At 36.8% G+C, this 72,089-nt stretch overlaps 3 protein-coding genes across 7 annotated transcripts in view; 1 reads left to right on the top strand and 2 right to left on the bottom strand.

Moving 5' to 3' along the window:
* Positions 1-6,202, bottom strand: part of trim25l (tripartite motif containing 25, like) — a 10,991-nt gene extending 4,789 nt beyond the window's left edge. The window contains exons 1-11 of the mRNA XM_039648560.2: positions 5,446-6,202; positions 4,175-4,270; positions 3,825-4,058; positions 3,161-3,320; positions 3,022-3,087; positions 1,169-1,207; positions 1,065-1,103; positions 942-983; positions 794-859; positions 644-712; positions 508-564 (exon numbers count right to left, since the gene is read on the bottom strand). Of these exons, the coding sequence (XP_039504494.2) occupies positions 508-564; positions 644-712; positions 794-859; positions 942-983; positions 1,065-1,103; positions 1,169-1,207; positions 3,022-3,087; positions 3,161-3,320; positions 3,825-4,058; positions 4,175-4,270; positions 5,446-6,099 (1,522 nt within the window). The 5' untranslated portion in view covers positions 6,100-6,202. The remainder of the gene's footprint in view (positions 1-507; positions 565-643; positions 713-793; positions 860-941; positions 984-1,064; positions 1,104-1,168; positions 1,208-3,021; positions 3,088-3,160; positions 3,321-3,824; positions 4,059-4,174; positions 4,271-5,445) is intronic.
* A 2,524-nt stretch (positions 6,203-8,726) lies between these two features.
* On the bottom strand, positions 8,727-11,049 carry LOC120460730 (uncharacterized). 2 transcript variants are annotated; one of them, XR_005618004.2, is made up of 6 exons: positions 10,719-11,049; positions 10,350-10,599; positions 10,079-10,237; positions 9,812-9,966; positions 9,570-9,713; positions 8,727-9,367 (listed from the first exon to the last, which is right to left on the bottom strand). XR_005618004.2 is itself a non-coding variant. In XM_039648657.2 (5 exons), exons 1-4 carry the CDS (start codon positions 10,920-10,922, stop codon positions 9,854-9,856), a joined length of 726 nt encoding a protein of 241 aa, XP_039504591.2. In that variant the 5' UTR covers positions 10,923-11,049; the 3' UTR covers positions 9,387-9,713; positions 9,812-9,853. The 2 variants fall into 2 exon arrangements, 1 of the variants encoding a protein (XP_039504591.2); XM_039648657.2 differs by lacking the exon at positions 8,727-9,367 and having other exon boundaries at positions 9,387-9,713.
* A 3,970-nt stretch (positions 11,050-15,019) lies between these two features.
* On the top strand, positions 15,020-62,848 carry st3gal3a (ST3 beta-galactoside alpha-2,3-sialyltransferase 3a). Of its 4 annotated transcripts, XM_039648791.2 has the most exons (12): positions 15,198-15,338; positions 18,565-18,713; positions 23,829-23,876; positions 29,781-29,823; positions 32,613-32,705; positions 38,707-38,801; positions 43,029-43,092; positions 43,291-43,386; positions 43,548-43,734; positions 55,659-55,805; positions 59,650-59,796; positions 62,187-62,848. In XM_039648791.2, the coding sequence occupies exons 2-12, from the start codon at positions 18,596-18,598 to the stop codon at positions 62,274-62,276; spliced, it is 1,128 nt and encodes a 375-aa protein (XP_039504725.1). In that variant the 5' UTR covers positions 15,198-15,338; positions 18,565-18,595; the 3' UTR covers positions 62,277-62,848. The 4 variants fall into 4 exon arrangements, with proteins under 4 accessions (XP_039504726.1, XP_039504727.1, XP_039504725.1 ...); XM_039648792.2 differs by lacking the exon at positions 23,829-23,876 and having other exon boundaries at positions 15,020-15,338; XM_039648793.2 differs by lacking the exon at positions 32,613-32,705 and having other exon boundaries at positions 15,145-15,338.
* Positions 62,849-72,089: the final 9,241 nt, after the last annotated feature.

The raw sequence follows: 72,089 nt of genomic DNA, 5'->3' as shown, positions 1-72,089 counted from the left end.
CGTAACTCATTATGATAATGAGACCGAAGAAAATGTGTTTGTCATAAAAGAGAATTTAATGCAAACTGATCTTTATTGTTACAAAAATAGGCTTCATTTTTTTAGGATATGAGGTGTACATCTTTGTGAGATTCGACTACGGTTGGGCAACGATTAATCGCATCCAAAATAAAAGTTTGTGTTTACATAATATGTGTGTGTGTGTAGTGTGTATATTTTTTTTGCATATATAAATACACACACATGCATGTATATATTTAAGAAATATTTGCATGAATATATTGTATATATATTTATACATAATTTATATAAACTATAAATATAAATTTTTTATATATTGATAACACATTTTTCTTAAATATATACATGCACGTGTGTGAATTTTTATATACAAAATAATTATACATACTACACACACATATATTATGTAAACACAAACTTTTATTTTGGATGCGATTAATCGCGATTAATCGTTGCCCAGCCCTAGATTCGACCAATGAAACCCACCCTGCTCTTTATTTTCGGCTCTCCGTCTTCCTCTTCCTGAACTTAAACTCACGGTGTCTGAGGAATAAAACACACAGTGATCAAAACGACACCGGACAGATGTTAGACTTCAACAGATGTCTGCTTCTCCTCTCACCGTCAGGGTTTTCTCTTTCCTCTCTTCTTTGTGTCTCTCTTGGTCTCAATGAACTGCGACTCCTGTCGGCTGCAGAGTGAGAAACTATAAATGACAAACTTCAGATGATTACAGACATGCACGAGTACGTGTGTGAGACGCGGATCTTACGGTCATCTCTCTCCTCTCTCGCTGGTCTGGCTGGTCTTTGGGAGTTTGTAACACCTCTGTTGACTGCTGTACAAATATAAAAACTGCATAGTCACAAACTAATTTCTGTCCGAGTAAATCATATCCCTCTGTGAGCAAACGGTCTCACCTCTTGGCTCACTGTTTCTCACGGCTTGTGGACGCGTGTTCACTGAAGGAAGAGCAAAAAACATTATGGCACACCTAATATTTGACTACTAATTTATTTACATTAGGAGCTTAAAGGTTTTACCAGATCCTCGTGTGCTTACTGACGGCAGTGGTGGGGGTCCTGAAACATTCACAAACATTAGAAAACAGAAAACAATGTGCTGGTTTTATTCATTGTTTTCATACCTTGTGCACGAGCAGCTCTGGCTCCTTTTCCAGAAAACACTGTGATGCAAAAACAAGGTAAAGTACTGAGAAGGTTTATAGACAAATGACAGACGAAACTAGGACTCAGCCAAACACTGTGTTGATCATATTATTTAGCCTATGTTTACACGGAAACGATTCTGAAGAGAAAACGCAAAAGTTGCGTTGCGTTATCACTTTTTATTCTGCGTTTAGACGAGCGTTTTGGGTGGGAAATCCGCGTGCATGCGGTGACGCAAAAGTGGAGATGGTCCTCACTGCAGAACATGATAATCACGGGGAGGAGTCAGATCCAGATCCAACTCCTCCCACCTTACATATATCTATTCCTACCCAGCTCCACCCCCTGATCCCTAACCCCACCCCTAATCCTACCCAGCTCCACCTCCTGATCGCTAAACGTACCCAACTCCACCCCCTGATCCCTAACCCCACCCCTAAATCTACCCAACTCCACCCCCTGATCCCTAACCCCACCCCTAATCCTACCCAGCTCCACCCCCTGATCTCTAAACCTACCCAACTCCACCCCCTAATCTCTAAGCCCACCCCTAAACCTACCCAGCTCCACCCCCTGATCCCTAACCCCACCCTTAAGCCTAGCCAACTCCACCCCCTGATCCATAACCCCACCCCTAAACCTACACAACTCCACCCCCTGATCCCTAACCCCACCCCTAAACCTACCCAACTCCACCCCCTGATCCCTAACCCCACCCTTAAACCTACCCAACTCCACCCCCTGATCCCTAACCCCACCCCTAAACCTACCCAGCTCCACCCCCTGATCTCTAAACCTACCCAACTCCACCCCCTGATCCCTAACCCCACCCCTAAACCTACCCAGCTCCACCCCCTAATCTCTAAGCCCACCCCTAAACCTACCCAGCTCCACCCCCTGATCCCTAAGCCCACCCCTAAACCTACCCAGCTCCACCCCCTGATCTCTAAACCTACCCAACTCCACCCCCTAATCTTTAAGCCCACCCCTAAACCTACCCAGCTCCACCCCCTGATACCTAACCCCACCGCTAATCCTACCCAGCACCACCCCCTGATCTCTAAACCTACTCAACTCCACCCCCTAATCTCTAAGCCCACCCCTAAACCTACCCAACTCCAACCCCTGATCCAGGAACCCACCCCTAATCCTACCCAGCTCCACCCCCTGATCCCTAAACCTACCCAACTCCACACCCTGATCCCTAACCCCACCCTTAATCCTACCCAGCTCCACCCCCTTATCCCTAAGCCTACCCAACTCCACCCCCTGATCCCTAACCCCACCTATAATCCTACCCAGCTCCACCCCCTGATCCCTAAACCTACCCAACTCCACCCCCTGATCCCTAACCCCACCCTTAATCCTACCCAGCTCCACCCCCTGAAACCTGAACCCACCCCCAAACCTACCTGGCTCCACCCCCTGATCCATAAACCCACCCTAAACCTACCCAGCTCCACCCCCTGATCCCTAAGCCCACCCCCTAAACCTACCCAGCTCCACCCCCTGATCCCTAAGCCCACCCCCTAAACCTACCCAGCTCCACCCCCTGATCCCTAACCCCACCCCTAAACCTACCCAACTCCACCCCCTGCTCCTGAAACCCACCTCTAAACCTACCCAACTCAACCCCCTGAACCCTAAACCCACCCCTAATCCTACCCAGCTCCACCCCCTGATGCAAATATCTAATCAGCCAATCACATGGCAGCAACTCAATACATTTAGGCGTGTAGACATCTATACCTTCATTCACTATGCTTTGGCATTACACTTTGAAATTGGGGGGGAAGAATATAACCCAAAAGCAGTATAAAAATTGACTTACGCTTCATCAAGCCTCCTGTTTTCTGGCCGTTGCGCTCTGCCACCGTGAACGATGTGGTGTTGAACACTGAGGAGGAACACAGATAATGACCCTCCGGTGACCCTGTACCTGACAGCATTAGTTCAGTGTTTGTGTGTACCTGTCTTATTGATCTTGTCCAGCTCCTGGTCACACATCTCCTCCACTTTCTCCCTGAGCTGGACAATGACGCTCCTGACGGGATCAAACGTGGCTTCAGGGTTGGCGGTCACCGCTCCCAGCTCTCCCCCTTCCAGCGGAGAGCACAGGGACTGATACGTCTGTGGAGACCAGGAGAAGAAGACGGCATCAGAGACAGTATGAAGAGATTATTCATTTGCGTCTCTTGGGTCCTGTTGCTGGTATTAAGATCAGATCAGAAGTGGACGAAACTAAATACACACTCTTAGAAGAAATGGTTCTATTTAGAACCAGAAATAGTTCCATGATCCCCCGCTTCATATATGGAACTCCAAAATGGTTCTATATAGAAATGTTTAAAAGTGGAACAAAGAGACGGATTAAAACACCTGGTGTAAATAGGAATGTGTCTCCCTCGTCTACTTGTGATCCGACTACCAAAACGCATTAATACCAGGAGTAAACAGGGCCTAAGGCAAGTGGCCTTTCTTTCTATTAAATTTATGGAAACATTGAGTTTTGAAAACCCCACATGTCCCCAAAATTGATTAAACCAGTGGTTCCCAACAAATTTCAGATCTTGTTGTTTGGCTTGAAGTCAAAAGGGTTGAGATCCACTGGATTAAGCCATCATCTCATCTGACCTTCAGGAAGTAGATATTGTCCTGGCAGTTGATGAGCTCTTTGAGTTCTCCATCTTTATTCTTCAGCTGTTTGACTTCGGCCTCCAGTTTGGTCACCACGTCCTGGGCCTCGTTGAGCTTCTCCTGCCCGGCGGAGAGCATCACGTCCTGGAGAAGATCCAGCATCCGCTGCACTGACTCCTGGAGCTCCGACAGAACCGCATCAGCCTCGTCCCGCACCATGTTTGAGGAACGCTACACACACACACTGTAAGGGTCCTCCAGACTGTGATCTTGCACGATGTAATTCATAAACCCAACAGAATATGCATATATAATGTTTTGTTTTGAGGGATTTCTTAAATATTTACCGTGAGCGTGTCTAAGACTTTTTTCATGTCTTTCAGTTCTCTCTCTCTGTCCTGGAGTCTCTGGTGGTTTTCAGACAGAACTGCGCCCAGCTCTTTCTAATTCAACAACAATGATCAACACACAAAACAAGTGTTAAGACTGGAATGTGGACTGGAATGAATATGGAGTAGAACAAGATGAATACTGAAACACACTTACACGTGAATACAGCACTTCATGCATGAGTTAAAGGTGAGTCATGTTTTTCATACAGTGGCAGTGAAAGAGCATTATTCTGAATGATGTCACTGCCTTCCTTGCATGATCATTTTCTAGGCTTATGATGTAGAAATAAAAGTGACGACCTAAAGTAGCCTGCGTTTCCTTAGCATAAAAGTACTGTCATATATAAAGGTATAATATAGTATAATTAATTGCCCATATATATCCAATAATACTATGGTTTTATAGTATATATATATATATATATATATATATATATATATACACTGTAAAAAAATGTTTTCAAGATTTGTTATCACAACATTTTTTCTTTTGTCAAATCAACTTAATTTATTTAGTCGAGATAACTTATTATTTTGAGTTTTTGATGATTAAATTAATCTCCTTCATTGTATTAACTGACTTTTTCCATTTCAATCAACTTAACATTTTTTTTTTTAAATTTTAAGTTAAACCAACAATATTTTTTACAGTGTATAGGCCTATATATATATATATATATATATATATATATATATATATATATATATATATATACAGTATATATATATATACTGTATATATATATATATATATATATATATATATATATATATACAGTATATATATATATACTGTATATATATATATATACTGTATATATATATATATATATATATCCTTATAACAGTGCCAAAAACATATGAACGTTTACACCATGTTAAGGTTATCAATGTACCAAAATGACTCCCATTTATGAACCTTTTACTAGAATTTGTGTGTGTGTGTGTGTGTGCGTGCGTGTGTAAGGTAAACCCTTATTTGTGGAGGAAAAATGTCCCCACGAAGGTTGTGGGGACATTTCTTGGTCCCCATGAGGAAAACAGCTTATAAATCACTCTAAATGTTGTTTTTTATAAATATAAAAATGCAGAAAGTTTTCTATGATGGTTTTGGGGTTAGCGGTTAGGGGATATAATAAACAGTTTTTGTCCGGTATAAAAATCATTAGGCTATGTTAATGAAAAATCCCCATAACACTTGAAAATGATGTGAATGTGGTTGCCACCTGTTTCTCGGAGCGCTCCGCCTGTGTGGACAGGCTCTCGTGGCCCTTGTGCTGGTTACTGGTGCAGAGCCAGCACACGTACATCTGGCACGAGCGGCAGAAGAACTCCTGCAGGTACTTGTGCTCAGGGCAGATCTTCTGACTCAGGTTCCCGGTGGGCGCGATCAGCTCGTGGCTCTTCAGCTTGTCCTGCAGGTCGTGGGGTTTCAGGTGAGACTCGCAGAACGATGCCATGCAGACCAAACACGTCTTCACGGCCGGTGTGGGCTCCGGACACCGGTCACAGGGCACGGCGGAGGCGGGCAGGCGTTTCGGGGCTCCTTTGCTCCGTGTGCGCGCGCGCTCTGAAGCTGAGGTTGCCGCGCGACGCGCGCTCTTGATGGACTCGCGCCCGGAGGGCTTCAGGTTCCCGCTCCGGAGCTGTTCCACGGCCTCAGCCAGCATTGTGTTCCGGCAGAGAGTGGGACGAGGGTTGAAGGCCTGTCGGCATTCAGGACAGCTGTAGGTTCCGCTTTTCCTGCCTTCATTATCCCAGTAATCTGCGATGCAAGCCTTGCAGTAACTGTGGCCGCACGGGATGGTCACGGGGTCAGTGGGAAGATCCAGACACACGGGGCAGTTAAACTGCTCCTCTGTCCATACACGACCACTCATTCCGAGGGTGTAAATTTGAATTAATGCTATAATAAAATAAAGCTGAACCTAAGGCTACTCTGTGATTCAGAATGTTCCAGCTGTGAGAGTGTCTGTCTGCGTCTCCGGTTTGACTGGCTGTGGGTGAGACACTCACTGAGCAGGTTTGGGGAGAAAATCAGGCCTGAGTACAGTGCATTTCTGTTCATTTGCATTACAGGTAAAAGTAGGCCTATACTTGGGTCACAGTGGCAGCAGCCTATTGGCAACAAAAAATATTATATAGAATATATATAAGGAAAGAATATATATATATATATATATATATCCACTGGTGGGTGTAACTAATTACTAAGTAATTACTAATAACTTTTCCCTTGAAAATGTAAAGGAAGGGATTACTCTTAATTTATCTGTAATTTAATTACAGTTACTTCTGATGCAATTGAGGTAAATACTGTGTACACTCTAAAAAATGCTGGGTTGTTTTAACCCAATTTTGGGTCAAATATGGACAAACCCGAAATGTTGGGTTAAAAATGTAATGTAAAAATTTAACCCAACGGCTGGGTTAGTCCATATTTGACCCAAAGTTGGGTTAAAACAACCCAGCATTTTTTAGAGTGTATAGATCAATCCGATCTCACAGCGATTCGTATGCATTTTATGAGGTGTCTAAATATTAATTTCGTATATACAAATTCGTATGAATTATTGTAAAATATGTATGAAAAAGGTGTGAAATGTCATAAGATCAGAGTCAGACATATACAATAGTGGGTTTAACATCAAAATTTATTGTCTGATGCTAAAAAGTATGTTTTTATAATGTAACCTTCTCCACCTTGGTCTGTTTAAGGATAATTCATGCATTTTTATAGTATTTATTTGAAAGAATTAATACAGATTCATGTCTATCCGTGTATTATTCAGCTGGTTGAGATTGATATGGGATTTTGAAAGTAATTAGTAATTAAAAGTAATTAAATACTTTTTAGAGAGAGTAATTATTACAGTAGGCTAATCTAATTACACTGTTGAAGAGTTAATTAGTAACTAGTAATTAATTACTTTTTTAGAGTAACTTACCCAACACTGTATATATCACTCCAAATTGATACCCTGGTATCACTCCTCAGAGTGATATCACAAAAATTATATTGTTACAAATTACAAATACATGATCATCAAATGTGTCAAAATAAAATGCAAAAATGTATCACCAATTTTTTATCAAGTGGCCAGTATCATTGGCTCCGTAACGTATGCCAGCGGTGAAATATTTGGTCTTATGCTCCGTGACTCCGTCAAACTGCTTGATGGCTGGTGCAAAATAGATGACAGGGACCAAGAGGGAGAAAAGTAATGTAAAATAACCACTAGAGTCACATTGATAACTTTAATGATGTCTTTACTGTCTTTCTGAGTCTTGAAAGTGGGATTTGCGTATATAGTTCATTTTACATCTGATAGGTTTCTGCCCCCCACGGTCAATGGATCAGATTTCATAGTGTTTCATCATTTGAGTTCAGAAGATGAACAAAAGTTTTATGGGTTTGTAACGACATGAGTATGGGTAATTAATTACATGTTTTCATTTTTGGGGTGAACTAACCCTTTAAAACTGCGAATAGTTCCTTTTCAAATGGTTAAAAAAAATAAATGATTACCACTTCAGCCAAAGTACTTTTTTTCCCAGCTGTCGATTGATTTTTTATTTATCAAATAAAATATAGTTCTATGAAAAATTATTAGTCTGAAATCGATTTTTTTCACAAAAGTGACTGGCCTAAAATAGAACCTGTCTCTGATTTGTAGGTTGCATTGACACCTAGCAGTGGATTTTTTTATTTTTTTTTATTAACATTTATTTACCTAGCGGTGGATGCAGTTTGAAGACCCAGTCAGTGACGTCACAATATGCTTTTTTTTTTTTTTTAAATATACCTACCGACCCTTTTTTGTGTGGCTGTTACTGCAAACCAAAATATTTTTAAGTATGGCCTCATTTAGCAACTTTCAGCAACAAAATCGACCTACCTTTAGCAACTTCCACTGAAAATTATTTGGCAACAAGCCTCATTAGGCCTCCATGCTCAAGGCCGCCCTCTGCTGTCACACTCTTACATTCATTTATTCATGGCTTCTGACCTGCTTTTACTGTCTATGCTTCTGATATTTTCACAGAACTATATTCTTTGGTTTTACTCATTGTTGTGGTTGATGAAGGGGATTTGGGGTTTGTGTTACCTCATATTTAAACTCCTGTGAAACAAGAAGTCATGACTGGACGATTTCATGTTACCCTGGTGTGCTAAATAAAGGTGAATATTAATGGGAATATCCTTTACTCGTAAAATATTCTAGGGGTGCCAATAATTGTGGCCAGCGGGTTTTGGAGAAAAACATTTATTTCATAATGTCATAATTTCATTTTTTTTTTACGTCCAGTTTTGATCATATTTACCAGGGGTGCCATCAATTCTGACCATGACTGTACACACACACACACACACACACATACATATATATATATGTGACATTGCATGGGCCATATTACACAAAATTGCACCATCAGAAAAAATATAAAACATTTCATTAATGTTTAATAAAAGACAAGACAAATATGCTTAGTTCTTTGAGTTTTATTTGAATTATTCTTTGTAAAGAAAAGCCAGTGATCAAGTCATCTTTTGCCTGCAAATAATATTGTACTCTGTGTGCACTTATTCTGAAGTTCCTATGAAGCAACTCCATCTCTAGTGCCAGTTTTTTTTTTCTTTAAGTTGTCAAGTATTTTCAAAATACTCGGGTAGGGGGTGAACCTGTCAACACATGGGTTATGCATCAAAAATTAAAAGGAAAAGTAAAACACTGCCCACCTCTGCCTCACTGCTTTGTGCAGACTCTTCTGTATTTGTGGACTCCTGCAACTCATATTGCATTCAAAAATAAATGCAATCAAGTGTAAATCAAGTAAAGCTATGTATGCACTTAAAGATACCTGAGAGGGTTTCTTCACTGTCCTGTGCATTGGGGAAAAATGGGCATTACAAAATGTTGTACTTTCTTCCCTTTTGATGTAACATTAGAAAAAGTCCACTTACTGCACATGCTTCAGCCACTTGCTTGGGAACACATAAAAGTGTTAGTGTATTGAAGTGATACTGGGGGGAAATTTTATCAATAACTCATGGCAACATATTTTTTTGATATTTGATGATATTATCTTGGATGTCTCATTTGATCTCGGATGTTTTAAGCCAGGTACGAAGAACGGGCCCCAGGTCTGCAACAGTGATGTGATTTTTAAGTTAGCATCACACTATTGATCCATATTAAAATATTTAATGAGCAAGACAAAAGTACAGGGGAAGTACAGATGCAAGACACAAAAGTAAAACTTAGTCTTTAAAATTTACAAACAGTAGATATTTTATATTTCATATTCGTTTGAACGGAAACAATCAGCATATCCTAAATTCACTTACTTCCTTGGGCATTTGTTGTGTTTGTTGGATTGGCTTAGCTGTGGGCTGGGAAGAGCTGGGGATAGGAGGAAGCTTGACAAACTGCCCTCGGCTGGACATCGGGGACTTTTCTCTCATCATAATTCTGTTCTGGTGAAAGCGCTCCTGTTGATGATACATAAGAATAAGAAAACATCCAAGCTTAATGTTAATAATGATCAATAATGGTTGAAAAAAACCATTGAATCCTATGATAGCCTTACCCTCATCGTCGCAATGGTGTTTTTGAGGCGGTGGTTGTGGTCTCAGTCTAGGCATGTCTCACAAGACAGCCAAGGAGGACATTGGGGCCTGTGCATGCACTTTGGAAAAATGTCCATTCTTCTCCAGACCTCGTCTATTTGGTATGGATACCTGCCTGTATAAAACAACACATGTTAATATGGTTCTCATGAAAAAAACGTCACATTCAAGTGATATGTTCTGAATTCAAATGTATAAACTGGTTTAAGATGGTTGGACTAACTCACCACTGGGCTGGGTAGAGCCGAAGGCAACTTTTCTTCTGACAGGCAGCGACAGCATCGGCTTTTCGCACTCATCAAACATGGAGGGAAATGTTGGAGACTCGAGCGTTGCATATTTGTTTGGTCTTCTTATGGGTTCGTATTTTGATTGTGAATACAAGCCTGTATAAAACAACACATGTTAATATGGTTATCATGAAGAAACTTCATATTCAAGAGATATGCTAAGAATTCAAATGTAACAAACTGGTTTGAGATTGTTGGACAAACTCACCTCTGGGCTGGGAACAGCCGAAGGCAATAGGGCTGAAATACGCCGACTTCTTCTCCGGTGCTTTTTCCTCTTCCTTTTTGTAATGGTTCATGGTCCTTACCTTCTTGGGCATTTGTTGTGCAACAGTTTGCTGGACTGGCTTAGCTGTGGGCTGGGAAGAGCTGGGGATAGGAGGAAGCTCGACAAACTGCCCTCGGCTGGACATCGGGGACTTTTCTCTCATCATAATTCTGTTCTGGTGAAAGCGCTCCTGTTGATGATACATAAGAAAACATCTTAATACAATGCTCGATATATGAACACAAGCTTAATGTTAATAATGATCAATGATGGTTGGAAAAAAAACATTGAATCTTATGATAGCCTTACCCTCATCGTCACAATGCCCTCTGGGTGTCGTTGAGGCGGTGGTTTTGGTCTCAGTCTAGGCGGTGGCGGTGGTTGTGGTCTCCGTTTAAGCGGTGGCGGTTGTGGTCTCAGTCTAGGCATGTCTGAGTCTGAACCACACACAGGTAGTTGTACAGGAATGAGACCTTCCCTGGGCTTTTGCCTGCGAAATGTTGTCCTATTCATGATGTAAAATAGTACGCTGATCCAAAATCTATGATCTGAAACCGTACACAGCTGTAATGTGCAATTCAACTGTCTTTAAAAAACAGATCCAAACGGATATAAAACTGCACACTAATCAAAAGCTGTATCACTGAAGGCAACAAGTCACGAGTGAGTTTCAGTACAGGTTTGCAGCGTCTAGTACTGTGACGTATCGAATAGAATGCATTCCGATGACGTCAAGCAGCAGCGCGTCAGAGCTAGGATTATTGTTTTGATTTAAAAAACTTGAAAACAAGAGAGAATGACCTGTCACCACAATAAGTCCATGAGAGGAATGTAGATAAGGCTATATAATTAGTTGTCTTTTTTTTTGCCTTCACTAAGTAGTAGAGCATCAACCACAAGTTTCTGCACGGCCCTAACTAACTAAAGCCTAACGTTGTATTATTATTCTGTCACGTTACACGTTGAAAGTTGAGACCAACAATTCAGTTTACTTACATTCTCTCACCGACGACGTCTTGTTGTGTTTTTCTATTACATCGAGCTCTGATTCCGGCTGATCCCGTTGCTCGAGTCTCCCGCCATTAGCCAACCATTTAGCGCGTTGAGTCAGAATGTCAATAAGGAATAAAATACACAAACAATGACATAAAAAGTAAACAAATATGAAATAATACTAATACAAAAAAATAACGTCTGATAACATGAATGTTCGGATCTTGTCATTTAAAATGCCAATTACTGTGACTGTCATGTATAATTTTAAAATAAAAGCCCTCTCACAACAAAAGCTGTTTTGTCGATTAAATCAGATTGTAATAAAAAGAAAACTCCCCATTCCCTGCGCTGACCAATTTCACTCCAGATTGATATATCCCTCTTCAGAGTCAGAAATAACCACAAATACATCGAAAAGTATTTTGTTTCAAATTTATCATCAAATGAAGGAATGAATGAAAAGTTTTTATTTCGAACATGTACAAAAAACAATTAAAAAAACCCCTATCATATTAACAATTAATAACAAAAAACAATTAATAACAAAAACAATTTTAACTTATACATGTCCGAAAAGGAGTAGGAAGAAGCATAAACTTATTTAATCCTACCCCATCTCCACTACTTTTTAAATAATTAATTAACTAATTAACCGGTTGACAGAACATTTTGATCTATTTGTCTCTACACACCAAAAGACAAAACCGACATATTTACCTATGTTTATATACATCTTCAATAATAAAAAAAAAATACATAAAAATAAATAATAATAAGAAAAAAAGAAAAAATATAAATAAACTATCACCTAACTAATGGCATCCGACGCTCTCGGACACATTGTGTATTTTTTTTATTTGTCACAAAGCTCGAATCTTTTCTCGAATCTTTTCAAATTGGTTTCTTGAACATGACAATGAGTTCACTGTACTAAAATGGCCCCCACAGTCACCAGATCTCAACCCAATAGAGCATCTTTGGGATGTGGTGGAACGGGAGCTTCGTGCCCTGGATGTTCATCCCACAAATCTCCATAAACTGCAAGATGCTATCCTATCAATATGGGCCAACATTTCTAAAGAATGCTTTCAGCACCTTGTTGAATCAATGCCACATAATTAAGGCAGTTCTGAAGGCCAAAGTTTAGGAACACCATACAAACACAGTATTAGTATGGTGTTCCTCCTAACAATCCTTTATGTGATATTTGTGTGTGTGTGTGTGTGTGTGTGTGTGTGTGTGTGTGTGTGTGTGTGTGTGTGTGTGTGTATTTGTTTTGAACTTTTATTAACAATCTCTACTCGTTGAATTAGTTCTGTTATACTTACATTAATTTCCATGTGAAAAACTAATAATAGTCAATTAAATGCATTATGATGTTGCATGGTATCAGTGACGTCAGTTTTGAGTATTTGCATGAATATGATACCACAAAAGCTGAAAAACAGGAATTGTTTTGAAGGGAAGCCTAAAACATTCATTGATTTTAGACAGCATGTTTCGCTTTGATGCAGAAGAGCAAAAGTTTGCCGATCTGTCTGCTATAGAAAGCCGAAGGGTAAGGATCTCATGTATTTTTTTTATTTGCTACATGTATTTCTTGCTGCCTGAATGAGTTCATTGCTCAGAGACAAGTGTGGGTTTAATGTGTTTCCTGAGGTATTTACACAGTAAAGCTCAGCTTATGTCCACGGGAAATCTCTGAAATAAGAAATTGGTTAAGAACAGTCAGTGTTGCTCAACAATAATGAAGAAAAAAAGAGAGACTTCTCTGGATGTCATCATAAAGGACTTTTCACCCTTGAAAAAAAAGACTAAAAAATGTCAGCATTTAATTTTGTGTGCAAGACATACAAAGTTATGTAGAGCTAAAGTTATGCAAGTTAGTTTCATACTTTCATAAAAGTTGAGATACGTGCTTGGCGTCACCATCATGTGAACACAGACATAACACGAATGATAAACACTTGACTTCTGTATAATAGCCCAATAAAACTGAGTGATTAGTGCTATAAAAACTAATGTGGCATAATAAAGGGAATATCATGGTAGTAAATAATTATCATGTATGCCATGGCAGTACTTTAATGAATACAATGGTTGGTATTTCCAAAACATCATATAAATATGGCACTTCTGTCCTTTGGTAAGTCATTTTGTGATAATAAAAAGTCAAGTTAATTATTAAAAAAGTCCCTTAGGGGATAGAAATTATGGCATACAAGTCATACTTTAAACAATAATGGAAACTATAATTATGATGTAGAAAGTCACAATTATTCTCACAATACAATTTTGACTTTTTATTTTATTACTTGGTAGGCTGTTTCATATTTATGACTTTAAATGAGAATTTTGACTTTTTATGTCAAAACTATTAAATATAACCAGAGGTTAGATAGTATACTAGTACTCCATTACAAGTAAAAGTTGTAAAGACCGAATTTTACTTGTTTTACTTTACTTTTTACTGTAAAAGTACATAACTATGCTACTCATTTTTAAAAGTATCAAAATTAAAAAGTAAATGTAATTGTTTTATTATTGTTGCATTGCGTTACAACCCTGGCTCAAAAGGACACAAAAACAGAAATCTGCCAATCTAAAGAAAGTTTATTTAATATTAAAGAAAAAAAAAAGGACTGTAGAGGCAGAAACACTGCAGTGTTGGCTGCAAGACGAGAGATAGCAAATGTGTCCAAGTTTTAAAGTGCATGAATTAACCGGTTGATTGGAGGTGAGCTACCAGGGAAACTGCAATGAAACACAGATTAGAACACTCCCACATAACACATTGTTATGTAATACTACAGCACCTTATGCCTCTGAATCTTTGCCTGCCTACCAGGGCCGGATTATCCAGAGATGGGATTGGGCGATTCAGCCAATAGGGGGGCACCAAGGGCCGGATTATCCAATGGGCATTTTGGTGCCCAAGAGTGAAAGAATTGTTTTTTAACATTTCCGATAACAGCGTATACCTGTCTTTTTGACAAAAAAGTCGCCCCCCACTAAATATCTACAGTGGCATAGGTCGTAGGTTAGCTTTGAAAAGTAGCTTGAAAGTAGCTTTTGGCATGTTTTACAAAGTCTGATGGGAAAGAACAATCATTTATGAACTTTAGTTTACTCCAACATACAAAAAAGTTCCTTTCAAGTCAGTAAAATGGTTAATGCCAAATTAAAAAGTCCTTAGCCAAACCACATCGACATTGTGCCCAGGTGCCTCTGAATTCAATCCGGCCCTACTTGCCCTCATATCAATATCACATTTATTTCTAGAACACAGTTCCAGTAGTGGGATTGAATGTGAGATTAAATAAGTGCATTTTAATAACATCCACAATGGTTCCGGACACCCAAATGGTGGTTCCCTCAAATAGAGCATTTAGTAGCCTTATTGTTAGCTTGTGTGCGCCAAAAAAATGACAAAATTCGCATTTAGAAGACCAAACCTAACATTGAAAAAAGAAAATCAAGTCGATGTCAGAATCCAACGTCAGATTAACGGTTAATCTCCTATGTTGGACCAAAATAGTGTTGGACATTGTAGGCTATTGTGTTTGAAAGTGAAAATCGAATTGACGTCAGAAACCTTAGTCGGGTTCTGAGCTTCTGACCAACATCACCCGACCCGACGGTAAAATACATGGTAATAGTGAATCAGGTTTGAATAACGTGTGCTCAAGCCAATAGCTGTTCAGAACCCAGAGAAGAGACCCTCCTCCGCCTCCTGAACCTTAAACCTTCTCTCAACCTGTCCGTTTGTTTCCCTCACTTCACTTCACTGCACTCTGGGAAGCGAGCTGATAAATGCAGCCGAGAGATAAAAGAAATGTTTTTTCCTGTTCCCTCAGAAGAAGCGTAGCGAGCGTCGCCTGAGACAGCGGTGTGTTTGTGGACATGTTTTCATCATCGCTCCGTTTCTGTGAGGTAGGAGTTAGCCAGCCTCTCGTCTCAACACACACACGTTAAACGTTTTGTAACAGCCGTGGTGTCAGGTGTATCTTATTGGGACTGCGTGTAACCGTGTGATAGTGAAATTCACATGTGTTGAACGGGAGTTGTTGGGCTAAAGGTAATAAGTAGTTAGAGGTTCGAGGCAGCTAATGGGCTAACCGGATGTGTCTGTTACCGTTATAACTGCAAGACATAAGAGCGAGCGGTCGCCGTGCTGTTTCCATTGGTTACATGGTTTGTTGTTTAAAAATGTGGTTTATCTATGACTTATTAAAGTGGTGTGTGTGTGTTTTGGGTTTTGAGGTCTTTGACGCAGTGTGAAACGATTATACTAACAAAATTACCCAAAAAGTAATGGTAATGTAGCGTGTTACCATGCTACATTAATGTTACCATGTGTTTGGAAATGCATCACAATAATTACATGAGATATATTTTATTATAATTAGAAAACAACAGGTATTATATAATATCATTTAGTATTTTATAATTAACATAATGTAATATTTTATTGTATTGTAATTATTGTATAATATACAGTAAGTTACCGGTCATAAGTTTGGATGCATTACTATTTTTTTTTAAATAGACTTTAAAATATAATTTATATCTGTGATTAAAGCTGAATTTTCAGCATCAAAATTTGTACTGCTCAATATTTTTTGGGGAACCTGAGATGCTTTTTTTTCAGGATTCATTGATGAATATATACAGTTAAAAAAGAACAACATTTATTCAAAATATAAATCCTTGCTGACAATATAAATCTTTACTATCACCTTTTATTTAAGACATTGCTGAATAAAAGTATTAGAAAATTAACTTGGGTGCGTAGAAAAAGACCAAATAGGTAGGTCAACAAATCTGCAAATAAAGAACTCCCCCACACTATCAGTAATTGCAAATAATATAAAAAGACAGAACGTTGCTAATAAACCATTTTTATTTTACTTGCAAGTACTGATAGTGTGTGGGAGTTATTTATCAGGTTAAGAAAGAAAAAAATTACTGACCCAAACTTTTGAACGGTAGTGTACGTATATTGAAAATTCAGATTTGATCACAGGAATAAATTACATTTTACAATATACTGTGTTCAAGTAGAAAACTATTATTTCAAATTATAATAATATTTTAATATTTTTTCCTGTATTTTTGATCAAATAAATACAGGCTTGATGAGTAGAAGAGACTTCTTTCAAAAACCTTTCCAAACTCTTTTGACCGGTTCTGTATACAATACAATTTATGTAATTAAAATGTAATAATATATATCCAATAAGTCCCATGTTTTATTTTTAAAACTAGATACCTGGTATCTTATTCCATTTCTGGACCATGGTGTTGTTATAAATATATATACTGTATAGTTTTCACTGAAAAACAAATAAACAATTTTGAATTGCAAAAACATTTATTTATTCAGAGTCGCCATGACTTAGCCTGGATGCCAGCCCAAACTCGATGACTGCAGCTGGAGAATTGAGATGTATTCTGCTGTCGCGTCTGTTGTAAAATAAATCGACAGCGCATTCATTTTAATAGACAAACAGAGAACTGCCGTCCTTCCTACATGATTCGGTTTAACTTATCAGCTGGCTCTGACGGTCGCTAAGAAGATGGGACATAATGAAAAGCCTGTGGTCGTTGTGGTTTTTCCTTTGGTCGCACTCATGGAGGATCAAGCAAAAGAAGCACCACTCGTTATTTAACTTCTAAAATAAGTAAGTTCTAGTTGACAACTTTATGCAAAGTAGTTTGCTTACTGTGTTGCTCTGATTGGTTGTAGGTTTACCGACTATCCAATTGAGTGCAGAGTTTATTTTTAACTGGTTCGGTTAAGACACGCTTCATAATCAAAGCCCTATTGAGCAGTATCAGACTCACATTCTGACAAGAATATGAGTAGGACAAAGTCAGGCTAGCCATGACTGTGACCAATGAATAACTCCACAACAACTACTTTAATTTATCCACAACATCTGTTCTGTGATGCGCGTTCGTGACTCTCCTATTTGAACTCGTTCATCAAAATGAAATTTCGAGTCAACTCGTTCATTTCGTTGGTTGAATGACACGAAAAAAGATTCGTTTATTTTGATGAACGAGTTCGAACAGGAGATTCACGAACGCGCATCACAGAACAGAGCAAGGCGACCATTTGAGCTTATAAAACGTAAACTTTCTTTGAACCGTTTGGTTCCCATTGAAGTCCATTATATGGAGAAAAATGCTGGAATGTTTTCATCAAAAACCTTCATTTCTTTTCGACTGAAGAAAGAAAGATATGGTCCACAACCCTATAAAGGTTTAGGTGTTGATTTAGGCTTCAGTGTATTTTAATATTTATTAAAGTCCCCATGTACTCTAATTTTATCCCTTAAAAGATCATTTGGTTGATGGTTGATGACACATTTAAACATTTTATCCTTGAAAATCTTCATGCCTTAAAATAGCTCGAATGTAACACTACACCATTGCCTCATTTAGTGTATGCGGTTGGTTCTATGAATATCTTGGTTACAAGTTTGTGACAGTGAATTTAAACTGAGTTTGTCTTTGGTTCACTGCAGCGCAGTTTTAAGGAGAAAATACTCAGCAATGATGTTGTTGACTTGTGAATTTACACATGGTTTGTTTTAAAGCATATTAAAAACACAACATAGACCATATAAACAACATTAAAAGCTGGATTTTTTAATGAAAATGCTGAAATATTCATTCTGAATTTACCACAACATCTGCAGTTTTCACCAAAATGTCACAGATTTAGCCTAGTTCATAGCCTTTCCAATGCTGTAGCTGTACAATGTTTTGTTTGGTTACCTAAAAATGGGCTTCAAGTCGCAACATTTGTATGAACTGGTTTTATTTAAGTCAAAAATATGATTTAATGTGACTGGTACAGGCAACATGGATAGATCAGGTAAAAGGTGTTAAGCAACTTCCAGAATCATTAAAAATATATAATTTAAAAGGGTCAGAAGAACAATAGTTGACTATAGCAACTAACTTAGGGTGGTTTGGTAGACGCTTCTCCAAAAGTATTGTGAGCTGATTGTGAAAGAGCTTGATTTCACTTTCAGGCCTGTCACTGCATGTTATGAAGGTCTGACACAAACACATTAACAAACTTCTATTGTTTTTGGCCTGTGATGAACTCAAGTTTTACCAATGTGTTGCGTGCTTGTGTTTTCAGGTGCCTCGGACCAGATGAAGCCTCGTGTGAGATGATCAGGATGAAGTCCACGCGGAGCTTCATGTTTTTGATCTGTCCTATCATGGTGCTGATATTCCTCTACTATTCCTCTGGCAGACTGCACCTACGGACCTCAGTGCAGAAATCTCGTGAGTGTATATGTTTTCAAATGTGACACACACGCCTGGATGTTTCTAGTAATCCTCAATACTTTGATTAGCAGGTTAGCATGTTGAAGCAGATACATGGCTTTAGATGAATTAAAGGGATAGTTCACTTTAAAATTCATTTTTGGTATGTTTTAGCTTACCTCAAGGGCTTCCAAGGTCTTTGTTTCCACAGTACTTTCAATTTTGAGATTTTTAGGTCAAACCGTTCTTGTCTGGCAGTCATATAATGGAGGTCTATGGTCACCACCTCAAAGAGCATGCACAGAGAAGTCCAAATTAAACATGATTTAATGACTCGTAAATGTAAGCACACATTGATGGCCTAAGACACCAAACGAGTGGTTTGGGTGAGAGTCACAGCCACAAAGCGCCCGTGCCCTCAGATCACTTGGAAGTGGCTGTTGTTACAAGAGGTAAAAACGATATAAATACTGTTTGTTTTCTCACACAAACTGCTCGTTTGGTGTCTTAGGCAATCAATGTGTACTTACATTTACGCGTCATTAAATCATGTTTAATTTGGACTTCTCTGTGCATGCTCTTTGAGGTGGTGACCATAGACCTCCATTAAATGAGTGATACACAAGAACGGTTTGACCTAAAAACATTACATTTCAAAATTGAATCCACTGCGGAAACAAAGACCCCTACATCTTGGATGCCCTTGAGGTAAGCTAAAACATACCAAAAATGTATTTCCAAGTGAACTATCCCTTTAAAGTGATTCTCAGGGTGTGTGTGGTTACAGCATGGATCCTTACTTTCATGAGTGGATCTCGAAGGAGCTCTAGTTTGTTAGTCACATGACCGAATCCCCTTATGAGTGTGTTTTAGAGTAAATGTTTGAACAAAAGGCTTCTGTGCGAGGTTGTTTCTATAATGCCGACAGCTTTTTCATTTCTCTAAACTGTGAATTGTCACAAATTTTTCCCTTCTCTAAATTGGGTAGTTTTCGATCATGACTGGATTTCCCCCATATATCATGACTAAAATTAGGTCTGTCTGTTCAGCAACTCTTCTTCCTGTTTGGCTTCAAGTTACTGGTGAAGTCATGACCTTAAACTGAAAAGACCCTGAGAAATAAAAAAGTTTGCTATGATGGCCAGAGGAGGGAGCTAAAGACCCCGTCATCACTGGCCAGCCATATTCACCTCCAGGCCAAAAATGGTCATCTTTGAAGGCAAAATGATGACAATATGACATGCTTAATATTACCCAGCCCATGTGTTTGTTTTAAAAGATCTATTTTTGTTTCTTCTCATATTTTGTATTCCCAAAGGAACCTTGTACTGTAGATTTGCTGCTGTTAACCACTTTGTAAACTGTTTTTGGTTTCGCCCCAACTGTATTTTCTCAGTTGTGATGCAGCACTACCCCTTCTGTAAAACAGAAGCTGTGGTATCTAAAGTCATCACCACCTCAAATCTCAAATGAGATTCATTATATAACAGTGCCTGCAGTGACTCACAGTGAGTGGCAAAAAGACTGAGCGGCTGTATTTGTTATTAGCGTGAATGCTGCGAAAAACAAACACAACACATATAAAGTGGGAAAGAGCTTTGCGATTGACTGTACAACTAGATTTGACAGAAAATCGGAGGCATATTTTTACAGACTGCGATAGAAAGAGGAGCAAATGGATCGCTGCAATTCACAGAAATAACTGGACTCCAGTCAGCCAAAGGTGGATTTGCAGTTATCATTTTGTGTCAATATGCTGAATTAAGGTGTAAAAAAATACCGTTATATATATTAACAACTCATCAATTAAATATTTATCATTGGATATTCTACATTATTGGATTTTTTTTAATAAACACTGACCAAAAAAAACTATAAAGTTTTAGGGCTGGACGATATGATATACTATATATATACGCTATATATAACACTGATATAAGTGATCACCCGGATTTAGACCTACCTAAAGCGTTCACAAGCAAATTTGCTTTATGTTTAGGTCTATATTGCTTTTATTTCCCCGGTGTCGAAATCAGGCAAACATAAATGTCAGGCAACACGATTCCTGGCTGCATGTCCATATCCATGGATCACTGGATCTTTAGTAAGTTGTAAGGAACACTATATTGAGTCCAGCAACATTTAGTTTAAATTGATAAAATTGTTCATTTTAATCACATTTTCGTGGTTTCCCCTATTAAATCCAGTCACGCAGCAGATCTTTTGCCACTCAGTCAGGCTTGTTCCGGCGGGAAAGTGACGTCAATGCATTCCCTTTATTGTCAAATTTATTTAAAATAAAACATTTATATTTATTTCTCTGATCAGCATCATTACTCCAGTCTTCAGTGTCACATGATCCTTCAGAAATAGGTTACTGTGTAAAGCTGGTGCTTATCTTTTTTTAACATCTACTCTCGCGTATTGGAATTTTTTTTTGGCAGAATGATAGTATTCATTAAACATCTTACTTAGGGATGGGCAATGATTAATTGCGATTAATCGCATCCAAAATAAAAGTTTGTGTTTACATAATATATGTTTGTGTAGTGTACACATGCATGTATATATTTAAGAAAAATCTGCATGTATACAGTATATTTTATATATATTTATTCACAATTAATATTATATATAAATATAAATATTTGATATATTAATAACACATTTTTCTTAAATATATACATGCATGTGTGGGTATTTATATATACAAATTAATTGTACACAGTACACACACATATATTTATGTAAACACAAACTTTTATTTTGGATGTGATTAATCGCGATTAATCGTTGCCCATCCCTATTACCCCAAACGTTTGAATATTAGTGTATATTGTCACATATTATATTTATAAATAAATAAGAGAATCTGCCAAGATGAAATGGCAGATATCGCTCATGTTTGTGATAATGAAAAACCAGACACGTGTACATGACCAGCATTTGGTTTGACTAAAAGGCACAAGTAAAAATGTGCCATTATTACATCATTATTCCATTATATCTTGGCACATGAAACCTGTTAATGTAGTTGTTACCATATAAATGCACTTTATGTTTTGTATAGCCATTTGTGGAGTTTGGGTAACAAAGTAATGGCAAGTACCTTTGTGTTTAAACATAAAGTGGAACTGGGAATAATCTCTTTCACTAAGACTGATCAGCATTTGTTTGTGATTCTGTTGCATTTTGCTTTTTGGCTCAAACAACAGACACAAGCTTCAGGATATTTTCTCTTTAACCTTGCTGCGTCACTCTGAAGTTGAACCACAAAATGCTACCATATTGCTTACCGTGTAACTTGTCTAATATATAATCTCACATGTGCAAGAACAGGAAATCGGCTTTTCTCTGCTCACACACAGGGTTTGCTAGCCTAGCGCAGCTGCAGTTTTTTGCATATTCCTCTTCCGAATATGGTGTGTTTTTCTGAGAATTTTCTTCCTTCCCTCCCACCTGGCAGAAACAGTCGACTGTGTGTCAGAATTGAATTTGTTCTTTGCTGTTTTATTCTGGATGTTTGGCACAACTTTCAAACTATTTTACCAGATTTGATGGAGTCCAACAGATGCAACTGTTTATCAACTCTTCTCTTGCAGCCTGTCAATCTCCTACTCTACGGAAGATATTTATGATTATTACTATTTTCCATATTTTAGAATAATATCCAAATCAAAGCTTCTTTATATTTGAGCTGCTTATATTTATTTTTTTGAGCTGCTTTATTTATTTGAGCTGCTTTATTTATATTTATATCTGTCTTGAGGTTCATGAAGTTTACAAGCTGTGTCATATCCATCTCATTTTAACTGTTGTATTTAGCAGAAGTCATGTATCATAAAACCATGTTACAGCTAAATCGGTTTATTAGCTGGTTGGTAAATTTGTGACTTTTTAAATGTGTGCATTTTCATATTTTTTCAAGGAACTATAAATGCTGGTTGGGGCCTTTGTCCAGTTCCTTTATGGACCTGATTGCTTTACAAATGAATGTATTGCTCTGTTTGCAGACCTGTTTGTTTGGTTTAGTTGCAGTGTGTTTTTTTTTAAACTGCTAACCCGTGTGTGAGATGCTAATGGATACTAACAGCTACAGAGATACTAACAGCATCTGAGGTGCAGGGGCGCAACTACCCAGTTTCAGAGGGGTATGCAGCAACAATTTTAGCATTTAACATTAAATGTAATGTAAGTGTGCTGTGTAATAAGTGAGTAGGAAGAAATGAGAGCTAACAGAAAAAAATAAGTGCAAAATTGTCGTTTATTAACACAATTAAACTATAGCTACTCCACCTTGATGAACCCCCCTCCTTCTCTAGGGGGGTTCGGGGGCATGCTCCCCCGTAAGAAAATGTTGTGTTCTGTAATGTTAAATTCAGCAGTCTGGTGCACTTTGAGAGTTCAAAATTAAAAGCTCCAACCCATATTCAGGGTGCAAATTAAACAAAGAAAAATTTGAACCTCTTTTAGTTAGTGTCTGTCTACATTACACTACTACATAATAATAGTTATAATATTAATCCCATGATAGTAATAGCCATAAAGGCTATTGTAAAACAAATGCACAGATGTATGAGTTTTGTGGGCCGAAAAGCACGTCGGCCCAACGGGAATCTCCCGGTAGTCCCGATGGCCACAGAGATATCGCCTACATGCCTGGATGTCACATTTTAAATCCTACCTGTTGGCTTTCAGCAATGCATGCAGTTATTTAGCTGCTGTCGCATCAATTGACATGCCATCTCCTTTTCTCTCTTTCTTTTTCTATTTTTAGCCCCGCAGCATTTTGTTTTATCCATCTTTTTCGACGACAACTCACTACTCGTACCTGCTCGCTCAGCGCTCACGGCGCCCCCGCCCGCTCGCGATATTACCCGCCCCCCTTCTCCATGAGGGCGCCTACTCTAGCCTGGCTGTTAGTCCTCTAAAATTGTATATAACATTGAAGGAATGCAGAAATGATTTAGAAACGCACAACGGCAGTTACATATAGAAATACAATATAGCCTATATATAATTTTTTTTTTGGCGCCCCCCATTGCGCCGCATATAGCGCATACCCACTTTTTGCGCCACTGCTGAGGTGATGACATGCCTTCTGTATGCTGAACTCACACTCTTGTGTTTCAGAGGCTCCTTTGGATAGGTTACTCTCCGTGGGACGTATAGTAGTTTCAGGTAGAGGTTCATCCTATATCATACCTTACATTAATGTTGGGAGATTATGTATACTCTGTATTATTGCATTATGATGAAGAGTGGGGTTAGTTGTCAAAGTCTTTGTGCATGCTTTTATTTTATATTTTTATGCCTGTGTGCGTATATAAATATTATATATATATATATATATTATTATGGCTGGGTATTGATTGAGACAATTTTCACGATTCAACATCAATTCATCCGGATATATATATCATGTTCAAAAAAAAATCTCAAATAGTGCTGTGAGCTATATAGGGAGTCAGCTGGTACATTAACAGATTAATTAACTGATTTGTTTGCAAACACTTAAACTACACACCAGGAAGTTTAATAAACTTATAATATTGTATAATTACATAATTATTTTTCTACTCCAATTCATTTTTTGAAATATAAACAATTGCAGGATTTATTCAAACATTTTTTGAACAAATTGAAGAACACAAAAAAATAGATCCTGTGTTACGAAACTGCTCTGAGAAGAGGGTTGAGATCCAAATGCAGCTTTATTTAAGATTAGTCGTACAGGCAGGGTCGAGAATAGCAGACAGGACAATGGAGAATACACAGTGGGAATCCGGGAAACAGGCAGAGGTCAGGGCAGGCAGCAGTAATCAAAATCCAAGAACAATCCAACGTCAAAAACCAGAAAACAAACACGGAAAACGCTCAGAAATGCAGTGTAACACTTAAACAAGACTTCGCAAACACTCAACGTGAACACAAGGTATATATAGACACACTAACAGGATGAGACACAGGTGAATGCAATCAGTGAATGAGGTACAGGTGAATGTGATCAGTGATGATGAGTCCGGGCAGTGAGTTCTGGGAAATGTAGTTTGTGTGAAACATAGTCTTATCTGGAGTGCCCTCTGGTGGCTCAAGAGGGCACTCCAGCTGGTAACCGTTACATCCTGTAATAATAGTGCATATATTTAGTAAAATGTTCATTTATGGTCATTCAGTGGCTTCTGTGAGGTAAACGTGGCATTAAAAAGCTGTTTTATTGATCGCCGGTTGAAACGCTGATTGAACGATTACATGATGCAGTCGTACTGTATCTTTCACCATACATTCTGGTATAAAGACCTTTTCACAAGATGTAAAATAAATAAAATCTCTGATGTCCCTAGAGTGTGTATGTGAAGTTTTACCTCAAAATACACCACAGATGTTTTATATATCATGTTAAAGTTGCCACTTGTTGAGGGTTAGCAAAAACCCTTTAAATGCAAATTAGCTGCAAAATTAAAAAATTGCTTTGAACTGTGATCGTTGTAACTTTGCAGGTGTTTTTTATCCTCAAACAGCAACATTACACACTAACTAAAGTGAAATCATGCTGTTGTTCTCTTGAACTGAGGCGCTACAGCGATCTGTCAGCGCCAAAATGCTATTTATTATTTGAATTCCATAAAAAAATGGACAGAATTGAAAATCTGCTACCTTTTTCATATCAAAAGTAACAAAGCTCAAAGATTATTGCGATTTACCGGATGGGAGGCTTTCATTCATTTATCAACTGATAACAGACTAAATTAAGAATCGATTAAAATCAAGAAATAAATTTTTTTTTTTTTTTTTTACCCAGCCCTAATTTTTATGTACATGCGTGTTCAGTAGTTTGGGGTCAGTACGATTTTTAAAGAAGAGTCTTATGTATTTATTTGAACAAAATATTTTGTATTGTAAGTAATATTGTATTGTTTATTTAAAATAACCATTCACCAGTTTAATATATTTTACAATTTTAATTTTTTATCAAGATTCAACATTTCTGATTATTATCGATGTTGAAAAGAGTTGTGCTGCTTCATATTTTTGTGGAAACTGATACTTTTTTTCAGGATTCTTTGATTTAATAGAAAGTTTTGCAAAGAATGCACATTTATTTAGAGTTGAAATAATTTACTGAATTACTGAATAAAATTATTCATTTCTTTAAAAAAAATCTTACTGACTCCAAACATTAGAACATTTATGTAAAACTTATATATATAAATATACACACACACACACAGAACTATATATTTTTGATAAAAATGCTTATTTTCTAAAGCAACCTAGTCCAAAACTTAATAAAGGATTCAATCTCCCAACATTATGAAGCTTCTCCATTGCGTGGAATGTTTTATGATTTCTCCGAAACATTTATCTTTTGTAAATACCATTATTACAATGTTTCCCATGTTAAAATCTAAAAAAAAAAAAGATTACAGTAATGATACTACTACAACTAATGTTGAAATAACGATAAATGTACTGGTAATGACTAAATCATGATTAAAATTCATGTTTCCAATAAGATATGACTTAAAGGGGTGGTATAATGCACTTTTTCCAAACAGATGTAAAAATTAATGTCCCCAGAGTGTGTGTATGTGAAGTTTTAGCTCAAAATACCCCACGGATATTTTAATAAAGCGTGTTAAAATTGTCAATTTTTGAGGGTGAGCAAAAACGCACTGTTTTTGTGCCTGTCCCTTTAAATGCAAATGAGCTGCTGCTCCCGGCACAGGGGGCGGAGCTACAACAGTTTGTGTCCCTGTAGCTCACACAGACTTGCACTAAAATGTCAATGTTTATGTTCAGACAATGATATGACTCAAGAAGTGATTATTTTCTGAATGGTAGTTGATGAATCTATGTAGTATCTTCAAGTCATTGATAAGCATATTCTGTTATGATAGTCTATAAACCGCGGGGGCGGGGTTTATGTAAATTTTAGGGTTAGTGATGTCACTAACCTGGGAGGAATGCCGTGTAGTCCCTTACCAGTCGTTTGTTGTAGTCCTTAAAAAACAATTTCTTTTCGTTTGCTTTGAACTTTGAGCGTTGTAACTTTACACACCAGCAACATTACACACCAACTAAATAAAAAAAGTGAAATCATAATCAACTACCCCTTTAAGATCTATCAACTAAATCTGTGACCTGCAAATACTTTCTTGGTGTTTTAAACAAATATATTCACAGTAATACAGGTATAAACATTGAAAATATTCAAAGACAGCCATTAGATGTGTCCACATGTCACAGATGCCTTCAGTAGAGCTTAAGCCGCCTTTGACCCAGAATATTCCTTCACGCACGCACGCAGTGATACCCGGCGGCTGACACAAGCGCTGTGATGTTTGTAAGGCTCTTTGTGCTGTGAACTAACACTGCGACCTCTAATGCAACAGCTCTGCTATCTCAGCCTCACTAATGTGCTGAAACCTGTCCCACTCTTTCTTTCTAAGGTTATTTTAGCAAAAATGACCTGACTTGTTTTTTTTTCAGGGTTTCCATTTGTTGGGAAGTAACATCTGTAATATCCTACTTTCTTGAGCTCAACATGATGGCATCACGTCACTGTTCTTCATGGGTTATGAAACATTATTACTTGGTTCAGTGAACAGTATAATGTTGCTTGTCTGCAGCGCTTGATGGCAGTCAGGCCTTTATGAACATGATTTCATTTTATCAGCTTACGCAAATTTATAAAGGTGTTTTTTTTGATTGCATGTCATAATTGTCATTCTGTTATGAAATATATTCTCGCACAGTAAATTCCAATATTTTATGTATTTTTAATGATTATCTGAATGTACGTCGTTTCATTTAAATGGGACCTATTATGCCTCTTTTTACAAGTTGTAATAGATAGAAGTCTTAGCTATCCACAGAATGTGTCTGAAGTTTCAGCTCATTATTATACAAAGCCCAAAATGACCCTTTTTGGGTGGAAGCAAAAACACACTGTTTTCATGTGTGTCTCTTAAAGGATTACAGTAGTTCACTCAAAAATTTAAATTCTGTCATTTACCAACCTTCATGTTGTTCCAAAGCTGTACGAATTTCCTTTTCTCTGTTGAACACAGAAGATATAAGTTTCTGTTCCCCACTGACTTCCATGGAAGGTGCTCCACCGCTATTGGGTGATTACATGATGACAGAATTTTTATTTTTGGGTGAACTATCCCTTTAAATGCAAATGAGCAGCTGCTGCCCCCCTCTTCCAGAAGTGGGCTGTGCCTTTACATCTCTTGCCTCGGCTCGGCTCAACTTTATTTCTAGAGCACTTTCCAAAACCACAATGGATGCCAAAGTGCTGTAAAAAAAAACTTGACATTTTGTTGTAATTGTCCGTTATTTTCTATGTAAACGTGCACCACGGACCTTGTACCATTTACACAGAAACATTTGAAGAGTTCAGATGCAAAAGCCTCTAAATGCCATTTGAAATTTTCTTCTTTAATGTTTATTTTTATCAAACTTGTATATTTAAGTTCAGTAATTTCACTTAAATAACAATTAATAGGTAATTATCATTGCCATTTAAGTGAAATCACTGAACTTAACTATATAAGCTTGATAAAAATTATCATTCTAGAAGAAAATTTCAAATGGCACTTTGAGGCTTTTGCATCTGAACTCTTCATTTGTAAATATACGAGTAAATATGAGAGTGATTTGCGCGTAAAGAGACCTTCCTGAAAATTCTTCTCCTGATTCACAAATACTTCGTCAGATGTGATAGTGAAATGTGTGTGTGTGTTAATGAATTCCAACCAGTCGTAAATGGGATGCGCGTGCACGTTCATTCTCAATTACCATAAATCCCGCCCACTATATATCCGACTGACATCTATATAATAACATGAATGCGAATGAAAAAGAAAGATTTCTCGGATGCAGAAATTGAAGTTTAATTATCAGAAGTTCATTCAAAACGCCACATTTTATTTTCAAGCGTACATATCAGGTCCTAAAAAAAGGAAGTTTGGTAGCATATTAGATGCAGTTAATGGAGTTTTTTATGTTAATCGAACAGTCCCAAAGTGAGAAGAAAATAGCTCGACGTAGTAAAAAACGAATTAGTTCAGTTCGGAAAAATCGTATTCAAACTGGAGAAGGACTGCTATCGATCACCAGATCTGCTATTACTGCAACTCATAATAGAAGTAAAAAGAAAAAACGTATGTAATTACTATATCAAATATTTTTTTCAAAATGCTGTTTAAATATGTACCCGATTAAGGTGAATTAAAATGCAGCGTTATTAATGAGCAAAACGTGTAGATTTCTTGCGTACCAACTAACATTTGGAAAATACGAACATTTTAACGAATCCGAAAATTTACGCCGATTTACGATTCACACACAAATTCGTTCTGCTCGTGTTTCATGAATGAGACCCATTGCGTCTTTGCGTTTAAAAACATAAGAGTAAAATGCAAGGCGTCAAGATGCGTTTTTTTTAAGTTAATCTTCTTTTGACTTGAGCGTTGAGTGTGACGGTCAAACACATCCGTTTAGCGCGTTTGCATAAAAGCAATGGAAAAGTAAAGTAGCGCAGTGGAATGGAAAAATGCATCCTGTGTTCATTGATAAAATGTTCAAACACCATGTAAAAGTGAATTTTGCATAATAGGTCCCCTTTAAAGTTTATAAAGTGTTTGGCCTGAAACATACTTAATGCAAGGACGCAAATGTTTGACCAATGCTTTGATTCTTTTAAAACTATCGCTCTACTAAGGCTAAATTGCTATGCCTACTTGCATTGTGCAAACAAATGTGGAGCGTTTGCATTTACGCTTTTTATTTGTGTCTTTGCTTACGAGCTGTTCAGAGTAAATGCAGACAGCTGAAGATACATATTAAATTTTGTTAATATTGTTACTTGTGCTACTAACTGTCAAAAAACGTACCTATGTTGGTCTATACAGGTGATCTATAATCTCTCCCTTTCCTTAACAGATATTCATTTCTGCCAAAATATTTCCATCCCTTCCTATTGGCATTAACACGCTGCCTCTCTCTCTCTCTCTCTCTCTCTCTCTCTCTCTCTCGGTTATAAACTGATGATTTATTGTATTTCTCTCTCTTTAGAGTACGACAAGCAGGGATTCGTTACCAAGCTCGACAGAAAACTGTAAGTAACACATTGAGTGTGTAGTTGGGTTCTACATGAGCGTAAGGGGCCGTTGCAAAACCGAGTGAGTTTTCTACATAGGCAGCATTTCTACACACACTCCTAACAAGAAAAGCTGTTAGTAAAATTACGCTGCTATTTAAAATAGCATCACATATTTTGCTAAGGCAATCCCAGAAAGTCTGCTTAAACACAAAATCCATTGGTTTTACATATAATTCATTAAATACCAAAAAGCAATGAAAAAAATGTTTAGTCTAATTAAAATGGAGTATTTCACCCCAAATTTGTATGAAATGCATTTTTATGCATCTTTTTTTTTTTTTGATCACAGCCACAGATCATATGTTTATATTTCAACAACGAATTGGAGTAGAAACATTAGTGTAAAACATGCAATTGAAACACTCAAGTGTTGATTTATTAAATAAATTAAGTTGATTATTAAACCTTAGTTTTGGTGGGGGAAAAAGTGCTTCACTTGTAAATGCTTATATGTTAAAGGGATAGTTCACTTTGAGATTAATTTTTGGTATGTTTTAGCTTACCTCAAGGGCATCCAAGATGTAGGTGTCTTTGTTTCCGCTGTATTTTCAATGTTGATATTTTTAGGTCAAACCGTTCTTGTGTATCAGTCATATAATGGAGGTCTATGGTCACCACCTCAAAGAGCATGCACAGAGAAGTCCAAATTAAACATGATTTAATGACTCGTAAATGTAAGTACACATTGATGGCCTAAGACACAAAACGAGCGGTTTGTGTGAGAAAACGAACAGTATTTATATCGTTTTTACGCCACAAAGCGCCCGCGCCCTCAGATCACTTGGACGTGGCTGTGATTACAAGAGGTAAAAACGATATAAATACTGTTCGTTTTCTCACACAAACCACTCGTTTCGTGTCTTAGGCCATCAATGTGTACTTACATTTACGAGTCATTAAATCATGTTTAATTTGGACTTCTCTGTGCATGCTCTTTGAGGTGGTGACCATAGACCTCAATTATATGACTGACAGACAAGAACGGTTTGACCTAAAAATATCAAAATTGAAACTACTGCGGAAAAAAAGAGACATACATTTTGGATGCACTTGAGGCAAGACGTATCAAAAATTAATTTCAAATTGAACTAATGTGGTAATGATGCTTGCATGTTTCATATAATCATTCATGGAGTTCAGATTACAAAGCACAAGCCTGTGTGTTTTAACATGTGTGAACTCATGAAGATGCACAGAAAAGTTGTCTATAAAGAGTGCTCCAAAACATTTCATTTCAGTTGGTTAGGGTGTTGCCTATGTAGGGCAAGGCTGCTCACTAGGTTTTGTAACGGATCTTTAAAGCATGCATGTATGTTTGAGTTCACTTTGGCCTTGACTGTCCAGCAATTTGTCTCTCTTAATAACTTGGCCTGTTGTTTATTTGAGTTTTACTTTGGAAGGATATTTAATGGCGCCCTAAAGCATTTTTTAAAGAATGATGTCTTGGCTCTCATCCAGTCTTGTCTGATTTAACAGTCCTGATTGTGTCTATATGGGAGGTCCGTTTACCCGAAATAAAACATGGCTCGACCTCTCTTATTACCATTAACGCCCACCTGTATAAATGGCACTGTCAACAGGTCATCTTTATGTGTCCAGCGCTCTCGGTATTGATGTAAACGTACTAGAAAGTTTCCATTTGCCGGCCTGTGAATTAGTGGGTTTATACTGGCGCTTATATAAAATAAACTACTCCTCAAACAGGTCGTCGAGCAGCCTTTATCGCCGTACATCCCCTACAGCTGCTTTCCCTTCTCTCCAGACCCCAAAGCATAGAGCGAGATTCGTCTAAGAGTTTCGTTTTATGGATGTTACCAATATGAAGTTGATTCATTCCCAGGAAAATTAATTATCTTCAAATAAATATGCTTTGGACGGAGCATTTTAAATTAATTCCACTGATGTTAAATCAGCTTGCATCCCTCTTTGGAGCTAAATCTGTATTGTGCATATTTTAGATTTCACAAAATCCTGTTTTTGATACTAGGTCCAGTTAAGATGTTTCCACTATAATTTTATAAAGTTTGGGGACTTTAAAAAGATTTTGAATGTTTTTGAAAAACATTGATCAAAAATACAGTCAAAACAATAATATTGTACAGTATAGTATTATTAAAATTTAAAATAACTTGTTAATTGTTCAGCATCATTCCCCTGGTCGTCAGTGTCACATGATCCTTCAGAAATCATGCTGATTTAAACTTGTGGTGCTTCATTTTTTTTTGTTTAATAGAAAGTCTTTACTATCATTTTTGATCAATGTAAAGCACCCTTGCTGAATAAAAACATTATTATTATTTTATTTTTTTAATCGTGAGGCCCTAAAGTACTTGTTGGGAAATACAACCCTCCTGTCACTGTGAATATTTTGATGGCCACAGAAATATTTGGACACTTAAGTCACGCATTTATTGTGATTGAAGACAATTCACAAAAGAAAGTTTGTTAGATTTAAAGTGGCAAAGCATTGTAGTGTTGAAAATGAAGACGGAACGGGTTCATAGTAAATGTGATTAACTACACATGTGGTGGTCACTGTGCAAAAACATTTGTTGGTTGGTCTTGTGCAACATTTCGTTGCAATTGCCACTTTTTTGTGACGTTGTGCATTGTGATTATCCAATGACATGGGGTCCAAATATTTTTGGGGACACCATAAACCTGATCCTAAAGGTTCAAGGATTTGCTGTTTTATGCTCTTATCTTGTCCTTTGCATTGAAGTTGTTCTTCTGTTGGTTCACAGGCCCCTGGAGCTGCAGTATAAATATGGTAACCTCAGTAAAGGAGAGTGTAAACCGGGTTATACAGAGGCCAAGATGACTTTAATATATCCAAAGTAAGCTGATCTCACCATACATTGTGAAAAACAGGAAGCTGACAATATCAGATCTTAGTATTATGCAGACACGCACCTCATTCTTCTGCTATTAACAAAATAGTTTAGACTTAGATGGAACATGGAAGTGAAAAGAGTCCATTTGATTTCATGTTGACCTTTCGGAGCAATTGCAAGATTTCTTTATTGGTTCTGCACTGGCAATGCTGGTCAGTTACTGGTTTTTGTTGCAGATAAATCATTAAATCATCTTGAAAGAGGCCAAAACTGTTCTTATACTGGTAACCAGTGATGCAATTGGCATTTCTGGTTGTAGCCCTTAAACTGTATTCACTTTATAGCCCTTAGTCCTGTAATTGTGGACAAATGTGGGCACAGAGGACTCAGGTGTGATCCTTATTTTTATTTATTATAAATGTTATATCACTGTCTTCGATAAAGTTTTGTCTAACCATTTATGGTGTTTAGTTTTTATTTTGGGTGTATTTTTGAATTTATTTACTTCAAAAAGTACCATATTTTCTATGTAAATGAATTACTATGTAGTTTTATTTCTTTCATTTTTTTTAACTACATTAAAATATCATTCCAATATCATTTGTACCAGTATTTGTACCATTTGTACCAATACCAGTATCATTTCCATATCATTAGTTCTTAGAGCTAAAACCTAAAGATGAAGTGACTTTGCTGTCACTTGATGTCTTATTTTGGCTCATTTTAGAATGCTCTAAATTACAGTTTTTCCCATTCATTTCTATGGGTGCCCATTTTTGACCCAAATACAAGATTAAGGAGTTTTTTTCACCCACTTAACATTGTAAAATTGAGTCAAAAAAAAATTGTGTGTGTTCAGGAGGCAAACTTAGGAAAAGTAGCCAAGTCTTGTACCGCTCAGATCAAGGGAAGTATTTTTTTAAAAATAAATCCAAACTATTTTGCCCACATTTGTCCAGAATACGGTTTTAGGGTTAACCAGCTTTTCAGGAGTGAGAACAAAGAAAGACACTTATCATGTTTTGTGTGTGTGTTAGACTAGTCCTTTCTTTTTATAAGCATTACTGCATTTGTGTTGTGTAGTTTGTTTTAAACCCATTACACAGTGAGGATGTTTTGCCATGCAATGCTCTTGGGAGGAGCTCAGAGTGGCATAAATTAAATATTTCATTCGCTTTTAAATAATTGAGTGTTTGAGAAGATTCCCCACAGTGAATGCTCTTTATGTGTTGATTTAAGGCATATTTCACTCCACAGAGCGCATCACTAACATCGGGATCTTTTTTTGGGTGTGTTGTGTTCCTCTGGGCTCCCAGTGCGTGAGAGAGCCGCGCTTTTGATTCACACGACTGACACGCAAAGCTTTCGTTTTGCTGCAAGAACCTCTGAGATTATTATAAACCACAGGTTATGGATCATCAGAATCCTTCCTGCCATTGAGGTTGGATTTGAGAGCATAAGAACGAAGTGTAGTGGTGATGGCGCAGTGGATAAGACACATGCCTTTGGTGTGAGAAACCCGGGTTCGAACCCACTGAGGCACCAATGTGTCCCTGAGCAAGACACTTATGATGCATTGTCTTATAGCCATCGAATCGACTCGGACCTCGGATATGACGTCACGTCCACACTTCAAGCGTTCTATTATGTTTTGCGCGTCCGAGTCGGAGAAAAAAATGGACGCCACCCGGAAAGCTGTTGTAATGGTAGCACTGGCCGAGTACCAGGCACTTACATTAAAAAAATATATATTATGACTACACCTTATCAAAACGCAGCCATTTGAACTTGAAAATGTTCACTTTATTTCATGTTTTTCATGTTAATCTTGTTAGCAATGCTAGCAACGTTAGTAATTGAACTTACAACAACCGATTGACGCAGTAATACGAGTGAATATAATCGTCATTTAAAATACCAAAGCGGTTCAAAAACAATTCATACTTACTAAAGCCCGACCGATAAATGATTTTGATTTTTGAAGGCCGATACCGATACAAATATTTTTTGTATATATTCCGATATATCGCCGATATTTTTTTTTTATTAAATATTGTTGGATTTCACACACGTGTAAAAGAAAAGCTAACTTTTCTGCACAAGATACGTTTGAAACTTTTTCTCTGTCTAAATGTTCACTCCTCGCAAGTATGACTTACATTTTACAATGCAGGGGCTGTAACTAGAGATATGCGAGTTATAAATACAGTAATAATTACTTTATTTAGGCAGAAAAAGTTAATTGTGGTTTCCAAGCTCATTAATGTTAACGTTAGCAGTCTTCCACTGATAATAGTGGCATTAGCTAGCTTTGTGGTTAGCTAGTCTATGATGAGCCATAATTTAGCAATAGATAACATCATACTGCAAATTGTAAAACATACATTTTCAATATAACAGGCAAAGGAGAAATAATTGAAGCATGTTTCGTCCGTTTTTATTTTATTTTTTAAATATTCATTTATCGGCCATTATGACTGCTGATACCGATATTTTGGAAAATGCCTAATATCGTCCGATATATCGGTCTGGCTCTAATACTTACAATCACACGGCGCAGCCATCTTGAATTCCGAAACGGAATTCTTGCTCAGTGTCCTCACGGTTGTCCGACGTCCGAGAGGAGAAATCTGAGGAAAGGTGGCGTGTTGCTAGGCAACGTCTGTCTTCCGATTCGGATCTCCGAGACGAAAAATTATGATGGATTATGACAGTGATTACTTAAGGGTGTTTATTTTGTAAAATATTGGACAATTTTTTCAATATTTTGGTTGTAAGAGTACATATTTTATCTCCATCATCTTTTGGAATGAGACGCATGCAATGGTAAAGCATAGACATTTCAAAATAAGAGTCCATGTGAATCTCAAGCTTGGTTATAAATAAAAGTCCTGCAAGTTTTCTTATTTATTTGCCTGCCGGTCACTGGAGGGAAAGGCTCCTGAACGTTATTGAACACATTATTTAATAATCAGCTTATTAAAGTTTATATACCTCAAAAAATAGAAATATTTTGCTTGTAAATATCTCCTTTAAATAAGGACAAACACATTATTTGACACATATTCATTGCGCTCCTGAAGTTTTCAACTAAACATCAAGCCCCGAAGAAACACTTTCCGTCTGCTTTGTTGTTTGTTGTGAGCTGCGTCTGAATAAGATGAAACGCCTGTTCATTTTCAACATTAGTTCTGTGAAAATATATGACCCATAAATATTGCTTTTATGGCTTGAATAGTTTAGGCATTTTGTATGCATTAATGCTGATACTAATGAAGGGTTCGCTAACTTTTCTCACAAGCGTTCGCTTTGGTAGTTGTAGCCGGTGAGAAACAGCGGCAGTGTGTGTCACCTTCACTTAGGCGGCTGGGATGTGAAGAAGCGCAGAGTGTTGTGGTCATGGGAACTGGAATACAGAGCACCACCTGTGTCATTAGTGCATTACACCAGGGGTCGAGCAGCTGCGAACGACGTGACACAAGTGTTCAGGTGTTGTTCTGTCAGCCAGTGAAATGTTCAGCGTAGTTTTGGGCTGTGGATAGTTGTATCAGGTGGACGATGTTGACCAAAATCTGGTTTCTCCATGAAACACAGCTCATGTCCGGAGCGAGATTAGCTGTAAATGATTGATTGTGTAACATGTTAGGTGTTGGTGTTGCTATATAATATCGCACAGAAATATAAAGACAAGAAAAAAAAAGACCTGTTATAGTCTGTTGGTCTCATGATGCAGTTTTTCTTGTATTCCTTCTATATTCTCTTCTAAAATGTTGTTTATATTAGGGAACTGTAACGCTTTAATGTAAGTGTTCTTCCATAAAATTTTCAGGAGACATTCATGGAGTCAACAAAGTGTCGGTTTATTGACTGTAACACTTAAGTACTGACACACATTGTGCAAAACAAAGAAAGAAAATATAAGACTGACTAATAAATGGGACATCAGCACATTACAGTTCTGGGTCTCAGATGTTTCTCAGGCATCGCTCACCAGAACGAACTCAGCCCTTTTAACAAAACCAAACCAAACCATTTTATAAATTACAGTGGTCTTACAAAATTCCCATTTTCTTACATCAAGCACAAAAAGGGAAATGTATATAAATACACAAACTCGAATAAACAAATCACATTTACCATGAAACAATAATGCAAATACACTTAAATATACACACACAAACACATTCGAATTAACACACGACCCTAAACCATATTGTCCCCAAAAACTACAATTCCCATAATTCCCCATCGGATACATGAAGGACACCAGGAAAGGCCACACCCTTTTCAATTCCAAACCTTTGTGCTGTAGTCATGGATCCCGGCGGAATGATGTACAAACAAACTTAAATAAAACATTTAACCCATATTTTGGTTGTGGTTTCATTTACTCTAGCGTGCACTCTAGCCCTCTGATTATCTTCCTTTGTGTCTACACCCATTATCTTTGGGGTCTCCAGGGGGGACCCCAGACAATAACATTTAATTTTGTACAGAATAATATATATTATATAATATATAAACAGAATAATATATATATATATATATATATGAAGAGTTCAGATGCAAAAGCCTCTAAATGCCATTTGAAATTTTCTTCTTTAATGATGATTTTTATCAAACTTGTATATTTAAGTTCAGTAATTTAACTTAAATGGCAATGATAATTACCTATTAATTGTTATTTAGGTGAAATTACTGAACTTAAATATACAAGTTTGATAAAAATCATCATTAAAGAAGAAAATTTCAAATGGCATTTAGAGGCTTTTGCATCTGAACTCTTCATATATATATATATATATTTACAAAAGTAATTTTAGTCTGTTTATTAATGTTTTTACTCAACATTTGTGCAGTTTTTGAAGGATTTTTGATATCTTAAATTTCTATAAATAAATAAATATTTATTTAAATAGGCTTTTTTTTTAATTTATTTTTTTTTTTTTACAAAAAACAGCATTTTATATCAAATTTACTTTATAAAAGACCCAGATTTCTAACTTTCATTTATGGGAAATATATAACATGGATCATTTTAAATGATTTAATGTAAGATTTTTGCCCATTTGTTTTTGGAAAATGCAGTTTTGAAATAAATTAAAAAAACTCACTTTCACCACTAGATGGCCATAGACCTCCACCATAAGCTATTTGTTATGATTAACCAAACTACATATCTTTTCACAAGTTTTTCCAGCTGGATTCGATTCACATCTAAATATTATAAAATCACAATTAACACACACACAAAAAAAACTTTTGTCAAAGTTTAGCATTTTTTGTACTGACAAATGTTTTTCAATTATGTTACATTATACTTAGAATCCAAACCTGAGGAAGACTCAAAAAGTTGGAGTCCTTAGATTTTATAATTTATTTCAATCATCTGTTTTTAATATAATTTTACAATTTTAATTCTACAATTTTACTCGAAGATAACAAGTGTCTGCATTTTTTTCACGCTAACATAAAAACAGATAATCGTTCCAATATATATATTTTTTGGTAGATTTAGACAGTGTTAAGAGGCGTAGAAGTTTTCACACCATTTGGACTAAGAGAACATTTTTTTTAAATTGACAAATTAATTTGCGGGTCAAATTCAACTGAAATGTTCAATCACGTGTGGCCTAGCCATTGAATAACCTGTATATTGTATAGGTAACTACTTTTCCAAAAGTGTATCTTGACTGTAGTCTAACGTCTGTAGATGATGAGTATCTTGGCGAGCTCAGCTCCTTATAAGTCTCGGCTTGTTTTGAGAAAAGGTCAAGTTTAGGCTGGACTTCTTCAGACATTCCAGTGCTCATCTCTTACGAGCTGATAAACACACTGGTAGCCGGTGGATTATGGGTTATGCGAGCCGCCTAATCCTATCAAATATTCCCCCGGTTATCGGTATCGCACCCGTTTTCTCATGTGGGCTGTGGAGTGATTAGTGTGAGACTCGTGCTTGTTTTAACTTGTTTTCTCTCTCTTTGTCTTTTACTTGTTCTTTTAGGTTTTTAAAACCAGTTCCCATGTTCCTTGATCCGAATTTTAAGCGGCTATCAAAGATCAGCATTTACCCTCCCCCTTTTGGAGTGAGAACACAAGGTATTTCTTTCTTTGTTTAAAATCAGTTTTTATGATGATAAGGGTTATGACGATGATCCTTGATTTATCAGGATGTCTTTTACACTCCTGCTGTTCATCGTCGTTCTGAACTTGAAGCCATCTATTACATTGTGGTTTAGTCCTGTCTTCAGTGTCACATGATCCTTCAGATCCTTCATTTGATACTCGATAATTAGATATCTTTATCAATGTTAAAGGGGACCTATTATGCCCCTTTTTACAAGATGTAATATTGGTCTCAGCTGTCCCCAGAATGTATTTGTGAAGTTTCAGCTCAAAATACCCCACAGTTAATTTATTTTAACCATTTGAAAATGAAATTTTTGGGGCCTGTTTTAAAAACAGCTGTTTTGGTGTATACCACCTTAAATGCAAATGAGCTGCATATCCCCGCCCTGCCTGTGGGTGAGGGCGTCACTTGCAGACCTATGGCAGTCGGTGTAAGCAGAAGGGCTGAGAGAGTGAGAGAAAGCGCTGTTTTGTATGTCATTCAGCCGTACACGTTTGAATCGGAATATATAAATAGTCTCTGATCAGACCCAGATGACGAAGAGACTCCGGCAGAATAAACACAATAAACAATAAATTACATTGTAAAATGTTTTCCCAATATTATTTCTATATTTGTTGAGGATAAGAGATGAACAGCATTAAAAGGTCTTAATTTTTCCCAACCTTTGACTGGTAGTTTATGTTCAGTCCAGATTAATTCATATAGCTTTACAAACAAATGTCTGTATTTTCATGTAGATTAACATTTGCACATGACTTACAAATGAGAAAAAATAAATATTAGGGAGATGTTAAACTAATGTCCACATAACTAGTCACCAGAGGCTCTTTTAAGGTGGAAGCCATCTATTCAATCACGGTTCCTTACAGACGTTTAAAGCAGAAACCTCTCCACTGGCCTTCATTCATCTCTGGCCTTGAGGGTTTGTGTGTAATTACCTTCCAGCCTGATTAAATCACAAATGTGCTCGTTAAGTGACGAGTTTTCCTCAGTTTATTTGCTTTGGCAGATGGTGTGAGATGTTCAGAGCAAAACTGTCAGCGTTTCTTCATCCCTTCTGCTGACATTTCTCAAGCCGTGTCTTTCAGCAGAAACGTGTGTGTGTGTGTATCTAATGTATTAAATACTTAAAAATACTGCTCATTCCTTTGAACAGACTCCTTAAACTTGTTGTGCTGCCGACATGAATGATGCGCTAAATAGCATGGCTTTTTAAGGCAAGGTGTACTGTTACTTTTCCAAGTGATCTAGGCAGGCGGACTAATAAAAGGATCTACAAATGACGTGGATCAGTGGTTTTGTTGTTGTGGACTTGACATTCAAAACCTGTTCTATTATCTTTAGCATAAAGAGCTTGTTTCCCAGTGGAAAGCCTGTCGGTTTGACTAAAAATAACACAATGGATTGTGCGAAAGATAAATGGCTTTTTAAACGTAGGGTTTTTCCTCATTCCTGAGTGTGTGATGTAGGATCTTTCCCAGGAGGCTACAGCATTGTTCTTGTTAGCGTGAGACTGCTGCTTTTGAGATGTCCCTTCAAATCACGTAGATCTTCAACCCTAAATAGCATGTATGACTAGATTAATATTGTCTTAAAGGGATAGTTCACTTTGGAATTAATGTTTGGTATGTTTTAGCTTACCTCAGCGCATCCAAGATGTAGGTGTCTTTGTTTCCGCAGTAGTTTCAATTTTGATATTTTTAGGTCAAACCGTTCTTGTCTTTCAGTCATGTAATGGAGGTCTATGGTTGCACAGAAAAGTCCAAATTAAACATGATTTAATGATTCGTAAATGTAAGTATTGATGGCCTAAGACACGAAACAAGCGGTTTGTGTGAGAAAACCAACAGTATTTATGTCGTTTTTACCTCTTGTTACCTCTTGCGGCCTCAAATCACTTGGATGTGGCTGTGGGTGACTGACAGACAAGAATGGTTTGACCTAAAAATATCAAAATTGAAACTACTGCGGAAACAAAGACACCTACATCTTTTCCTTTAAATAATACCACATAAATAGGGTGACCACCCGTCCCGCTATTGTGCCAATAGCTCACTGCTTGCAATTTGTTTTTGTTTTTAAACATTAGGACTACTGCAATTCACCTAAAGGGTTTTTTTTTTCATGTTCTTAGTAACCAGCCTGACTTATTACAGGTGAAACTGTGCCAATACCTTCCTGTACTTCTGCAGTTCACCAAATGGTTTTTCTTTTTCAAATTATTTCATAATAAATTGTAAGTTTTAACCACTTGGTGGAATTGCCAGATGTTCTCTTAGGGATCATGCGCTGTGGTGGCGCGTCAAATTATTCTCAAATATAAATACGCAGCTATAATTCATGTAGGTGACTTTGAAGTATATTTTATGTCGCTATACAATGGTTACGTACTGTTAAACTAGGCTAATCGTGGTATTGGTATATTAAGTCTACCGACTATAGAGCAATGGCAAGGAAAACCAACTTTAACGCGCTCCGATAGCCCTCTAGTGGTCAGAGCATTTCCGTTGTGCTGCGGCTTTATTTCGTTGTGTTGCAGATTTTCCACTGTGTTGTGGCTCATTTCCGTTGTGTTGTGAATTTGTGATTGCTTTTTACATTTCGTTGTGTTGTGTGCACTACTGGGTCACTGTATGTAATAACTTTTTCATGACAGACGTATTCAAAATATACATTAAATAAGGAACATAAGTCAAAATATGATGTATATGTACAGTGCTGCATATGCTTTTCTATGGTTAATGTTTTTTTCAGTTTGTAGTCATTGAATGGCTTTTCTGTGGTAAATGTAACATTACATGACCATATTGTTCTCAAGCCGTTTTATGAACATCTTTCCGCGGTTGAGGCACTTGAGCAGTTACATGAGACGAGATCTTTTAACATTCCTTCTGTTCATTCATCTTTAATTAGTTCTGTAATAGAGGAAATGGGGTGATCGGTATACGCTTGAGACGCTGTGTCGCTTGATAAGAGCACCAAAGCTACATTTATTGTTTGAATTGTATATTAAAATTGAAGGAATTTTAAACTTGAGACAGGCTTTTTCACATTAAAGCAGCACTATGCAGTTTTATTACCTTAACTGAATAGCTTCGGACTCGGAGTTATTGCAATGGTTATATGACTACTTCCGGGTTGAATGTTGGGCGTCTCACAGTGCATGGCTACGTCACAGCGTGTGACATGGATACGACGAAGATTTTAAACCTGGAAGACTAAAAAAAAAAGCGGGAAAAAAATCAAATTTAACGATTTTAACCCTACTATAAATCTAACAGATGATAACATTGTCTTCAATGGTGTTCAACACACATACACTCTTAGAAGAAAAGGTTCTATATAGAACCTTAAAAGGTTCTATCAGTGCTACGTATTTGGAACCCCTAAAAGGTTCTATACACTCTTAAAAAAAGGGTTCCTCTGGGTTCTATATAGAACCCTGGGGTTCCATACTTGGCCAATAGAACCTTTTACCAAAAAAATGGTTCTATATAGAACCATTTTGGAGTTCCATATATGAAGCGGGGGATGGAACCATTTGTGGTTCTAAATAGAACCATTTCTTCTAAGAGTGTACCTCTGTTAAAATCTCAGAAAATTTGGTTTATCCAATGATATGCACAAAATAAAATTCAGTCAAAGCGTGCCATCGGAGAAGCTCTATTAAACCTCACTGATTTCGGTTCTCCAAAACCATTTCGGGCGAAAAATAAAATTACCGTTTTGGCTGGTAATGATATAGTCCTATGCATTCACGGTAAAGAAAATAGACTCGACTTATTGGCTTTTTAGGGCGTCCGACAGTCAAGCTGACCATCAGCAGAACTGGCAACTCTGTTTGTGCAAAATAATAATAATAAGTGTCTCAGACCAAGCCTAAAGACTGCTAATTTTATTTGAGCCATTTGTCTGCATCAACTACACACACATCGGCTATTACAGTAACTCATAGTGCTTCAAAGCCTCCTTTTTTATATAATTTAGCACTATTTTCTATGATCTTCTGCTTTTTTGGGGGTTTCACTTACATATTTTATTTTCAATTGAGTTTAGTTGTATAAAGGTAAATGGCTACTGTTAAATAGGTGAATCTGCGACGTGTTATTTCTGTGTCATTTGGCACAGCTCTTGATGATTTTTTTATAGTCTTTCTATCTAAATGAGTTAATATCTGTGATCTCTGTCCCCAGAAAAGATCATCGATCATATTTTATCAGCTACGAATAGCTATTCGCTGGGTTCAGAACTAGACAGGTAATAAACTTCCACATAAACACCAAAACACAACAGCACACACTCCTTTTTTTCTATTACATGATCTATCCACCAAACACGTCATTACATGATATACAATATCTTTTATATTAACACTTTCTGTTTTCATGCCTTCAACTTGTAATACTGTAGAGTTGATCAGTTGCTATAATCGTGTTTTGTATTTTTCTCTTCCAGTCTTAGTTGTAAGAAGTGTATTATTATTGGCAATGGAGGCATTCTGTTCAATAAGTCCTTGGGCTCCAAAATTGATCAATATGATGTTGTTGTACGGTAAGTTATTTTTGCCTTTCACCACTTGATATTTGGCATATTAACAGAAAGCAGTTGTCGTTTCAGAAGGATAACAAGTTAATATTGTAATGTAAATAAGCATTAACATTTAATAATGTTCACTGATGGATTTCATGTTGGTATTTGTCCTCATGGTTCAGACTGAACGAGGCTCCAGTCGCCGGGTTCGAGAAGGACGTGGGCCAGAAGACCACCATGCGCATCACCTACCCTGAAGGAGCCATCCAGAAGCCGGAGCGCTACGAGAAGAGCTCGCTTTTCGTCTTCTCTGCCTTCAAACCCATGGACTTCAAATGGCTGCGTCACATGGTGTACCAAGACAAGCTTGTAAGATGCACTTTCTACATGAACTAGTTCAAAGATCAGTTCTCACATTTTAAAATGAACTAGTTCAGTTCATAGTTCATAGTTCAAAATTAACTAGGTCATAGTTTGTTTGTTTTTTGCCATAGCCCATATACAATCTCAGTCAATTATTTTATCAACGGGCAAAGTTTGCACAGAAATAAGATTTTTCCTATCCATACGACGCCTCCTCACTCGCTGCTTTGTTGATGGTGGCCGCGGTGTGACACTGGGGTCTTGTGTTGCCAGATTGGGTGTTTTTTTGCTACATATTAAGGCCTGTTTACGTGTGTTTTAGCCGGGTTATCGCCTGGAAGGCAACCTATTGTACCAAGTTAAACTAAGAGAGCGTGCGTTCACAGACACCAGAATGAACGAGTTCACAGTAACGTTCATCCGGCAGTAATACAGTACGTTCAGTTCACGTTCACCCAAAAAATGAACACAACACTGGACATGCAAAACCTTGACCACTCATACACTACATGGCCAACAAGCTCACAAACAAAATTGCATTCTCTATGCATGTATTTCAAATATTGTGACTAATTTGGTTCATTTGCATTTGTATTCTCAGTTCCATTTATAACATGTTTAAGTCTATTCCACAGTTTTTCTTTAAAATAGCTCAGAAAACGGGGAAAAAAAGAAAAAAAAAATCGGTCATGAATTCTGTTAAAAAAATCAGTCATGCATATTTTAAAATAGGATTATTAGATGTATGTACCAGTAGGGGGCAGCACAGTCTGTGCTCTACACACTGATATAAAATTAAAGTGACAGGGATCAAAAAACAAGACTTTTTTTTTTTTTTTTTTTTACTTTTTCAAAAGGTTTTTTGCTGGTCCAGTTGTTGTTTTTTGATCCCTGTCACTTTAATTTAATATTAGTGTACAGAACACACACCGTGCTGCCACACCAAAATAGACTGAGCATTTTTTTTATTTTTAGCTGCATATTTTTAATCTTTAAACACAAAAAACACTAAAACATATTTGTTTGTTTTTTTGTTCAGTTATTTATTACAAATAAAAACAAGCTGCAAATTATACAGTTATAATGTAACTATAAGGCAAGGCATGTTTATTTATATAGCACATTTCATACAATGGAAATTCAAAGTGCTTTACATAGAAGGAATTAAAACAATCAATTCAAATAAGAATAATTAAAACAGTTTAGAGTAAAAATAAAATAAAGTAATACCCCTATCTGAGATAAATATCAAGCATCAAGGGATGAAGTTGTTTTTACAGTCATCTTTGCAGTTTTGCTCTGTATATAACGTTATCTTGTTGACGAGTCGGCAGAATGTGTCATTACAATGTATGGGAGACGGATGGATTTACAAGATTGATGAGTGTAAAATTCGCTGAATCCAATCTAAGACTAAGTTTATCAGCACAGGTAGGCATGAAACGGCATTGGCGTTGTGGTGAGTGAGTAGCGGCGGATGAGGCTTTGTGTTTCGTGCAGCTGTGTGTGGGACGGCCAGTGTAGCGTTTCCTCAGGTGATTGGCAGGAACTCAATGATGTGCTTAATTGTGTAATCCGGGCTGCAGAATGGGCACCTTGTCTCCTGGGTCTGGGTTCAGTCAAGCAGCTCTTTCTCTGCGTTATCTCCAGAATGCTAATGAAATGGCGCACACATCTGGTCTCTGTTCTGCTTGAACCTTCTACCATGATGAAAGCTGACTAGTCCTCTCAGCTCAAGGACGTATCCGCATTATTTGGATCCCCGGGTCACAGCGCTGTGATAAGTCACCAAGGTCGTCGGGAGTTGCTTGTAATATTTCTGTTGCCACACTTTTAGCACTGGCTAATTTTCAGTGAATCTCGCTGGTTGTGGGAGATCAGTTCTGTGTTTGACTGTATCTGATGGGGTTTATAGGGGCTGGGGTTTGTTGATGTGTCTTTAGAAAGTCTCCTTAGAGTACCTTTTCCCATGGGCCGCAGCTTGATTTACTCTTTCTCTAAAAACCCAGATAACGTGCCTTCTACATCCATTAGAATTCCCACCGCCAGCCAAAAAGCCATTAGGACTGAGAGAGAGTTGTAGGTTCTGAGAAGAGCGAGAAATGAAGAGCGAGTGCGAAGTGAAAGGGGTCCTGAAAAAGACATAATATTATGGCTTAAATGAAAGAAAGAAAGCAAAAAGATCCTGAAGACTTAAAGTCTTGGTTGTCACCAAAAAAAAAAGGCAGATATTTCTTAACCCCTTTACTGTCACCATCCCGATACCGGGACGCCTAACTTTACTCATATTTCTAGTAAATCCTAATCTAATTATGACAAATTATATATCTTTGGAAAGGTCCAAGACTTTTAAATAGATATTCTACCCCTGTTTTGTATTACAAATTTTGTAGGAAGAGTAATTGATATATTTATGACAAGAGTGTCACATTCTGACATTTGCCACAATTAAAACCCACTTTTAATCATTGAAACTTCTGTTTTTATGTTAAAAGTTCACAATAAAATGTATAATCTAGTATTTTTAAATAAAAAATTATAGTATTATATTATAATATATATAAATATTATCCTCTAAACTATAATATTATTCTTTATCGCCTTTTTTATTATATTACTTATTTTAGTAGTTAGCATAAATTGGGTATCATTTGAAAGCTTATAAATTCATCCTGTGAAAATCGTTATAATTGAACAACGGTACTTATTTTGTCAGGCTCCTCCCCTTTTGGGCATCATTATATTTCTTATTTTATGATCAAAACCTTTTCTAATCTTGACAAAACGCATATTGTCCGAAAGGTCTTAGTCTCAAGGTTCCACATTTTGTGACAGAAGTGATATTTTGGACTGAAATTTATAATTTGTTAAGGCAGAATGTATACAACTAAATTCAATGGAATTCAATGGCACCCGGTGGCTATTTTTGGTACTACGCCTAAACAAATTCTCATAGGAACTTAATTTTTTTGTGAAATCAACTTCAAATTTGGAACATAGTACAATATATTTGATTTACTATAAATTTTAACTTGCATAACTGTTTCATACTTTAATTTTTTGACGTGTTTCTACTTGTGGGTGTGACAGCTATAAGGCTTCTCCGAGATAGAGACATAATAGCATCTCATGACTTTTCCTTTTGTCAGTAAGTGCACGCTTTTTTCTTACATTTTTCCGTAAGAATCTGTCATTAACTGATTTACACTACTGTCCAAAATAAATTTGGGATTTCTAAATATTTTAATTTTTTGTTTAAAAGTCCTGCATGTATTTGATCAAAAATACAATAAAAACAGTAATATTGTGCAAAATGATTACCATTAAAAAAAAAAGTTTTATTTTATTTTTACTAATTTATTCCTGTGATCAAATCTGATTTTAAGCATCATTACTCCAGTCTTCAGAGTCACGTGATCCTTCAGAAATTATTCGAATTTGATGATTTGCAGCTCAAGAAATATTTCCAATTATTATCAATGTTGAAAACATTTTATACTGTTTATAATGAGGAAGGCGTTTTAAGCTCTACGAAAACTTTTAATGGTACAAATGTCTTTTTAAAAATTGTACTGACCCCAAACTTTTGAACAGTAGTGTACCACTACATTTAATAAGTGTGTAAACTACAATTTTTTCGGTGTAAAAATGCTGCTTCCGACTGCAGTGTAAAGACCACTGAAGAAGACTAAATATTCATCTATTATGCTTGTACATTTTAAACAAGGAATTTACTACAGTTAACTATGATTTATTTATTTATTTTTTGGAAACTATTTACCATTTTATATTTTGGGGTATTTTGTGAAAACACATTGAATTTTAGTTTTTTAATTTGCATTAAACAGTCTTAAAAGGGTTTTATGTTTCATCGTCTGATTGTTTCAAGATAGATTGTTTCATTGCCATAGCGTGCGTTTTAAGTAGATCCATTACCTTTAACTGCCAAAACAGTGATTTACTGAACAAACTGAACAATAAATGAACCAATTTAAGTCGAATTTGAGTAATTTTGCTTAATGATAAACAGACTTAAACCGAAAACGGATAATTGTTTTGAGTTTAAGGTCTCTTCCACTTCGAGAGCATTATCTGTCAGTGACCCGTCCATGTGAAGCATTGCTTCTCGTCCTTCTGCATGCTACAATCACGGCTCTAATTTACACATGAAATTGAGTGGAACGTGTTAATTCGGGGAAGGTTTTGAAGTGTGCAGTCCGTCTTGTAGATATTCCTCCGTTCAAAACATTCAGTCGGGAATACTGATGAGGATAATTGAGAGGTCATTGTGTGTGTTTATTGGCTGTAATTTTAGCTTGTGTTTCTTTGACTTGAATCTTTGTTGATTTGAAATTAAATTACAGCTAAGTCTTCTGAAAGCAAAAGAACGGCCAAGATATCTTGTCGTAAATGATGCATCAGAACAGCTAAATCATCGGTAGTCTTTGCGTGGCCGTTTTAGACTAATGCCACCATATGTGAGACGTTAGCCCAGCCGAAGGTCTGCCGGGTTGTGTCAGCTGTCCTAGTTGTGGATGGGTTGTAGTTGCTGTCTAGGGGTCCGTAAACTAACCGCTGTTGTTTCCACTGTTAGTGTAATAAGTCGAAGAGAAGAGGGACCGTTGAAAGAACATTTCACGAGAAGAATAAAAAAGTAAAAAATTGAGAAGAAAATACTGATTCAGAGAAGATAATTGTCAAGATCATTTAATGTGACTCAAATTTAAAGGGGTAGTTCACTTTGAAATTAATGTTTGGTATGTTTTAGCTTACCTCAAGGGCATCCAAGATGTAGGTGTCTTTGTTTCTGAAGTAGTTTAAATTTTGATATTTTTAGGTCAAATGGTTTATATAATGGAGGTCTATGGTCACCACCTCAAAGAGCATGCACAGAGAAGTCCAAATGAAACATGATTTAATGACTCATAAATGTAAGTACACATTGATGGCCTAAGACACGAAACGAGCGGTTTGTGTGAGAAAACGAACAGTATTTATTTCATTTTTATTAGGACGCTTTGGTCTGCGCAAGCGCCGGAAGTGGACTTTTGTGCGTGTATGTCAGTCATTGTACACAGAGATTTCAGAAGTTTTACCTTTCACTGTTAATATCTAAACATATTTAGATATACAGGAATTCGCAATGGAAGACGATTTCGATAAATCAACAGACAATGTTGAATTTTTTTTTTGCAACCACGCAAGAGGTCATTTCCGGTCTTGCGCAGACCGAAGCACCCGTGCCTTCAAATCACTTGGATGTGGCTGTGATTACAAGAGGTAAAAACAATATGAATACTGTTCGTTTTCTCACACAAACCGCTCGTTTGGTGTCTTAGGCAAGCAATGTGTACTTACATTTACGAGTTAATTTGGACTTCTCTGTGCATGCTCTTTGAGGTGGTGACCATAGACCTCCATTATATGACTGATAGACAAGAACGGTTTGACCTAAAAATATCAAAATTGAAACTACTGCAGAAAAACAAAGACAACTACATCTTGGATGCCCTTGAGGTAAATGTATTTCAAAGTGAACTATCCCTTCAAGAACTTTTATAAAGAATCTAATGACTCGGGAATAGAAGAGAAGGAATATTGCAAGGGCATTTGAGAAGATTACAAAATTATTGAATTTGGAAACAAGATTCAAATTGACTTAGATGACTTGATGTGACTCCAATTTGAGAACATTCAAGACAGTTTGATAACTAGATAAATAGATTAGAGAAAATCTGCAGTTTGATTCGAACAAACATTTAAAGAACAAAATTAATAAACAAATCGCATTTGAAAAGGTACAATTTAATTTGACGAAGAGGACTTGACTCAAATGATCTCAAAACTTCTTGAACGATCTGAAATTTGAGTCCTCTTTGTCAAATTAAATTGTACCTTTTCAAATGCGATCTGTTTTTAATTTTGTTCTTTAAATGTTTGTTCTGTTTGAGTCAAATCAAGTCGCAGATTTTCTCCTAATCTATTTATCTAGTTATCAAACTGTCTCGAATGTTCTCAGATCAAATCAGATTTTCAATCTATTCTTCTTAAATGTTCTCAAATGATGTTCTTGAACGATCTCAAATTTAAGAAGAATAGATAGAAAATCTGATTTGGTTTGATCTGACTCAAACAGAACGAACATTTCATAAGATTAAAAGATAGATGAATAGAGATTTTATGTGACTTAGACTTAGAGGACTTGACTCAAATTTTGAGAACGTTCAAGAAGAATATATTGGAGAAGATTTGATTTGACACGAGGTGAGAATAAGATCGAATTTTGAGAAGATTTCATTCAGCTCGAGACGATCCAATGTGACTCGACATGCATGATTTCTTTTCTGGCGACACATCCTAAACGTATCTCGTTTATTCCCAAACCCTGGTGAGCTCATCTATTCCGTCATCCGGAGCCTTACTAAACAAGCCGCCTAGGAAGGCAGCTCACTAGGGAACAGATGAATCATTAGACGCTTTGTATGACATGTCCGGCGACACAATAGTGTTTATGATTGTCAAGTGTCTTCAGAGTCTGGTGATTCAGACATGAGGAGACCGAGGGTTGGGGGGTCACGGTCAGGGTCAGCGACCTCGACCACTCCTCAGACTCCTGCAGAAAGACACAGTGCTTTATGAATGCCACAGTGTGTGTCAGCCCACTGGAAACTGATGGACTCTGTGATAAAGTCTGCGACTCGCACCTCCAGAGTGCCAGAGCGACTGAGAGCGGCCATTGTAGTGCGTGAGCCGTAATGGCTTCCACGGCCCCTCTGAAGAGCAGGCAAACACACGCCCACAGGTTACAGGCCAGCATCATCGCTCAGAAATGTATCAGGAACTCTTATAACCAAAGAAAGAGAAGTTAGGGGATTACCCATCAGGGGAAGTATGTGGATCACATCGGATGTGACCGAAAGTCAAAAGACTTTGACCGATTTATTACACTGATTCAGCTCACGAGTCTCTTTCCGATTCATTTAAAAATGTATTTATTTGAGTAAATGAATTGAGATGTTTATTTCTGAAACAAGTCAAATGTTGTTGAAGTAATCAAGCGGTTTTCTCAAGAGAGAAATTGGGGTTTAAAGAATAAGTTTGTTTATTTTCCATCAACCACTTTGAAAAGACTGACAATTCAATCAAAGCATACTCTTGATCAATTTATTATTTAATGATTAGCAAGCCTTGTTCACTATATTTATTCATTTATTTAGTTAGTTAGTTGGGTAGTTGGTTAACCCGTTTTTGTTTGTTTGTTTGTGTTGTGATAATGACCAACTAAATATATATTTAACCTTTACATAAGATTAATAATTAATGTATTAAGTTATTATTTATTGTTAACCATTTACTATTACATATTTAGTTTGGTTGTTTGTTTTGTGATAATGACCAGCTACCTGTACATGTATCCCTTTCATAAGATGTATTTCTTTAGTTATGTACGTTATGTAGATAACTAGTCATTATTACAGATTATGTTGTATTTATTTATTTAGAGACCGTGACAGGCTTACTGTACATTTATCTATAATATGGGATTTTACAATAAAACCTAAAATAACCTTTATTTTTAATGCATATAATGAATTACTAAATTGGGAAGAAATATATTTAATCATTTACAGTGTTTATTCCAAAATTGTGTGCTAAACACTCATTTATTTTAACTTCATTCATTTTTTTTTTATTTGTATAATCGTTAAAAATATTCAGGAACTAAGTTTGCTGAAAAAGTTATTTATATATACACTCCTGGGCAAAAAAGGAGTTTTTTTTATCTCTTCTTTATCTATCTATCTATCTATCTATCTATCTATCTATCTATCTATCTATCTATCTATCTATCTATCTATCTATCTATCTATCTATCTATCTATCTATCTATCTATCTATCTATCTATCTATCTATCTATCTATCTATCTATCTATACACACACATATACATTATATATATATATATATATATATATATATATATAAATACACACATTGTAGATAGATAGATAGATAGACAGGGTTCCCACAGGTCCTTGAAATCCTTGAAATTTTGTGAATCTGAAAAAAATAAAATCAAGGCCCTGGAAAGTCTTTGAAAATAGACATATATAGATAAATGGCCTTGAAAGTACTTGAATTTATTTTGTGCAAAACATTTTCTGGAAAAAAAAAAATCCATATTATTCCCTCCGGTCCGTTAATGTGTTATTTCGCCAACACTTCGTGGCGCATGCATACGAGCTTTCTTCATGTACGTTAGTTATCCACATTTACGCGTTACGTTGTGTTTCCTGCGTGAGGTACTTTGTGTTGTACGTTGCCATGACATTCACACACACACAAAACTTCTACGATGGTGTCCCACTTTAGGTTCTTGAATTTGAGAGTATTGGACCTGGAAAGTCCTTGAAAGGTCCTTGAATTTGAAGCTAACCAAGGTGTGGGAACCCTGGATAGAGATAAAAAAGTAAAAAAAAAAAAAAGAACAGCATTTATTTTTATCTGGTTATTTTTTTATATTTTATATATATATATATATATATATATATACAGTATATATATATATATATATATATATATATATATATAGAGTGTGTGTATATAATGTATATGTGTGTGTATAAATAAATAAATAAATAAATAAATATATACATATATATATATATGTGTGTGTGTGTGTGTATATATATATATATTTGCACACACACAAACACATCGATATATCTCATAACTTTGAATTCGAGCACTGTCTCACATTACCTCTGTACGTTTAGCAGTGCAGAAAACACTGAGGTCAGATTAGTTTTCCGTTTGTTGCTACGGCAGTGTTGAGTGACCGTGTGTGTGATACAGCACAACAAGCCATTTGGACGGCACTATCAGGCGGACACGCATCACCAGAGTTCAGAGTTCGTGATCATTAGTCCGCTCTTTTTTTACCCGCAGGTCCGTCGGCAGCAGCTCGGTGACGGGTATCAGAGAAACTCTGCGTACAAAGGCCTCGTCAATGTAGGAGGTGATCCTGCCACGGGGTGATGGATACAGGGGCTTCCTCGCCTTTGTGGCTTTGTTTGCGCTTCTTGTTTTTCATGGAGCTTTTAAAAGGCCCCTCTCCTCTCCGCGGTGCAGGGTATTGTGTTCACCTCTCTCTGCCTGAGCCACGTCACATTTTCCACCTGTGTGTTTATCACTCTCGCCCTGTGAGTCTCAACGACACATTGCCGCTGGTCGATTCGCCTGCGCTTGAGCGCTCGCTGAATGTTTGCCACTTTATCTCGAATTTTACTGTGGTAGGGTAGAAAAACAGATTTGAACCTGCTTTCTGCGTTCTTAGACTTTTACGTCATGACTTATTACTGTAGTGCTGCATTTTGAATGTTATTTTAAGAAATCAATGCAGTGTTTCGCACAAACTGCTCGAACACACTACAAATCAAAAGGAAGTTTTCATTTAATGGATTCAATGAATGTGTGAGAGCAAAGACGTTTTAAAATGTTAAAAGATTTTTATTCAAAATAAATGCTGTTGTTTTGACTTTCTATTTATTAAAGAATAGAGTTGAAGGGGCGTGACGTCACCGTCGGCCGGACTCGGAGTGCCTGCAGTTCCTCACAGTGAGTGGCAAAAAGACTGAGCGGCTGTATTTGGTATCAGCGTGAATGCTGCGAAAAACAAACACAACACATATAAAGTGTGAAAGAGCTTTGCGATTGACTGTACAACTAGATTTGACAGAAAATCGGAGGCATATTTGTACAGACTGCGATAGAAAGAGGAGCAAATGGATCGCTGCAATTCACAGAAATAACTGGACTCCAGTCAGCCAAAGGTGGATTTGCAGTTATCATTTTGTGTCAATATGCTACACCATACCGTTATATATATTAACAACTCAATTAAATATTTATCATTGGATATTCTGCATTATTGGATGTTTTTAATAAACACTGACCAAAAAAAAAACTATACGTTTTAGGGCTGGACGATATGATGATATATATAAGCTATATATAACACTGATATAAGTGATCACCCGGATTTAGACCTACCTATATTGTATTTATTGAAAGCATTCACAAGCAAATTAGCTTTATGTTTAGGTCTATATTGCTTTTATTTCCTCGGTGTCGAAATCAGGCAAACATAAATTTCAGGCAACACGATTCCTGGCTGCATGTCAATATCCATGGATCACTGGATCTTTAGTAAGTTGTAAGGAACACTATATTGAGTCCAACATTTAGTTTAAATTAGGGCGGTGCAAAAATTAATTGCGATTAATGGCATCCAAAATAAAAGTCTGTGTTTACATAATATATTTGTGTGTGCTGTATATAATTATTTTGTATATATAAATACACACACATGCATCTATATATTTAAGAAAATGTGTTATTCATATATAAAATATTTATATTTATATAATATAGATTATTATTTTGTATATATAAATACACACACATGCATCTATATATTTAAGAAAATGTGTTATTCATATATAAAATATTTATATTTATATAATATAGATTATTATTTTGTATATATAAATACACACACATGCATCTATATATTTAAGAAAATGTGTTATTCATATATAAAATATTTATATTTATATAATATAGATTATTTTTATATATATATATATATATATATATACAGAATTTAAGCGCAAATAATTCTTAAATATATACATGCATGCATAGGTATTTATATATACAAAATAATTATATACAGCACACACAAATATATTATGTAAACACAGACTTTCATTTTGGATGCGATTAATCGCAATTAATTTTTTGCACAGCCCTAATTTAAATTGATCAAATTGTTCGTTTTAGTCGCATTTTCGCAGTTTCCCCTATTAAATCCAGTCACGCAGCAGATCTTTTGCCACTCAGTCAGGCTTGTTCCGGCGGGAAAGTGACGTCAATGCATTCCCTCTATACTGAAAACACCACTAAGTGTTTCGACATTGATATTTTTTTCCTAATTTCTGAAGGGTCATGTCACACCGAAGACTGGAAAAATTATGCTGAAATTTCAGCTTTGATCACAGGAATAAAATCTATTTGGATAGCAAAAGAGTCATTTTAGCTTAGTTTTTACTGTATCAAGTAAAAGCGTCCCCGCTGGGCAGAAGAGACTTTCAAAACACATCTTACACTACCAACTCCAAACTTTTGAATGGTAGTGTAGAAATGAGTCACAAAAGCTATTATAAATACAATGGCTTCATTCAATATCTTCTACATGGCGAATGCCACGAAGTTGAATCATTTGATTGGTTAGGATGGTTGTAAGGGAGGAGTTTGTGCACGTCTTTAACGAGGCTGATGGCGACTGATAGTTGAGTTTGTGTAACGCCGAGTCACACATGGTTTGTGTTACACCAGAAAACCACAAGTAAGGCTCTCTGGGTCAAAGCACTTGTTTTTGTTCAGCTTTCGGACCCATCCCTTCCTTGAAAAGAAAACACAAGCTTTGTGCAGGACGTAATTACACGGCATGTTTTTCAGGATTGGGATGGCGTTTGATGAGTCCCACCGGAGTTGTCAAGCGTAGTTACGGCTTCTCCCTCCCTTGTTATTGGTTGCAGGTGAAGTGGGCGTCCCACGAGGAGAGCGACAGGTCCGTGTTCGGGCACGCTCTTGGCTTCGAACGCAGCGTCACCCTTTTTATTCTTAATATCAAAGTGAGCGGATTATTTACTCAGCTGAGAGCGTTATTCAGCGGCTGCGAGTGACTGTTCTGTGTCGGCTTATAATAGCGTATTCACAGAGCAGGAGTCAAAGGAGAGTTTGAAAAGAAAAGCCGCTTCTGCTCACCATCAGAGAAGTCACGCAGGTCGATTCATTGCGTTTGTTTCAAGTGTTCATTCATCGAGGTGTCTTCTGATGTGTGTTGTGTTCTTGATGTCTTTCAGCGGAGTATGGAGGGATTCTGGAAGTCCGTGGCACGTACCGTTCCCAGAGAACCGGAAGACATGCGGATCCTGAACCCGTATTTCATCCAGGAAGCAGCCTTCAGATTCATCGGTCTTCCACATAATAAAGGCCTCATGGGAAGAGGGGTGAGGCGCAAACACATTCATTTAAGCAGTCAATTCCCGAGAAAGCCAGCATTCATTGCTATAGACCCCTTTTGCGCCGACGTCACAGTTACGTCACGGCGCTAGCTGGAGGCAAAACAAAGTGAAAACTGGAGGCGGCCGATACAAACCAGCACAGATTCGGCTACATAATAAGGAGCTTAAATAATTGTTACTATTATTAAATGTCATCTTGTTGTGTTGTTTGGTGCAAGAATTGATGAAAAATGAATATGCTGTATCTGGAACTTTTATTTCTAGAAAATATTCACATCATTAAAATCACACTGTAATGTCACTCTTTACATTGTCGTGGTCTCGGCGCTGGCTCGGCAGAACTGCGGATCGTACACAAGTCTTGTGCAGGACCAAATAGGCATCTAAAGATTTATATGCCCTCAGTTTCTCTTTACGATCGGTTTCTCTATAAGGTAGGTGTAGAAATCAGGCCACTCAACCGAGGTAACGTAACGTTAATCCTGTCAGATCGTCCATGCATTGAGTGAGCTTGTGAAGGCTATGGGTCGGCCAATCTGGTTCTGTCCGTTAAAAATAACTTTTGGAAATAACAATCGCGGTCCTGGACACTGAGTGACCTTACACATTAAGATAATATCGGATTTTCTCCAGTCATTGTTAAAAAACAAGCTAATAAAGCTTGCTAACTAGCGTTAGTGAAGCGGCCAGATGGATCTTTCTGCCTCCACCTAAGCTCCGCCCACAAAAAAACGTCACCATGTTTACCAATTGTAAAAGGGTATATTAGGGCAATAGCAAGATAGATATGGCTTACCTTAAGTTAAGGCACTGTTTACTCCTGGGGCCAGTTGCATAAACATAGCCATTATGTTAAGACAGTGTCTTAAGAACTAGTTTGACCAACTAGCAGTTAGTTAGGGGTAATCCGTCTTGCTGTTCGGTATCAAATTAGTCAAAAATGTACATTTTTATGTAACTAACTTTACAAAGTTTTGAACAGTCTTGAAGAAAAAAATTGGATGACTAATGCCAGTATGTTCATACTACATGATTTTAAAACGTCGGGCTGAACTGTGCGGTTCACACTACATGACTTTCTCTCAGTGAAATCAGGAGTGTTCAAGTTGTTGAGCTGTTCACACCACACGACACAACGTGATTGATCCACAACAGGAGGTAACTCACTACACGAGTTGACAACGAACGATTCTATCTTGTCTACAAACCACGTTTTGTCACGAAAAATCACACGATTAGACGGACCGGAAATTGCGCGAAACAGCACGTGCATCAATACTAGGGCTGGGTATTGATTTCGATTCACAAGCTTGCAATTCGATTCGATTTCGATTCAATATCGATTATTTTGGATATCAGTTACAATAAATGGCAAATTTTCTCAAGGAAATCAAATCTCTTAACTAATGCTGTAACTAGTTGTAGCCTATAGGCTTCATTAGCCTAATATGAAGGTAATAATGAACTGTTTTGTAGCTATACAAACACTTAAATTACACTTTTATTTATTTTTATAATAAGAAGATTATATGAAACATAAACATTTAAATGGTGGCTGTCATAAAAACTTGCCAGATTTATTCAAATATGCATTAAATATTGAAGAACATTAAGATTATAATGCATATGTAATATGGCGTATATATTTAGCAAAGTGCTCCTCTCGAGAGTTTTTTTTTCTGTTTACCCTCTGCTGTCATGGAGACGAGTGTTTGAGGGGCTCGAGCTGTGATGCGTTTCCTGTTATCAGCATGCAGGCGGAGTGTCTGGAGCAGGATTAGCCTAAAGAGTTTGTGGTGATAAGACTTTCACCATGACACTCGTCTCCCTGATGGATCTAGTGGTGACTGGATGATCCCTCTCTGCTGATAAACACACACACACACACACACACATCTCCTGCTCTCACTGTTTCTCTGATAAAGTCAGTCACACGCTGCATTATCTGCACTGAAGTGTGTGAGCAGTGCACTCAACGGTAGCATTCAGTCCATCCATGGCTGTTCAGTTTTGCACATCCATGTTCAGTCATGCATTTAATCTTACAAATAGCATGGATGGCAATGAAAAAAAAAAGTGATTGTTTCATCATTAATATAAAATTACGGAGGCGTATTGCATTCACTTGAAGAAAAAAAAATCTACTCTGTTTTTCTGAATTAGCGAGTTAATTTTTCATGAGAAAAAAAATTGCTCTGTTTTTCTGAATTAATGAGTTCACTTTTCATGAGAAAAAAAAAGTTTTTGCTCTGTTTTTCTGAATTAACGAGTTAATTTTTTCATGGAAATTTTTTTTTTGCTCTGTTTTTCTGAATTAATGAGTTAATTTTTCATGAGAAAAAAATATTTTGCTCTGTTTTTTGAATTAATGAGTTAATTTTTCATGGATTTTTTTTTTTTGCTCTGTTTTTTCTGAATTAATGAGTTAATTCAGAAAAAACAGAGCAAAAACTTTTTTTCTCACGAAAAATTAACTCATTAATTCAGAAAAACAGAGCAAAAAAATTTTTTCTCATGAAAAATTAACTCATTAATTCAGAAAAACAGAGAAAAACTTTTTTTCTCATGAAAAATTAACTCATTAACTCAGAAAAACAGAGCAAAAAAAATTCTCATGAAAAATGTACTCGTTAATTCAGAAAAACAGAGCAAAAATATTTTTTTCTCATGAAAAATTAACTCATTCATTCAGAAAAACAGAGAAAAAATTTTTTTCTCATGAAAAATTAACTCATTAATTCAGAAAAACAGAGTTGATTTTTTTTCTTCAAGTGAATGCAATACGCCTCCGTAGAAAATGACTACTTGAGTATAAATAAAATAAAAGACATTTTGCAGCTGAATTATTTTACCCTGATGCATTACTTTTGCACAAACAATATAGTTGCATGCATAGATATCTATGGCTAGATATCTCGTCCACGCTGCTGGCCAATGGAGGTCGACGTCTGCCCCTGGCGGCCATCTTGTCACAGGCAGCTCGCTCACTCGTTACATTGTGTTAATGGTACACGTACTATTAAAATAACCATAACTTGCTCAATTTTATACCGATTTTCAAACGGTTTGGTTTGTTATAATCGTCAGAGATGTAGTTATGACACAGCATACTTATGAATAATAAGTTTATAACTAAATAATCATCCAGATAATTATAGCCACGTTAATAACGTTTGTAAGAAACCAAACCGTTTGTAAATCCGTCAAGATTTCAACGAGATAAGAGTATTTGTGTTCGTGTTGACCACTCGTGTTGACAAGATGGCCGCCGGTGATGACGAAAGAAACTCCGCCTTAAGACATCTAGCCTTTATATAGATATCTACTGTATGGTTGCATGTTGCAAAATAAGGTGGATAGCTTGCAAGTAAGCTATTTTCTGTGAATGAACAATAACTAGAAGAATGATGCTTTAATAATTACGACAATACATTAAAATAATATGATAAGAAATATCAAGCAGCACAACAAGCTGTTTTGTACAGCTAAAAATAACTGGAAGCGGATGAGACCGGAAGCCAGACATGTTCAATTTACAAATGGATGTGAATCGTCTTTATTTGTGCAACTCTTTTGAGTGAAATTGGGTAATTTAGAAAATAGGTTCTCTGAAACATTCACTTACGCATTCATTTACTTACTTAATCTGAGTTTTAACATTTTTAGTTCCAGTTCAGTCTCAAAAAAACTCTTTTATCTTAATGTGTCTTTAACTTGAGTCATTTTCTGTAAAGCTATCATTGACTACACACACAAGTACATGTATGACTACTGAGTACTTCACTAAATACTAATTAACTTGTAATACTAAGCGTTTTATCTTCTTCAGAATATTCCTACATTGGGGACTGTTGCGATCACAATGGCCCTCCATAACTGCGACGAGGTGGCGGTGGCCGGATTCGGATACGACATGGATTCACCTCGTGCACCTCTGCACTATTACGAGAAGCTAAAGATGTCTGCAATCAAAGAGGTAACAACACCACTCTGACCCGATCTGAATGATTGATCGTTTCCAAAAAATATTAAAGAGCAAAATTTGGAATTGATATTTAGGAAAAAGTTTACCTGAGGAATTCACCGCTTTTCCCAATAGGCATTTTTTACCTCGAACCCTGATGAATTTATGACAGCTGTCTTGTCATAGATAGCAAAAATGTACTAGTTTTGGTATCTAAGAAGAGTAGAGTAAAGTGTCTTGTCGATGGTCTTTGGGAATATCCCGTCCGTTGAGTCACATCCACAAACGGGTCACATGACCTCACGACTGCCGCTGCTCTCTGTTCCAGGAAAACGCAGAAACCCGAGAGGTTAGAGTAATGAGCCAGCATTGGCAGGTCGAGCTGTGTGTGTGTTCTCTGCAGTTTCACTGTTGATTGATACTGTCGCTTGCCAAGCTATTCATCAAGTGGATGAATATGAAACTAACCAGCAATCAACAATGAGGATTTCTGCTTGTCCAGACCTGTAGGTTTACTTGCCTCATCACAAAAGAATCAACTTTTTTTTTTTTTTTTACAAAAACAGAAAACAAAAATATGTGTACAATGTTCTGTCATGAAACCCTCGACCCTTTCAATCACATCATTCTCTATAGAGCACAGCTGATTGGTCCCTGTTGTATCAGTAGCCAATGACCTCACTGTTTAACATTTTAAATACTGGTCAGCATTTGCTGTATCAGTTTGCAGCGCGCATTCAGAAACCGTCCACCTTCCCCAGCTCCACCTGTATAGATCTGCTATGGGTTATTCATGTATGTTACATATTGTACAGCAACAGCTTGTCTTGTTTGTATTGGCAGTAGCAAATCTCATACTTTCTCTGCAGCGTATAACGGCATCAGTAGCAGCAAAACAGCATCTGCTGCAATAACAGCAACACTTTTCAGATATATTCATATTCATTCTAAAATATCAACATTGTCATGTCCATTACCATGGCAAATACTCATGACAGAAATATATTCAAAAAAATGTTAATTCATCTTCACAAAATGTGGTTTATTCACTAAAATGATTTTTTTTTTTACAAAACAAAAAGATTTGCTGCTAAAATCTGGAAATTAAACTGCTGTATTGCAACTTGATCATTAACTCGTAATAAATTCATAGACACTTTTGCCACACAATATGCAAAAGCATATGATTGTTGGCAAGTTAGAAAACGTTATATTGATGACAAATCACTTCAGCAGAACATGTGTAAAGTAAATAACAGAAAACCAAATGCTTAAGACATGCATGTACAAGATTTCATTTTTAGTAGCAAAAAGAAAATATGTAAAAAAAAAAATGCATTATCTTATATTTATTTTTTTTGAAAACACAATATTGGATTTTAAGACGAAATAATGAAGTGAACTACCTATTCAACACACCCATGTTGTGTGAAACCAGCTCTATTTTCAGGTCTACTATATTTTTTCATTGTGTATTTAGCATGTACATTTTATATCTTAACAGAAGTATAGATGGATGATTCAGCTTAAAGGACTTGGTCACTTTTAAAAAAAACTTTTGCTGATAATTTACTCACCCCCATGTCATCCAAGATGTCCATGTCATTCTTTCTTCAGTCGAAAAGAAATTAAGGTTTTTGATGAAAACATTCCAGGATTTTTCTCCATATAATGGATTTCAATGGGAACCAAACGGTTCAAGGTCCAAAAGACAGTTTCAGTGCAAACTGCAAACTGTTCAAAGGGCTTTAAACGATTCCAGACGATGAATAAGGGTCTTATCAAGCGAAACGATCGCTCATTTAATAAATAAATAACAAAGTTTAAGTTTTATAAGCTGAAATGGTCACCTTGCTCTGTTCTGTGATGCGCGTTCGTGACTCTCCTGTTCGAACTCGTTCATCAAAATGAATGAATCTTTTTTTGAGTCATTTGGTTCATTCAACGAACGAAATGTACGAATTGACTCGAATTTTTTTTTTTTAAATGACCGATCATTTCGCTTGATAAGACCCTTATTCATCGTCTGGAATCGTTTAAAGACCTTTGAACAGTTTGCACTGAAACTGTCTTTTGGACCTTGAACCGTTTGGTTCCCAGTGAAATCCTGGAATGTTTTCATCAAAAACCTTAATTTCTTTTCAACTGAAGAAAGAAAGACATGGACATCTTGGATGACATGGGGGTGAGTAAATTATCAGCAAAGGTTTTTTAAAAAAAAGTGAACTACTCCTTTAAATTACAAATTCGAATTTGAAAACTTCTTTTGCGGGTTGTGAAAACAAAAGCGAAGCTGCATGTGTAGACGTCATGTCTCTATTGAGCGCAGCACGTGACAAACTCTTGATGACCGTTTGCTCCATTGTGCTCTTTCTGTTTCTTTTTCTCTCACACAAACCCAGTCATGGACACACAACATATCCAAAGAGAAGGAGTTTCTCCGGAAGCTGGTGATGGGGGGCGTTATTGAGGACCTGACCAATGGGATCTGACGGTACATCCCGGTCATACAGCTGATAGATGGTGTTATTCACCGGATCAGAGTGGTGACTGACGGCCATCCCAGCTGATGTGAGCCGGAGGAAGTGACCTCACATCATATGCTGCAATGGTATCCATGGCAACCTTACCTCAATCATGTTAACGCTTGATTTTAGGATGCCTCACAGACCAGAGTCCGTCCCTACGCGCTACAGCTATCCGACAAAGACTGGAAACGTGCTGCTTTCTCCTGGCTTTGACTCCACGGCAGCCGCTGTGAACCAGATTCACTATTTATTTTAGACAGTATTTTAATCACCTTCATTTAAGATGCTTTATTTTTTAAGCCAAGACAACGTTAATGCTTTGGTACTGTTCTGTTGTCTTCAATCTCAGGCTATGCACATCAGCACAGTGTTCAACTACACAACCAATGATTGTCACCTAATGAGTTTCTGCTGCTCGTCTGATCTGTGCCATTTAAATCAGTATTCACTTGTTTCCTGCACTTTCCACATGTATATCACTCTCCGTGTGTAACCAGATCCTGAGGCCAGATTAAAGTATTGTCAATATTTATACATTCAGTCTGAAAAGGGCTTTTCATTTCAATTTCTGACTGTGTGATAACGCATTTAGTCAAATTTCATGATTCTCGATACAAATAATGATATATTTTAATGATTCAATTTAAATGCGTGCACAATCCACAAGGGAATTACTTTTGAACTGTAAGCTACAGGGTTAAAACTATCAGCCTGCAGTATTTCAAATTATTTTTTAAATAATCACATTAAACAGTGGAATTCCTGTTGAAAACTACAGTACCCATGATTCTGCACAGAAATCTCCACCAATCAGAGAATCGAAACAAACGAATTGCACCAAGAACTCTTTAGTGCCGCCCACTCCCATTAAGCACTGTAAGTGATGAGTGTGTGCACAAAGGAATTGTAGTTCTTTCCCTCATGTTCTCAGTCTTGGCTGGTTTGATTCATGGCTTATAACTCTAACAAAGACTTAAAAAACGAAAATTATGAACAATGAATGAAAAAAACCCTTCGTAAACAAGGCTGCTGAAAAAGTGGCTCGCCACTGTGTCATATTGAACATATTGAAAAGCCAAGCTCTGATTGACTATCCAATGTTCTAAGAAAGTTATTTCTAATGTTCTCGGAACGTTCAAAGCATCCCGTTTGTTTATTTTTAATGTTTAAAGTGAAAAAGTGAACATTCCGTTTGATCATTCTTCAAACACGATGGGAATGTTACTTTTGAATGTTCTCGGAACATTCTCAAACGAGAGCTGTAACATTTAAAAAATGCAATGTAAAACAGCTTCATTAATGATGTGTTTGTGCTAACGTTATTAAATGACAGGGAACAAACATTGTATTAATGTTACTGGAAGAACGTTTGTTCATAAGTTGCCGGAATGTTCCGTTAGCCGGGATATATGTTGGCACGCTGCCTGCGCTTGTGTTCTTTCTAACATCATGTTTATGGACAGCTCATGGTTAGCATTTAAACTTCCACCTGATCAACCTGCTTTCAAACAAACAGTTGTGTTTATGTGTCGGCGGAAGCTCGTCTCATGACTCACGCGTGCGGACTGGTTTCAGGGTCCTTGTGCCGAAAGGTTAATGGAAGTATTGGGGCCGTTCCTGGAAATCCCTCAGTACGTTTCCCGAGATCAGTGACTTTCCCGTCAGACAATCTGAGAGCAGAATCCACTGCTTTCCATTGAGAATCATCATGTAGCGACTTACAGAATGAGATTGTAGTTTTTCATGTGTGGTTCATCAGATGTGGGTATGACTGCTCTGCTGTGTGTTTACTCTTCATTCTGTGTCAGGCTGTGGTCATTTAACTGAGGCTTTGAATCTAAAGACACTTTCAGAATGGCTGTATGACAAACATCCTAACTCTGAATCATATCCTGTTTTAATAACCATAACTTCACTGCATAGAACTAGGAAATTAGCTTTTATGTTTGTTTAGATTTTCTCCTTTATTATTCATTTGTATATGTTTCTTGCACAAAATGTCATTCTTTAATGTATTTATTTAATTTATTAACTTATGTAGATTCAGTATATGAATAATTACATTATCAGAAGTTTCTTCTGCTCACCAAGGCTGCATTTATATGATAAAAAAAAATACAGTAAAAACAGTAATATTGTGAATATTATTACAGCTTAGAATAACGGTTGTGATTTAAATATTTTCTACTTAAAGTTGAATTTTCAGCATCAGTGTCACATGATCCTAATATGATGATGCTGAAGAAACATTTCTGATTATTATCAATGTTGAGAAAAAAAAGTCCACAACACTGTTTTTTTTTTTTTAAAGAACAGCATTTATTTGAAATGGAAAACTTTTGATCAATGTGATGTGTCGTTGCTGTATAAATGTATTATTTTCTTATAAAAAAAAACATATTTTGCAAGATTTTTGAATAGTAGTTTTTGTCAGAAAAGGAAAAACATTTTATTCTAAAGCCATATTTGCCCTCATGTTTTGATATGTTAGTGCATTACTGTGACTCGGTGGCATTTTCCTGCTAGATCGTGTAGAACATGCAACAACAACAAAAAAAAAAAGCAAAATCCTTGGTTAAAAGATTTTAATTGCGAATTCCGATGGATTGAATTGTGACTTTGAAATGAATCAACCCAAAGTACTCCCTAAAATCCTGAAACGCCGTCCTTGAGATTCTTTCGAGGTTGTAACATTTTGATTGATACAGTGACCAGAGGACCTGGATGCTTCATAGCTGAATGTACACTGGAAAAAATCCTGTTAAATTTACAGTAAAGACCTGGCAGCTGTAGGCAGAAATCCACTGTAAAAACAGCACTTCTTAATGTTTGTTTGTGTTATTAATGAACATTGTAAAGTGTTACCAGATGTTATTTTAATTGCCATGTTAACAGTGAAACCTGGAATGTAAATCTTTCGAACGGCCTTTTAAACACGGATTCAGCGGCTGTGGCGTTCAGAGAAGATGCCTCGCTCCTCGTGACCTTGACCTTCGACCTGTGACGCTGCGCTCAAACATCTGATGTGCTTGCGGTGCAGTAAATAACACACAGATTTAGAAAGTAGAGTGAGATCACAGACAGTTTGAGCTATGGACACAACAGGCAGGTGTCTCCTATTTAAAGACAATCCTTGACCTGGGGTTTCAGAGCTGAAGAAGTGAACGGAGGGCTGTTATTGGCTCCGACAGGTGTGTGTGTGTGTGTCCATGTAGGTGGGCCTTCGTGACACGGCTGTGATGGAGAGGTCACTTCCTGACGGCTTCACACTCCGCGGAGCAGAGTTGAGCAGGTTTTGGTTACACGAGTGTTTTACATGTGAAGTTTGACTGAAGGCCGGTGTGTGTCGTGTTTTGGAGCTCTGTCTGTGAAGAATCGCTCTGCTTGGGCTTTATTCTTTCCGACAGGTCATCGACTCGCACCCTCTCTTTTAAGACTTGACTGGAAAACACACCTACGGCAGCGTCCGCTGGGTCACATGCAGCAATTTCTGCATTTGACCCAAATTTATATTATATTCAATTTATTAATTAAATTAAATTTATATATTTATATTAAATGCATGTGCATTTAAATAAATATATATATATATATGCATGCATTTTAATATATATATATAATATAAGTGCACACATATACAGTGCTGTCAAATCGATTAATTGCATCTAACATAAAAGACTGTTTATATAATATGTGTGTGTGTGTATTATTATATGGGTACACATTATATAAACAAACTTCTATGTTAGATGCGATTAATCGATTTGAAAGCACTAATACATGCACATATGATATATATATATATATATATATATATATATATAAGGGCTGTCAAACGAAGTTTGTGGTTACATAATATATGTGGATGCACTGTGTATAATTAAATATGAATACACACACATGCATGTATATTTATGAAAAAAATATTATTTATATATAAAATATTTATAATTATATATAATATAAATTATATATAAATCTATATACAGTATATGCATTAAAATATTTCTTAAATATATACAGTACAAGCATGTGTGTGTGTTTTTATATATTTATAAAATAATTATACACAGTGCACCCACATATATTATGTAAACACAAATTTTTATTTTGGATGCGATTAATTGTTTGACAGCCCTAATATATAAAAAAATATAAAAGTTTTAATGAATTTTTTTTTTTTAGTATATTATAATATAAAACTGATAATATGAAACAAAAGCCAGTAATTAAATTTAAGATTTAAAAAAAAAATCTAGTTCTAGGTCTTCAGTGGGTCCTGGGTATCAAAAAGCATGAAAACACCCTGTCTGTCTGTATTTATTTAAAATACTATTCATTTACTCAATCTTCATATCACTCTAGTTCATGTAGTTTAATTTTCAGGGCGCTCGTCGTCAGATGTAGTTTAACTGTTCCCTGTAAAAGCCCCGGTCCACTGTCTCGTACCGAGAGAGGAAGATGTGAAGATAAAGGTAGCATTTGAGGCTCTTCTGGGAAGCCAAGCGTGTGTGTGTGTGTGTGTGTGTGTGTTTACCTCAGTGTCAAGCATCCTCTCTATGTGCTGCTACATTCTCTGGCTGGACGAACTAAATATAAACTCTAGCCTTGTTTGCTATATCGTGTTAGTTTACATTTTGTCTGAAAGAGCTCAGCGTGTTCTGTTTTCAAGCGGGAATATCTATTTCTCGAATATTTCTTCTTCTGCTGGTGGTTTACTTTACTGCCTGTGTTCGAATTAGGGTTGAGTATCGAGTATCGATTGGAACCGGGACTAACTTTTCGTTTTTCCCGGAATCGTTCAAAAGTTAAACAGTCCGCTGAGCGGAAGAAGAAACCGCTGAACAACATCAAGAAGAAGCGTCTACCGGAAGTGTTGGCATAACCGCGCGAGTCGAAAACGAGTAGCTTACGTCGGCGGTCCAAAGTGTGGCTTCACTTTTCTAAAAATTAACGAAATCTCGGCAAAATGCAAAATTTGTGACAGAAGGAGTATTTCCTTCAGAAAGACCGTTGGTTAGCAAGGTTAGCTAAACTTTTTTGACCCTGCCTCTTAAAAGAATCGAAATCGAGAATCGTTAGGAACCGGAATCGAAACAAGGAATCGGAATCGGAATCAGAATCGTTCAAATTCAAACGATACCCAACCCTCGTTCGAATGAAGGTTTTGTTGTAATTATTACCCTCGCATTTAAATCACAGACTGTGATGAACTAGATGTTTCTGATTTGTGGTTTTATTAGCATTAGCCTATTAGTGTTTGCTAAGAGACTTGCTCATATTTTGACACAATACCGTTCAAAAGTTTGTTTTTGAAAGAGTTTTTTTTTAATGTAAAACAGTAATATTGTGGAATATTATTACAAATTAAAATAAGTTTTATTTGTGAATATATTGTATAATTTAATTTATTCCTGTGATCAAAGCTGAATCATTATCAGTCCAGTCGTGTCACATGATCCGTCATAAATGGTTCTAATATGCTAATTTACTGCTCAAGAAACTTTTTACCATTATATGATATATTATTATTATATAATATAATATTTATTATTTATATAATAATATATTATTATTATTATTATATTGTTATTATATTTTTACTGACTCAACTTTTGAATGGTGTACTTTGTTCAATCCAAGGTCATTAGGATTAAAACTAAAACCATTTAAAAAAATATATATATATATTTTATCTTCAAACTAACTGAAATAAAATAAAATATTACTTGTTTACTGCCAAGGCAATAGTTTAACCCGTATGAAAATAACTGAAGCTAATTAAAATCTATATAGACATAAAAAAATAAAAACGAATGAATGAAAATGACACACACACACACACACACACACACACACACACACAAAACAATACTAAAACTTCATCTTAAATTAAAACAGAAAATAATAAATAGTAAAAATATGAATAAATACTATAATAGCATCTCGATTATACTAAAGCAACACTGGATCAAACCCGTAAGTGTAAGTATTAAACTAGTCCTCCAGCATTTGTGATGCTTCCTCAAGTCGTGTGTGTTGTTGAGGAGAGGTGTGCTGTAACTTTACTAACCTCAAAAGCATCGTGTTGACACCGGTGGTCTCTCAATGCGATCATCCTACCTGATGCTTTTGAGAAACGCAGCTCAGGACACAGACACAAAGTTCTATTATTTTGACTCTTGAGCTTAGAATGATTTCCCCGCTTGACCTGAACCACAGGAGTCTGATCCTGAAGCCCTGGACCGAAGTGACCACCCAGTTCTCTTGTTCATCCAGAGTCCAGGAGGTCAACGAGTGATGATCGCAGGCCCGTTCCACACAATAGACATCAGAGCCCATCTCAGTGGGACATCAGGACACACATGAAGGAGAGAGGGACCCGGGGCAAAGGTCAGGCTCTGGGGTCACCAACATAGACACTGTCTTAAATGCCACCCTCAAATGTAATTTTGCATTGTGATGTCTTCCCACAGGTCCTGCGCATCATTGAGATGGGAACGGGAGCGGAGAGCTCTTTTCAGGTACTATAGACCTCCTCGATCCACTGTTTGGACTCGAGCCACGGAAAAATGTTTTATTGGGGTTCTGTATAGAACCCTGTAGTGTTTTTGACTCAATTTTAAAGAAATTTCTGGGTTATTTAGCAACCCAGCGCTGGGTTAATATTGGATAGAATGCATGCTGGGTTATTTTGACCAAGCGTATTGGGTTTTATACATTGATTAACCCATTTCCTCGGTTGTTTTTTTTTGACAGTGCTGGGTCAGTCAACCTGATATGGAAGGTTTTTCATTTTAAGTAATAAAAATAAAAAGACAGGAGCAGTTCATATGAATTTTTTTTAATCAATGGAAAGTCTGTGTTTTACAAACATAAAATACTCAAAAAAACATTTTAGTTAAAACATTTTTTAGTAGACATGACAGGAACAGCAAGTACAGCCACCTAAAAAATGCTGGGTTTGGAGATGGTCCTTACTGCAGAACAAGAAATCCAGTGGGATTTACCTACACCTACCCATCTCCGTCCCCTGACCCCTAAACCTACTCAACTCCACCCCCTGACTCGTAACCCCACCCCTAATCCTACTCATCTCCACCCCCTGACTCGTAACCCCACCCCTAATCCTACCATCTCTGCCTCCTGAACCCTAACCCCACCCCTAATCCTTCTCATCTCCACCCCCTGACTCGTAACCCTACCCCTAATCCTACCCATCTTCACCCCCTGAACCCTAACCCCACCCCTAATCCTACTCATCTCCACCCCCTGACTCGTAACCCCACCCCTAATCCTACCATCTCTGCCTCCTGAACCCTAACCCCACCCCTAATCCTTCTCATCTCCACCCTCTGACTCGTAACCCTACCCCTAATCCTACCCATCTTCACCCCCTGAACCCTAACCCCACCCCTAATCCTACCATCTCTGCCTCCTGAACCCTAACCCCACCCCTAATCCTACCCATCTCCGCCCCCGATACTTAACCCCACCCCTAATCCTACCCATCTCCGCCTCCTGAACCCTAACCCCACCCTTAATCCTACCATCTCTGCCTCCTGAACCCTAATCCCACCCCTAATCCTACCCATCTCCGCCCCCTGACCCCTAACCCCACCCCTAATCCTACCCATGTCCACCACTTATATCTGGATCCAACTCCGCCCCCTGGATTTTGTGTACTGCAATGAGGTGCTACTGCAAATTTGGGTCAAATATGGACAAACCCAAATGTTGGGTTAAAAATGCAATTAAAAAATGTACAGTTGAAAGTAAAAGTTGAAGTTGGGTTTAAAATTTGAAATTTAATTTTTAACCCAACATTTGGTTTTGTCCATATTCTACCCAGATTTGGGTTAAAACAACCCAGCATTGTTTAGAGTGAGGGAATCTGTGGAAAGAAAACTGATATCAGTTGGCTGTTCCAGTTCATTAAATGACAATCTTATCATAATATTCTTATATATTCATGTTTTAACAGTTACATCAAAAAACTGTTTACAAATGTATCCAGTTTTAAATGGTTTGCCATTTAAAACAGACTTCCCAACATTGGGTTACTTTGACCCAGCGCTGGGTAGGTATGTGAGCGGGTTCATCATTTGTATTCACATTAAAAACGACCCATGCAGCTGGTTTAAAATATTACAAATAACCCAACAAAATAACCCAACAGTCTGAACCTAGAGTATATGAGGAAAAAATGACTGCAAAATACTTCCATGTTTAATGGGTTTAACTAAATCCATAAAATGACCCCATGATGGATCTGCCGGAACCCTTTAAGGTTCCACATAGAACCTTTTCTTTCTAAGAGTGCATGTGTGCGATAGATTGATGGCTCTGGTCAACAAATGCAATTTCAAACTGGCTCAGACGCTGCATATTTCATCGGTTATTTATTTCCCCAGCCATTTATTAATGTAAATTATTCTTTCATTGCCCTGATTAAATATCAGGTCACAAGAGTAAAAAGAGTGTAAAATTCTGGCTCCTAATGTTGGCACACTTTGTCAAAATATACCCAATCTAAGGACTTTCTTGTGGAAAAACAGCACGCTTTTTCTTTTAATTAGTTTGATGTTATCCAGACTAGACGTTTTTTTATTTTAGGAGAACTTTGTGTAGCCGGAATAGTGAAAACATGCAGTCTGGCTTCCTCACACATCTGTCTGAGCGCAGGCCAGCTTGGGCTCTGTGATCACACTACGGGGACACAATTTCCCTCACGCTGTAAGATGTTACAAGCGAAGTGCTTTGTTTTCGCAGCTGAAGAACGTATCCCCGAATATATATCACTTTGACAGAAGCCGACTGGAGTAAATGAGTATCGAAATAAAACCGTATTCGTCATTAGTCGGTTTTCACGACCTGCTTTATTGTTCGAGACAGCGCTCGGGAAAAATGCAGTGTCAAATGGACTTTGTTGCATTTTAGCAGCTGCTTTTCATTCAAAGCGACTTGAGTTACTGCGTTTGATTATCGCTTAAGTTATTCAATTCACATTTTATTTGTATAGCGCTTTTCACGATACACATCATTTCAAAGCAGCTTTACAGAAAGTCCACATTACAATTTATGCCTTAATTAACAAAGTATCAATGTCTTTGCATTACATATCAATATCAAACCAAGTTACACTTATTTAAATGAATGATAGTGCCAATCTCTCAATGCAAACCGTTTTTAGAAACATGTACATACAACATTTGTATGTATTGAGACAATTGATTCTGGGAGAACTTGAAGAGAAATGAATTCATACATTTACTAAAAATCACAATAAAAGCAAATGTTATGAAGAAAGGTGAAGATCCTGCAGCACAAATGACAACATTCAACTCAATTTAAGCTTTTTTTTAAGTCAGTTTGATGCAATTTAAGTTGAAATGACTTAAACATCCAAGTTAATTATACTATATATATAATATATATATATAGTATTATACTATTAATATACATTTAAATATATATTATAAGGTATATTACAAGGTTTACAATTTACATAATATACACACTGAATAATACAATAAACCAACACAATTAGAGAGGAAATATAATACATGAGTGAATTAAAAATTGATAAATGACAATTTGCATTGTAATAAGCACTATGAAAAACTACTGCACATGTTTGTAACCATAACAAAAAGGGCAGATATAATATGTGTGTGTGTGTGTGTGGGGTGTGAGGGCAGGGTTTGTCGCTTTAGTCCGAGCAGGTGGGCTCTTTCTTGTTTGCTTAAAGCTGTGTGTGTGTGTGTGTGTGTGTGT

This window comes from Pimephales promelas, chromosome 8 (genome assembly GCF_988280905.1).
Source record: "Pimephales promelas chromosome 8, fPimPro1.hap1.1, whole genome shotgun sequence".
In the NCBI taxonomy this organism is placed as follows: Eukaryota; Metazoa; Chordata; class Actinopteri; order Cypriniformes; family Leuciscidae; genus Pimephales; species Pimephales promelas.
Note: the sequence above shows the minus strand (reverse complement) of the source record. Positions and strands in the feature narration are given on the sequence as shown.

Bases quoted from the DNA above. Each gene is read 5' to 3' on its own strand.
- LOC120460730 (XM_039648657.2), bottom strand. From the start codon at position 10,922: ATGAATAGGACAACATTTCGCAGGCAAAAGCCCAGGGAAGGTCTCATT. The intron at 10,238-10,349 runs GTGAGTTTGTCC...TGTTTTATACAG, and splicing joins CGGCTGTTCCCAGCCCAGAG to GCTTGTATTCACAATCAAAA. The intron at 9,967-10,078 runs GTGAGTTAGTCC...TGTTTTATACAG, and splicing joins CGGCTCTACCCAGCCCAGTG to GCAGGTATCCATACCAAATA.
- st3gal3a (XM_039648791.2), top strand. From the start codon at position 18,596: ATGATCAGGATGAAGTCCACGCGGAGCTTCATGTTTTTGATCTGTCCT. The intron at 23,877-29,780 runs GTAGAGGTTCAT...CTCTCTCTTTAG, and splicing joins GGGACGTATAGTAGTTTCAG to AGTACGACAAGCAGGGATTC. The intron at 55,806-59,649 runs GTGAGGCGCAAA...TATCTTCTTCAG, and splicing joins AAGGCCTCATGGGAAGAGGG to AATATTCCTACATTGGGGAC.